This window comes from Sciurus carolinensis, chromosome 7 (assembly GCF_902686445.1).
Source record: "Sciurus carolinensis chromosome 7, mSciCar1.2, whole genome shotgun sequence".
NCBI lineage: Eukaryota > Metazoa > Chordata > Mammalia > Rodentia > Sciuridae > Sciurus > Sciurus carolinensis.
The window spans coordinates 52,854,802-52,913,048 of record NC_062219.1 but is presented as its reverse complement, the minus strand read 5'-3'; the positions used below and the strand labels follow the sequence as shown (position 1 = coordinate 52,913,048).

At 38.0% G+C, this 58,247-nt stretch overlaps 1 protein-coding gene across 1 annotated transcript; it reads left to right on the top strand.

The window, feature by feature from the left end:
- Positions 1 to 27,219: 27,219 nt before the first annotated feature.
- Positions 27,220 to 47,884, top strand: Amd1 (adenosylmethionine decarboxylase 1). Its single transcript, XM_047558610.1, has 9 exons — positions 27,220 to 27,643; positions 41,032 to 41,118; positions 42,443 to 42,569; positions 42,770 to 42,872; positions 44,385 to 44,427; positions 44,534 to 44,678; positions 44,883 to 44,975; positions 45,057 to 45,212; positions 45,602 to 47,884. The coding sequence occupies exons 1-9, from the start codon at positions 27,534 to 27,536 to the stop codon at positions 45,740 to 45,742; spliced, it is 1,005 nt and encodes a 334-aa protein (XP_047414566.1). The 5' UTR covers positions 27,220 to 27,533; the 3' UTR covers positions 45,743 to 47,884.
- Positions 47,885 to 58,247: the final 10,363 nt, after the last annotated feature.

Sequence of the window (58,247 nt, the reverse complement as noted above, 5' to 3'; positions counted from 1 at the left end):
TTTTTTGATATCTTGATATTTTCTATTTTGTGGGAGTATAGATTTCTAAAGTAGCTTCCCATTATGTTATGTATTTCAGCAGTGTCTGTCTTGATATTTCCTTTTTCATCATGAATTTTAGTAATTTGAGTTTTCTCTCTCCTTCTCTTTGTTAGTGTGGCTAAGGGTTTGTCTATTTTGTTTACTTTCTCAAAGAACCAGCTTTTTATCAATTTTTTGAATTGTTTCTTTTGTTTTAATTTCATTGATTTCAGCTCTGATTTTAATTATTTTCTGTCTTCTACTTTTGGTGTTGTTCTGTTCTTCTTTTTCTAGGGCTTTGAAATGTAATGGTAGGTCATTTCGTTGTTGACTTTTCATTCTTTTCTTGAATATGCTGCATGCAATAAATTTTCCTCTTTGTACTGCTTTCATAGTGTCCCAGAGATTTTGATATGTTGTACCATCATTCTCATTTACCTCTAAGAATTTTTTTTATCCCCTGCCTGATGTTTTCTGTTATTCATGCTTCATTCAATAGCATATTATTTAGTCTCCAGGTATTGGAGTAATTTCTGTATTTTATTTTGTCATTGATTTCTAATTTCATTCCATTATGATCTGATAGAACACAAGGTAGTATCTCTATTTTTTTTTTTTTTTTTGCATTTACTAAAGGCTGCTTTGTAACATAACATATGGTCTATTTTTGAGAAGGATCCATGTTCTGCTGAGAAGAAAGTGTTGATTCACTTGTTGATGTATGGAATATTCTATATATGTCTGTTAAGTCTAAGTTATTGATTGTGTTACTGAGCTCTATGGTTTCTTTGTTTAGTTTTTGGAAGGTCAATCCAGTGGAGACAGCTGTGTATTAAAGTCACCAGATTATTGTGTTGTGGTCTATTTGATTCCTGGAATTGAGAAGGGTTTGTTTGACGTACATGGATGGGCCACTGTTTGGGTCATAGATACTTATGATTGTTATGTCTTGCTGATTTATGCTTCTCTTAAGCAGTATGAAATGTTCTTCTTTATCCCTTCTGACTAACTTTGGCTTGAAGTTCACATTATGTGATATGAAGATGGATTCTCCGGCTTTTTCCCATCCTTTCATCTTTAGTCTGTGGATGTCTTTTTCTATGAGATGAGTACCTTGAAGGCAGCATATTCTTGGGTCTTTCTTTTTAATCCAATCTGCCAGTCTATGTCTTTTGATTGATGAGTTTAGGCCATTAATATTCAGGGTTATTATTGAGATATGATTTGTATTCCCAGGCATTTGGGCCTATTTTGGGTTATTAACTTGACTTGGTTTCTCCTTGATTGGTTTTTCCTTTAAGGTAGTTCTTCCCTTTGCTGAACTACATTATTGTTTTTCATTTCCTCCTCATGGAATATTTTATTGAGAATGTTCTGTAGCACAGACTTTCTATTTGTAAATTCTTTTAATTTTTGTTTATCATGGAAGAATTTTATTTCATCTTCAAATCTGAAGGTTAGTTTTTCTGGGTATAGGATTCTTGTTGACAACTATGTTCTTTCAGAGCTTGAAATATTGTTGTTCCAGGCCCTTCTAGCTTTTAGGGTCTGGGCTGAGAAATCTGCTGATATCTGTATTGGTTTACCCCTATATGTAGTCTGATGCTCTTCTCTCTCAGACTTCAAAATCCTATCTTTATTTTGTATGTTAGGCATTTTCATTATAATGTGCCTTGGTTGGATCTGTTGTAATTTTGTGCATTTGGTGTTCCGTAAGCCTCTTCTATTTGATTTTCCATTTCATTCTTCAGGTTTGGGAAATTTTCTGATATTATTTAATTGAATAGGTTGTTCATTCCTTTGGTTTGTATTTCTGTGCCTTCCTCAATCTTCCCAATAATTCTTTTTTTTTTTTTTTTTTTTTTTTTTTTTTTAGCTTTTTTGCGGTACTGGGGATCGAACTCAGGGCCTTGTGCTTGCGAGGCAAGCACTCTACCAGCTGAGCTATCTCCCCAGCCCCCAATAATTCTTAACTTTGGTCTTTTCATGATGTTTCATAGTTCTTGGAGGCTCTGTTCATGATTTTTTTTACCATCTTCTCTGTTTGGTCAACTTCATTTTCAAGATTAAATATTTTGTCTTCATTGTCTGAGGTTCTGTCTTCCAAGTGGTCTGGTCTGTTGGTGATGCTTTCCATTGAATTTTTTATTTGGTTTATTGTTTCCTTTATTTGAAGGATTTGTGGGTTTTTTTTTTTTTTTTTTTTTGAGACTGTCTCTTTGTTGAAATGATCTTTTGCTTCCTGCAGTTACACTTTCAACTGTTTATTAGAGTGATCATTCATTGCCTGCATTTGCTCTCTTATCTCCTCCTTTGCTTCACAAATCATTTTAATTATGTATATTCTGAACTCCTTTTCTGACATTTCTTCTACCATACTGTGACTGAATTCTATTAAAATAGAATCTAGGTTTGTTTGGATCATTTTCTTCCATTGTTTTTTCATGTTGTTCATGTATCTTCCCCTTTAGCGGTGCAGATCTGGGGTATTACAGTTTTCCCTCTATAGGCTTATAGTGACCCTGCAGGTTTCCAAAACCTCTACTTTAAGGGGGAGATCAATAATAGCAGCACCCAGTACAGAGAAGATGCAACCCTAAACCAAATAGTCCCTATGAAGATGTTAATAATATTGTCATAATAAACACAGAGGATGAGTTCAATTATTATCTACAGTATAACAAATAGATTTGCAGTAAGGTCTGCAGTTTCTAATGGAGGACAAAGAGAATGGGAAGGGGTGTAGAATGTAACTGTTAATGAGATAAGAAAAAAGTACATAGAAGTTCTAGATCATAGAAAGAGTGAAGGCGTAATCAAGAGAAGTTGGTTGTTAGCATGAGAAAAGGGAGAAAGAGACTCTGAGGGAACAGGTAAACAAAAGTAAAATAGAGCCAGAAAAATAAAGAAATAAAAACTTTAAAATTTTCAAAAAGGAGAAAAAAAAAACTACACTATAACCGTCATATAGTATTCAAACCTCCCAGTCTTCAGTAGCCTGATGCATGAGAGGTACCTGACAATGAGCTTCCAGTCTCCAGCAGGCATCTCAGGATGGGATTTGCCCCACCTGAAGATGGGAGCTTCCACTTCCAGGATAATCCAAGATGTCTATACTGGCTTCCAAATGTGTTGGCAAATGGGGAACTGCAGCTTGGGAAGTGGGCATGGTCAGTCGGAGGGTCCTGGAGGTGGGGTGTGGTCAGTTGGACTGAGGGGTCCTGGAAGAGGGACTCAGTCAGTCCTGCTTAGGGTCCTGCAGGTCCTGGCTGTTGTCTCAAATGGCGGCAGCCACATGTAACCAAAGCTGGGGGTACTGTGACAGTGAATTTCCAGGCAACAGCAGGCAGCTGGTGATCCACTGGCAGTCTGTGGTTGGTCTATAGGCTACCAGTAGGTGATCGGCAGGTGGACCTCGGGGGGTGGGTGTTGAGTAGGTGAGAGGCAGACAGGAGGCCAGCAAATGGGCAAATGGCAAATGATAGGTGGCAGTCAGTGAGCAATCTGCATTCAAAAAGTAGTTGAGGGAGATTCAAGATGGCGGACTAGAGGGAGACTGCATTCCTTGTCATTCCATAACTCCAGTTTCAAGCAGAGGATATCTGTTTCTTGGTAAGGCAGTTTTTGCTGCTTATTGATCCCCTGCTGTTTACCCCATTTGTCTGCTGTGATCACCTGCAGTCTGTCAGCATATCAAGCGTTTTTTGAGTGCCGATTGCTCACTGTCAGGTGCCTATCATCCGCCATTTGCCTGCCTCTCGCCTGTCCATCGCCTGCCTTACACCTATCCATCACCCAACGCATGAGGTTCACCTCCTGATCGTCCAACAACAGTCAGCAAACTGACCGCCGACCGCCAGTGGAGCACCAGCTGCCTGCTGTTGCCTGGAAGTTCACTGTTACAGTACCTGCAGGTTTGATTACACGTGGCTGCCACCATTTTGAGACACCAGCCAGGCCCCGTAGGACCTCTGTCGGACTGACTGAGTCCTGTCTCCAGGATCCCTCAGCCCGACCGATCACTCCCTGCCTCTGGGGCCCTTACATCGACTGACTGCTCCCTGCCGCCAGGACCCCCAGACCGACTGACTGTGCCCTATCACCGGGACCCCAGACCGACTGATTGCAACCAGCCTCCAGGATCCCACAAACACACCCAACCTCCAGGACCCCTGCCTGACCAACTGCATCTCACCTCCAGGACCTCCTGCTGACCACAGCCACACCCCGAGCTGCAGCTCCCCATTTGCGAACACATTTCGAAGCCAGAGCAGCCAACACATTCCAGAAGTCCTGGAAGCTGTAGCTCTGATCTTTAGGTGGGGCAAAACCCATCCTGAGACGCCTGCTGGAGGCTTGAAGCTCATTGTCAGGTACCTCTCATGCATCAAGCTACTGAACTCTGGGAGGTTTCATTACTATATGACTGTTATACTGTAGATTTTCATTTTTTTTTCCTTATTGAAAAAATTTAAATTTTTATTTCTTTACTTTTCTTGCTCTCTTTTCTTGTTTACCTGTTCCCTTAGAGTCTCTTTCTCCCTTTTTTACATGCTTTCATCCAATTTATTTTGATTACACTCTCACCCTTTCTATTATCTAGAACTTCTGTATATTCTTTTCTTATCCCATTAACAGCCACATTCTACATCCCTCTGCATCCTCTTTGTCCTCCATTAGAAACTACAGACCTTATGCAAATCTGTTTGTTTTATTGAAGATAATATTTGAACTCATTCTGTTTATTATGACAATTTGTTATTGTCCTCATAGGGGCTATTTAGTCTAGGATTGCATAGTGTCTGAATTGGGCACTGCTAATATTGATCTCCCCTTAAAGAAAGGGTTTTGGAAACCTATAGGGTCACTATAAGCCTATAGGGGGAAATCTGCAATACCCCAGATCTGCACTGCTAGAGGGGAAGATACATGAACAACATGAAAAAACAAGGGAAGAAAATGATCCAAACAAATCTAGATTCTATATTTATAGAATCCAAAGACAGTATGTTAGAAGAAATGTCAGAAAAGGACTTCAGATTATACATGATTAAGATGATTCACAAAGCAAAGGATGAGATCAGAGAGCAAATGCAGGCAATGAATGATAATACCAATAAGCTGAAAGAGCAACTGAGGGAAGCAAAAGATCATTTCAACAAAGAGATAGAGATTCTCAAAAAAAAAAAAAAAAAAAATGGAAATCCTTGAAATGAAGGAAACAGTAAACCAAATAAAAAACTCAATGGAAAGTATCACCAAAAGACTAGACCACTTGGAAGACAGAACCTCAGACAATGAAGACAAAATATTTAATCTTGAAAATAAAGTTGCTCAAACAGAGAAGATGGTAAGAAATCATGAACAGAATCTCCAAGAACTTTGGGACATCATGAAAAGACCAAATTTAAGAATTATTGGGATTGAGAAAGGCACAGAGATACAAACCAAAGGAATGAACAACCTATTCAATTAAATAATATCAGAAAATTTCCCAAACCTGAAGAATGAAATGGAAAATCAAATAGAAGAGGCTTACAGAACACCAAATGCACAAAATCACAACAGGTCCACACCAAGGCACATTATAATGAAAATGCCTAACATTCAAAATAAAGATAGGATTTTGAAGGTCATGAGAGAAAAGCATCAGATTACATATAGGAGGAACCAATATGGATAGCAGCCAACTTCTCAACCCAGATGCTAAAAGCTAGAAAGGCCTGGAACAACATATTTCAAGCTCTGAAAGAACATGGTTGCCAACCAAGAATCCTATACCCAGAAAAACTAACCTTCAGATTTGAAGATGAAATAAAATCCTTCCATGATAAACAAAAGTTAAAAGAATTCACAAATAGAAAGCCTGTGCTACAGAACATTCTCAATAGAATATTCCATGAGGAGGAAATGAAAAACAACAATGTAGGTCAGCAAAGGGAGGAAATACCTTAGAGAAAAACCACTCAAAGGAGAAACCAAGCCAAGTTAAAAACCAAAAATAAGTCAAATGACTGGGAATACAAATCATATCTCAATGATAACCCTGAATATTAATGGCCTAAACTCATCAATCAAAAGACATAGACTGGCAGAATGGACTAAAAAGAAAGACCCAACAATATGCTGCCTGCAAGAGACTCATCTCATAGAAAAAGACATCCACAGACTAAAGGTGAAAGGATGGGAAAAAACCTACCACGCACATGGACTCAGTAAAAAAGTGGGGGTTTCATCCTTATATCAGATAAAGTGGACTTCAAGCCAAAGTTAGTCAGAAGGGATAAAGGAAGGACATTTCATACTGCTTAAGGAAACCATAAATCAGGAAGACATAATGATAGTAAATATTTATGCCCCAAACAATGGTGCATCCCTGTACATCAAACAAATCCCTCTCAATTTCAGGAATCACATAGACAACAACACAATAATTCTGGGTGACTTTAATGCACCGCTGTCACTACTAGATAGATCTTCCAAACAAAAACCAAACGAAGAAACCATAGAACTCAATAACACAATCAATAACCTAGACTTAATAGACATATATAGAATATTCCATACATCAACGAGCAGATTCACTTTCACTCAGCAGCACATGGAACCTTCTTGAAAACAGACCATGTTATGCCAAAAAGCAGCCCTTAGGAAATGCAAAAAAATACAGATACTACCTTGTGTTCTATCAGATCATAATGGACTAAGAATAGAAATCAATGACAAAATAAAAAACAGAAACTACTCCAACACCTGGAGACTAAATAATATGCTATTGAATGAAACATGGATAACAAAAAACATCAGGGAGGAGATAAAAAAATTCTTAGAGGTCAATGAGAACGACAATACAACATATCAAAATCTCTGGGACACTATGAAAGCAGTAGTAGGAGGAAAATTCATTGCATGGAGTGCATTCCAGAAAAGAATGAAAAGTCAACAACTAAATGACCTAACATTACATTTCAAAGCCCTAGAAAAAGAAGAACAGAATAACAGCAAAAGTAGTAGAAGACAGGAAATAATTAAAATCAGAGCTGAAATCAATGAAATTGAAACAAAAGAAACAATTCAAAAAATTGACAAAACAAAAAGTTGGTTCTTTGAGAAAGTAAACAAAATAGACAAACACTTAGCCACACTAACAAAGAGAAGGAGAGAGAAAACTCAAATTACTAAAATTCATGATGAAAAAGGAAATATCAAGACAGACACCACTGAGATACAGAACATAATGAGAAGCTACTTTGAAAATCTGTATTCCAACAAAATAGAAACTACCGAAGACATTGACAAATTTCTAGAGACATATGCTCCTCCCAAACTGAACCAGGAGGACATACACAATTTAAACAGATCAATATCAAGCAATGAAATATCAGAAGCCATTAAAGACGTACTATCCAAGAAAAACCCAGGACCAGACAGATTCTCAGCCGAGTTCTACAAGACCTTCAAAGAAGAACTCATTCCAATACTTCTCAAAGTATTCCAGGAAATAGAAAAGGAGGGTACCCTACTGAATTCATTCTGTGAAGCTAATATCACCCTCATACCCAAACCAGGCAAAGACACATCATGGAAAGAAAATTTTAGACCAATATCCTTGATGAATATAGATGCAAAGATCCTTAACAAAATATTGGCAAACCGTATCCAAAAACATATTAAGAAAATCGTGCACCACTATCAAGTGGGGTTCATCCCTGGAATGCAAGGATGGTTTAACATCCGTAATCAATAAACATAATCCATCATGTCAATAGACTTAAGGATAAGAATCATATGGTTATTTCAATTGATGCAGAAAAAGCATTCGACAAAATACAACACCCCTTCATGCTCAAAACACTAGAAAAAATAGGGATAGTAGGAACATACCTCAACATTGTAAAGGCTATTTATGCTAAGCCCATGGCCAACATCATTCTTAATGGAGAAAAACTGAAACTATTCCCTTTAAAAACGGGAACAAGACAGGGATGTCCTCTTTCACCACTTCTATTCAACATTGCCCTTGAAACTCTAGCCAGAGCAATTAGGCAGACTAAAGAAATTAAAGGGATACAAATAGGAAAAGAGGAACTTAAGCTGTCACTATTTGCAGATGACATGATTTTATATTTAGAGGATCCAAAAACCTCCTCCAGAAAACTTCTAGATCTCATCAATGAATTCAGCAAAATAGCAGGCTATAAAATCAACACACATAAATCTAAAGCATTTTTATATGCAAGCAATGAAACAGCTGAAAGAGAAATGAGGAAAACAACTCCATTTGCAATAGCCTCAAAAAAGATAAAATACTTGGGAATCAATATAACCAAAGAGGTAAAAGATCTCTACAATGAAAAGTACAAAACATTGAAGAAAGAAATTGAGGAAGACCTTAGAAGATGGAAAGATCTCCCATGTTCTTGGATGAAGAATTAATATTGTCAAAATGGCCATACTACCAAAAGTGCTATACAGATTCAATGCAATTCCAATTAAAATCCCAATGATGTACCTTACAGAAATAGAGCAAGCAATCATGAAATTCATCTGGAAGAATAAGAAACCCAGAATAGCTAAAGCAATCCTTAGCAGGAAGAATGAAACGGGGTATCGCAATACCAGAACTTCAACTATACTACAAAGCAATAGTAACAAAAACGGCATGGTATTGGCACCAAACTTGACAGGTAGATCAATGGTACAGAATAGAGGACACGGACACAAACCCAAATAAATACCATTTTCTCATACTAGACATAGGTGCCAAAAATATGCAATGGAGAAAAGATAGCCTCTTCAACAAATGGTGCTGGGAAACTGGAAATCCATATGCAACAGAATGAAACTAAACCCCTATCTCTCACCCAGCACAAAAATCAACTCACAATGGATCAAGGACCTTGAAATCAGAGCAGAGACCCTGCATCTTATAGAAGAAAAAGTAGGTCCAAATCTTCAACATGTCGGCTTAGGATCAGACTTCCTTAACAGGACTCCCATAGCACAAGAAATAAAAGCAAGAATCAATAACTGGGATAGATTCAAACTAAATAGCTTTCTCTCAGCAAAGGAAACTATCAGCAATGTGAAGAGAGAGCCCATGGAGTGGGAGAAAATCTTTGCCACTTATACTTCAGATAGAGCACTAATTTTCAGAATATATAAAGAACTCAAAAAACTCTACACCAAGAATACACATAACCCAATCAACAAATGGGCTACGGATATGAACAGATGCTTCACAAAAGAAGATCTACAAGCAATCAACATATGAAAAAATGTTCACCATCTTTAGTAATAAGAGAAATGCAAATCAAAACTGCACTAAGATTCCATCTCACCCCAATTAGAATGGCAATTATCAAGAATACAAGCAACAATAGGTATTGGAGAGGATGTGGGGAAAAAGGTACACTCATACATTGCTGGTGGGGCTGCAAATTAGTGCAGCCACTCTGGAAAGCAGTGTGGAGATTCCTCAGAAAACTTGGAATGGCCCCACCATTTGACCCAGCTATCCCACTCCTCAGCCTATACCCAAAGGACTTAAAATCAGCATACTACAGAGATACAGCCACATCAATGTTCATAGCTGCTCAATTCACAATAGCCAGACTGTGGAACCAACCTAGATGTCCTTCAATTGATGAACGGATAAAGAAACTGTGGTATATATATACAATGGAATATTACTCAGCTATAAAGAGTAATAAAATTATGGCATTTGCAGGCAAATGGATGAAATTGGAGAATATCATGCTAAGTGAGATAAGCCAATCTCAAAAATCCAAAAGACGAATGATCTCACTGATAAGCGGATGATGACACATAATGGGAGGTGGGAGGGGGGCAAGAATGGAGGAATGAGGGACTGTATAGAGGGAAAAGAGAGGTGGGATGGGTGGGGGGGAAGGAAAAAATAACAGAATGAATCAAACAGCATTACCCTATGTAAATGTATGATTATGCAAATGGTATGCTGTTACTCCATGTACAAACAGAAACAACATGTATCCCATTTGTTTACAATAAAAATAAAGTAAAAAAAAAAAAAGGTAGTTGATATGGGGTACTAGCAGGGGATCAATAAGCAGTAAAGACTGCCCCACAGAGAAACAGATATCCTCTGCTTGAAACCCTACTTATGAGCGACAAGGAACGCAGCCTCCCTCTAGTCCACCATCTTCGGTTTTCACTCTTAAAAATGTTCTTTCCAGGGCTGGGGTTGTGGCTCAGTGGTAAAGCGCTTGCCTCACATGTATAAGGCACTGGGTTCAATCCTCAGCACCACACAAAAATAAATAAATAAATAAATAAATAAAATGTTCTTTCCTTCTCTAAAAACTAGGATTCTTTCAAATTCCTAAGTTATTTTTCCTTTTTATTTACAATTTCCATTTTACCATAAATTTTCTCTCTTGTTTTTTTCTGCCATTAAAATAAATCACACTGCTCTTTCAATATTTGGTTAGAAATTTCTTCTGCCAGATATACTAGTTGTTTGATCTTTAATTCTGCATTCCATAAATCCCTCAGGCATGGACATATTCAGCCAAGTTCATTACCACTTATAACAAGGATGGCATTTATTCTAGTTCCCAATAACTCTTCCCTCCTTTTTGTCTGAGGCCTTATCAGAAATTGCCTTTATCAGAGCCAGTTAAAATAAGGCACAGGAACTGTAATCCCAGCTACTTGATAGGCTGAGGTGGGAGAATCAAGAGTTTGAGCCCAGTGTGGACAACACAGCAAGATTCTGACTCAAAGAATAAAATTGCTTTACCATTCTTGTTTATACCAACATTCTGATCATAACCACTTAAGTAATCCTTAAGAAATTTCAGACTTTCCCTACAATTCCTCTCTTCTGAGCCAGAATCACCCTTAACCCAATTTAGGTTTTTCTAGTCTGCTTCTCCAAATTCTTGCAATCTCTACCTGTTACTCTGTTTCAAAACACTTCCACATTTTTCTGCTAATTTTTAGCAAAACCCTACTCCTGGTACCAATTTTCTATCAGTCCATTTTTTGCTTTTTTAACAGAATACCACAAACTTGGTACTTCAACAGAAATTTATTGGCTCATGATTCTAGAAGCTCCGAAGTCCAAGACTGAGGGGCTAGCACCTGGCATGAGCCTTGTTGCTACATAATCATATGGTGTAAGGACAAAGAAAGGGAAGAAGAGAGGAAGAGAGAGAGAAAAAGAGTGAACAAAAAAGGGACTAAACTTGTGCTTTCACAGGGAACCCACTATCACAATAATAGCATTAATCCATTCATAAGGGCGATGCTCCCATGACCTCAACCTCCCATTAGGTTTCACTTTCTAAAATCACCACACTGGGAATCAAGTTTCCTACATATTAACTTTGAGCAACACATTCAAACACAGAAAAAGTGTAGACTAAAATTTAATGTAATGTCATGGTGTCAAAAATCAATTTTAAAACAAAGAGATCTGGGTAGAGTGGTAGAGTACTTGCTCAACATGCACAAGGCCCTGGGTTTGGTCCCCAGCACTGCAGAAACAAAAAAGTAAATGAAAAAGAAACAAACACAACAATAATGAAAGAAAGAACAAGTAAATAAAAACGAAAAATAAAAAGAAACAGATTTGCTTTTATGTTCTCATGTATGAGTTCATATATTTGCATTTGCCCTTAAAAAATAATATAGTATAACAATAACAAAAGAGTAATTAAGTTAATTTTAGCTATTTTACTTTATTGTGGTGCTGTGAATGGAACCCATGGTCTCATGAGGCTAGGCACCCACTCTACAGCTGAGGTACCCACCCAGCACACTATTTTATTTCTATTTCTAACTGCTATAAGAGAATAAGATTTCGGTTGCTATTTTTAAACACTTCTCTGTAATTAACACACAGATTTTACACCCCGTAAATAAAAGGCCAAACTGTGTTTGTGTGTTTGTTTGCTTATTGTGGTAGGGATATAGCACTTGCCTACCATGGGCAAGGCCCTGGGTTTGATCCCCAGCATCACGCCCACACACAAAATGTATATAAATTGCATTTTTAAAGAAAAATCAAGAGTTTCAAATGGAATTCTAGCAAGGTCTTCAACATAATTATTTTTCAATATATATTATACAGCTATTTGTGCTCCCTCAACAATTCGGAAACACTTGTCTTGGAACCCATGGTCACATAAAGACACATTCTCTAGCCTTATCTTAAAAATAAAATGAATTAATACGAAATAATTCAAAGAACTGATGATTTTAATTTGTAAGTTTTTTCTTTTTATTTTTAAACAAACTTGTTTTGGGGATCTCATATCAACATTTCTCAATTGTGTTCATTTATTGTGGTGCAGAAGATTGAACCCAGAGCCTGGCATATGCTAGCCATGTGCTCTTCCACTGAACTCAGCCCCAGCCCCAGCATCTCAATTTAATACTTACCCAGTGCATTTTAAGTAATTAATAAATACCTGTTAAGTTATTAGGGTTGTGGCTCAGTAGTAGAGTGCTTGACTAGCATGTGTGAGGCCCTAAGTTTGATCCCTAATGCAGCAAAAGGAAGAAAAAAGTTTGTTCAATGAATGAAAGGCTTAATTAACCAATTAGACATGAATTAAGCCATTAATTCATGAAAAAGATCATATCTAAACCTAAGCATATTCTGGTAGATGGGGAAGACTAACAAAGTTCAAAAGATAAATAACCATATCATTTTTAAACTACCTGACCTTTTGGAACAAACAATAAAAGTTAGGAATTTTCTGTTCAGTCCCTCTGTGCACCCAACAGTGACTACAATCCTGCATTTGTCTGTTTAATATTACAGCTCTTCAGTTTTATTGTGGAATGACTGTGAACAAGCACAAGGTTCAACATCCAGTCATTAGATAGACCTGTCACACCACTATCCCCTGAATCACTGAGCAACATTTTCCTCCCTGCTCTCTCAGTTCCTGTGGGGAGACCTACTCTGAACTGTGGAACTTGATAGGGGTGAAGGAAAATTCAGTGACTAATACTTTATGTCCAAGAATTTTCAGATACTAGATGACTTCTGGTTTGGGATGGTGGTTTTTGTTTTTCTTTGTTGCTTCTCTTCTTTAAGGATTAGAACTTTAGAGAGTTCACTGCACAATGGAAGATGAAGAACAGAAACATGTTTGACTGGAATAGTGTCCTTTACCATTGGTGATGCCACACCTTAGTTGCTAAAGACACTACTGCTGGGAAATGGTGACAACTCCCCATCTCACACTCCAGCTTTCAGCCTTGTCAAGTTAAGCAATACACTTCTTCACCCTGGAAGCCTGAACTTAAAGAGTTACAACTAACTTTTATGTAGGTCAGGAAGGTGCTTGAAAAGGAAAATAAGTGATTTCAAGAAGAAAGGACTCACTCCTTTCCATACAACTCCTTGGGTATAATATAGTTCTGAGTAAATAAAGTAAATACATCAATACCAGGCCATTTTAAACAAAGCTAAGCTAAGTTACTGCCACTTTGTTGACATAATTGCTTTCTTTAAAAAAGAAAAACGAGTGCTGGGGTTGTGGCTCAGTGGTAGAGCATTTGCCTAGGATGTGTGAGGCACTGGGTTTGATTCTCAGCACCGCATATAAATAAATGAATAAAATAATGGTCCATCAACATCTCTGGGGCTATAACTCAGTGGCAAAGCACTTGCCTAGCACATGTGAAGCACTGAGTTCAATCCTTAGCATCACATAAAAATAAACAAAGGCATTCTATCCCTCTTACAACTGCCAAAAAAAAAAAAAAAAAAAAAAAAAAAAAAAAAAAAAAAAAAAAAAAAAAAGGAAAAGAAAAAGAAAGAAAGGAAAGGAAAGAAAAATAAGCTTTAAAATGTCCACTGGAAGCCAGGTGTAGTGGTGCATGCCTGTAATCCCAGCTGCTGAAGAAGGAGGATCACTAATTCAAAGCCAGCCTCAGCAACTTAGCGAGGCTCTAAGCAACTTAGCAATAACTGTCTCAAAGTAAAAAGTTAAAAAGAGCTGGGATGTTGCTCAATGGTTAAGGGTCCCTGGGTTCAAACCCTGGTAACAAATAAATAAAATAAAATAAAATGTCTATTGGAGGACTGTGGATATAACTCAGTAGTACAGTGCTTCCAGACTATACTTGAGACCCTGGGATCAACCCTCAGTGCTGAAAGAAAAAAAAAAGAAGAGGAGAAAAAGGAAATAAACAAGAAATCTATTGGCTATTAATTAAGGTAGTAGCTAGATAAACTGATGATCTCCTTAAATATAATTTTTATTAGAAAATGCTTATATTCTTTCTAAGGCTAAGTAAAAGTAAAGTGAAATATGAAATAGGCTGTAGAAATATCACAGTGAACGGAAAAAGTTTTCACTCTGGGTGTGAAACTAAGTAAACAATGTTATGACTTCACTATTCAAAGTAGATAAGAATTAAATAGCCATACATAATTAAACTCATAAGATATTCTAATTTTTAATTACCCAAGACAGAAACAACTTATTCGCTTTCATCCAAAATGATTTGCATTTTTGATCTACTTTTCTTTTGTAAGTATTTAATTGTACACAGTGTGACTGACATAAATAAATGTATGTTTTTTATGTCAGAATTGAATTAAAAGTCATTTTTTTAAAGAATTGCTTTGGGTACATGCACAAGGCCCTGGGCTTAATCCCCAGCACCACACCACACACACACACACACACACACACACACACGCACACACACGCACACACACGCACACACAAGCTGCTTTAAAAGTGTGTGTGTTGTGATATGAACAGATACCAAAGGGTTCATAATTATCTTACATATGCCCATTTTAAAAACTCATCTACTTTACCACTGATAACAATGTTAACATTAATCTCCTCCTCTTTACATTTTTGAAATTCTTACATTCTATGGAATAAAATTCATTAATTGAGTTTATATTGGAATGCATAAATTCCTGGTGTCATTGCATTTTATGTAAACTCCTTTGAAGGGATCTAGGTCTCTGAGTTCAAATTATCAAGCAAAAGAACCTGACTGGATTAGGTGTTCTGACCAATCCTGTCAGCTGTGGCTAGGAAGCAAGGTCTAAAAGTAGTAGGGCTGTCCCTTCTATGGACTCGGGAGGGCGGATTCGCCAAGAAAGAAAAGTGAATAGAGATAAAAGATCTAGCATATCAAGTTCTCAGGTACCAGATAGGTTAAATTAGACTTTCTGAGTGGGTCTTTCTCAATCTTTATTATTTTTAAGTTGAAGGTTAAGGATCTGGAGGAAGAAAGGTCAAATCATTATATGATTTATAATCACTGTAAAACAAGGCAGGATTTTTGGTGTGTATGCGGCAAGTATATCTGAATCTATTAAAAAATGGACGTGCTAAGGCTCCTTGGTACACATTTACCAAGAAGTCAAGGTCTCTGGTTTCCAGAATGAGTGGGAGCTTTGAGTGATCAACTAAAACCTGTCACCAGATACCAGAATAGCTTTTGTTCTTCAGTTCCACATAAGGGTTCTCTGAGATAACACATTGATAATGAAAGTTTATTGCTCCAGTTATTATCTTTCTCAAATAAGAACCATATAGGAGAATGACCCAGTATTAGAACTTAAACAATTCTTTAACCTGTGTGATTAAAAAAGCAATGACGATTAGGCTGAGGATGTATCTCAGTGGTAGAGCCCTTGCCTAGTGTGCATGAGGACCTAAGTTCAATATCTAACATCCCAAAAAGGATGGAAAAAAAAAAAAAAAACTAGACAATCACATTTTACTTCTGATTTTTGAAACCTGTTGCTTCTATTGTTGCTGTGACAATTTGCATACCTTCCCATAAAACATTGTATATTGAGCTTATCACAGTGCCTAGCAAGAACTGTAGATACGGCCCACAACCAGGTATAGAGTTCTCAGTTAAAAATAATCAGGCACACACCTGTAATCCCAGCAACTGGGGAGGCTGAGGCAGGAGGATCTCAAATACAAAGCCAGCCTCAGCCCACTTAGCAAGGCCCTGAGCAGCTTAGTGAGACTCCATCTCAAAATGAAAAATAAAAGCGGTTAAAGATGTAGCTCAGTGGTTAAGCATCCCTTGGTTCAATCCCCAGTACCAAAAAAATATAATCAGACTAGAGGTATGGTTCAGTGGTAGAGCTCTTGCCTACCATGTGCCAGGGCCTGGACTGGAGTCCCAGCACCTCCAAAAACAACACAACACAAAACAAAACAAAAAACAACTTTAGTCCATTATCTTTAAGATTTTAATGTTGCTATTCAAAGGTCCAATATATTATGACCTTTTTCTTTTTTCCCTTCTCTCTCTTTCACTCTCACTCTCACTCTTTCTCTCTGGAAGCTTTTAAAATCTTTATCCCAAAGTGTTCTGGAAGTTCACAATTATGTAATTTGGTGTGGGTCCTCCCCCATTCATTGTCCAGGGCACTAGTTGAGCCCTTTCAATCGAGAAATCCATGTCCTTCTGTTCTGAAATTTTTTATGTACTATTCCTTGATGATTACCTTCTCTCTTTTCTTTCTAAAATTCTTAATACTTGGATATGGGGGCTCCTTTGACTGACTGATTATTCAATCATTTCTCTCCTGTTTTCATCTCTGACTTATCCTACATTCTCAGACTTCTTCAAATTTTTCTGCCACTTTTTTTTTCTATTTCTCCCACTTTTTTTTAAACCGTAGCTAGCTTATCTTTAATTTCCAAGCACTCCTTTTTGTTCTTTGAGTGCTCCTTGTTTATAGCATTCTGTTTTTATTTTCTTTTGTTTTCATGGGTAGTGTTTTCTCTTATCCTTGCAGAGTTTAATTATTGCTATTTTATGCCTGGGACATTTGCTTTCACTTCCTGCATTATTTCTGTTTCCTCTGGTTTCCTTTTTTCTTATCTATTTTGATTTCTTTCTCTTTAATGTCGAGGGCTTTCTTCAAATATCTAATACTGCTTATTAGTATTTAAACTCAAAGCATCACAAAACAGATAAAACTTCTGGACTTTCAGTCCTCACCATAGGAAATCCAAGGTACGTTCTTGTTGTTGTTTTGTTTTTTATTGGAATAAGCCTCAAATGTGGATGTAGGACTTTGGAGCTACTGTTTCTACAGAGTAGAAGCCTCCCAACTCTTGATCTGATCCTGCTTTCTGAAATTAGATCTAAGACTTGGAAGGTAGGGTAAAAAGGGCTGGTTTTCCATAGTAATTTATAAGTTAAATATTCTAAAAAAACTTACTTCTCGTAATGCTTGACTTAAAAACTTACCATAGGGCTGTGGTTGTAGTTCAGTGGTAAAATGCTTGCCAATGGGTTTGATCCTCCATACCACATAAAAATAAATTAATTAATTAAATAAAGGTATTGCATTCATCCCCAATTTTTAAAAAATTTTAAAAATGAAAGAAGCAAACTTAATAAGCACCCGGGCACAGTGACCCATGCCTGTAATCCCAGCAACTCAGGAGGCTGAGACAGGAGGATTGCAAATTCAAGGCCTGCTTAGCAATTTGCAAGGCCCTAAGCAACTTAGTAAGCACCTGTCTCAAAATAAAAAATGACCTGGGGATATGACTCAGTGGTAAAGCATCCCTGGATTAAATCCCCAGTACCCCCCAACCAAAAAAAAAAAAAAAAAAAAAAACCCAGGAAAAACTTACCATTAGCAATGGACTAATAACTGAATTTCTATAAATAGCTGTCCTCAGAAAACACAGGCTTTTAAATTTCAGTTTAAAATTTTTTCAAGAGTGACTGACCTAATCCTAACCTACTGATTAAAAATCTACTGGTAGCATAGGAAGATTAGGGAAGAGTTGGGAGTTTGGGGCTTCAAGATATAAAAGATTATTTAGAAACAGCAGTAAAGAAATAATTCTGGGCTGGGGTTGTAGCTCAGTGGTAGAATGCTTGCCTAGCATGTGTGAGGCACTGGGCTTGATCCTCAGCACCACATAAAAATAAAATAACATAAAATATTGTGTCCATCTACAACTAAAAATATTTAAAAAGAAATAACAGTTCTGCCTATTATTATATTGTGTGCATGTATGAACATGTAACAACAAATCCCATCATTATGTATAAATTTAACACACCACTAAAATGTGGAAAGAAGAAATAACAGTTCTGAAAACTGGAAATGTAGCTCAGTATTTGCACATGTGAGGCTCTGAGTTCAATCCCCAGCACTACAAGAAAAAGGAAAGAGAGAGAGAGAGAAAGGGAGAGCACTCATAAATACTGGGGAATCAAAGTGCATTCTACTCTCATGTATAACTAAAACAAATAAAAATTTTTTTAAAAATTAGTGGGGAAAAGTGCAAAAGAAAAAAGAATATTAAAAACCTTCAAAGGGGCTCTTTGTTTAAATAGTTTAAAACTGAAACTATGATCTGTAAATGGTGGTGCATGCCTATAATCCCAGCTCCTGGAGAGACTGAGTCAGGAGAGTCACAACTGAAGGCCAGACTCAGCAACTTAGCAAAATAAAATAAGAATAAAAATAAAAAATAAAAAGGACTTGAGATGTGGCTCAGTGGTAAAATGCCCCTGGGTTCAATCATCGGTGCCATTAAAAAAAAAAAAAAAAGAAAAAAAAAAAGCATTCATGAACCACATAAAATTTGCAAATAGCACATCACCAATTCTTTGCTTACTGAACATTTAGTTACTGATAAAATGAGTAAGAAAATTATGTTAGCATATTTTGCTAGGACAAATTGTTTATAAATGACTTTGTCCATTTCCATCAAGTTCATTGTCTAGCTTTTATTTCTTTTGTCTGCTGTTAAATATTTAATTCACCATCACAAAATTTATATTTTGAGCCTCTCAATCTCTCATATTAGTTTCACTTCCATTTCTTATCCTTCATCTGATAAGCTAAAATACAATACAGAACATTAAGGAGAGTCATTCCAAATAAAACTGCATTCTCACTTTTGGCATTATCTCCTCTCATTCATATTTGTCACACCAAAGAAGTCAAACAGCTTTGGGGATAGATTATATCTGGGCACTTTTGTTTCACAATCTTATGTAAAATACCTCAGGCATTACAGTGTTGTTCCTTTCTTCATTAGTTTTCCTTTTATTTCTTCTGTACTTTGCAGTTATACTGCCATATTTGTATGGTGTTGTGCACTTGCCAAAACACTTTTCTCAGTGAAGTCCCAAATAGCCTTGAGTACTAGAACTCACATTTACATTGGAAAAAAACATATTTGCAATGCCAACAATGTGACAGATTTATGACAACTAGTAGTTTGCTAGTAAATAAGCCCTGACTGTAGAGTTTGACAATTTCATTGAAGTAAATGCTTCCACCATGATCTCTTTCATGCCACCAATATGACATTGACTGACTGAAAATTTCTGAAAATGTAACAATCAACTTTTATATAAGGAAGAAGCCAGCTCCAGGACTTAATCAATTTAAATTCAATCTAAAAGTATATGAAGGGTGGAGTATAGCTCAATGGTAGAACACTTGCCTGGCATGCATGAGGACCTGAGTTCTATACCCCATACTGAAAAAAATAAATAAAAGCACATGAAAAATCACATGTGTGTCTTGTTTTGAGATTGAGGATATCAAAATAAAAGACATGGAAATTTCAACTTAAATGATAAATTAAACCAACAATGCAGCTACTTGGTGATGAATTATGTGGTCTGAATTACAGATGCTTTCAGAGTTCTCAGAAAAGTATTGAGTGTGATCAGTAGGTTCCAGGATGGCCCTTCTTGATCTTTGATTCCTAGTCATCATGACCTGTGGAAACCACTCTCCTTTGATGTGATTTGCTCCTAATCTGCTTAACCAAAAGATTATGTCAGAGGTGAAAATGTGGGGAAATGCCATTTCTGTGATTGTGTTATATTAGAGTGTAACTTCTGTCATACTAGCAAACTCTTTCTGTTTTTTTTTTAGTTGTCAATGAACATTTATGTATATGTGGTGCTGAGAATTGAACCCAGTACCTCACACACGCTAGGTAAGCACTCTACCACTGAGCCACAACCCCAGCCCTCTTCCTGGTTTTGATGAAGCAAGTTGCCATGCTGGGAGCACACGAATGGAGAGGCCCATATGGTAAGGAATTGAGACCCACCATCCAACAACAAGAAACTGAATCCTGCCAACAATCATGTGAGTTTGGAAGCAGATTCTTTCCCAGGTGAATCTTGAAACTACAGTAAGGACTGTGTTATGGACTGAATGTTTTGTGATCTCCCCAAATTCATATGTTGAAATCATACTCCCAATGTTATGGTATTATGTTGGGGTACTGGAGGTAATTAGGTTAAAAGGGAAGAATCTTCCTGAATGGGACCAGTATCCTTATAAGAGGGACCTCAAAGAGCTCTCTGGATCTCCTTTCTCCATGGGGGGATCCTTGGAAGAGGATTCTCATGGGAACCCAACATACTGGCACACTGGTCTTGAACTTCCAGTATACAGAACTATAAGAAATAAATTCCCATTGATTACATATTCATACATGTACACAATATGACAATATAATTTGGTGAATATTGATCCTCAGTGTTTACCCTTTTACTCCCCACTTTCCTCCCCCTGGAATTCCTATGTTTTAAGAACCCAGTTTATGGTACTCTATTATAGCAGCTTAAGCTGACTAAAACAAACTGATAACTTAATTGCAGTCCTGTGAAGCAAAAGATCTAGCTAGACCTTGTGGGAACTGCTAACCCACAGAAAGAGTGAGATAGAGTCTGTGTTGTTTTAAGTTACTAGGTTTGTGTAATTTGTTATGAAGCAATAGGTAACTAACAGCATGTGCAGGAGTATTGTTCTAGAGAATGTAATGTGGAATTTTAACTTTCACTGCTATTAGAAGTTAAGTAAGATTTTGATAGTGGAAGGAATGGAATGGGGGGCTTTGAGAAAAGTTGGCTGACAAGATTAGTTGAAACAGTTGGACATATTAGGAATGTAGTTAAAAATTCATTACTCATTTATTTAATTAATAATGACTGAGTACCAACTTATGCCAATTTTTTTTGAGTGATGCTATAGAATATTTAGCAAAAACAAACAAGCATCTTATGTGGCTTAAAAGCAAACTGAAAGCCAGGTATAGTGGCACAACACCTGGAATTCCAGCAACTTGGAAGATTGAGGCAGGAAGATTGCAAGTTCGAGGCCAACCTGGGCAATTCAGTAAGAATCTCTCTCCATATTAAAAAAAATAAAAATAAAAAGGACTGGAGATCTAGCTCAATGTAGAGCACTGCTGATTCCAACAAGTAAATATAAGAGAACAGTAAGAAATATGTAGAGGGTTGGGGATGTAGTTTCAGTGGCATCTGGTAATTCAGTGGTAGAGCACTTGCCTGGCATGTACAAGGCCTCAGGTTCCATCCCCAGCACTCCAAAGATAAAATAATTATGTACAGAATTAAAACAGGATGCTGCTCTAAAGAGTGACTAGCTGACTACTGTAGATTAGGTAGTAAGGAAGAGGTGTGACAGGACTGCAGATTCTCTCCTTCCTTCTCTTTAGAAATAGAATCCTCTAAGTTTTGACTAGGTGACTTGCTACCCAGCTGTCAGATGCATTTCTCAGTCTCTTTTGCAGCTAGAAGCGAACATGTAATGAAATGAACTAGCCTGTTTTTTATTTTTGTGGTGGTTTTTGTAATGTTAAGGCATCATCTCGGGGCCACATGCACACTAGGCAAACACTCTACCACTAAGCTACATCCCCACCCTGTCTTAGTCATTTTGTGCCTCTTTTATAACTGAGACTAGGTAATTTATAAAGAACAGAAATTGATTTCTCACAGTTCTGGAGCCTGGAAAGTCTAAGATTAAGACACTGGCATCTGGTGAGAGCCTTCTTAATTTGCCCTCACATGGGAGAGGGCAGAAGAGCCAGAGGACCAACTTCTTAAATTGAGCTCCTTTATAAGGCCACCTAATCCCATTCATAAGGGATTCATAAGCCTCCATGGCCTAATAATCTCTTAAACACCCCACCTCTTAATACTATCACATTGGCAACACCTGAATTTTGGAAGGAACCAATTTTTCCCCCCTTTGGTACTGGGGGTTGAACCCAGAGGTGCTTAACACTGAGCCACATCTCCAGCCCTTTTTTTTTTTTTTTTTTTTTTTTTTTTGTATTTTATTAGTGACAGGATCTCGCTGAGTTGCTAAGTGCCTTGCTAAGTTCCTGAGACTGGCTTTGAACTCATGATCCTCCTGCCTCAGTCTCCCACATGGCTGGAATTACAGGCATTCACCACTGCCCTGGTGGAAGGGACCAATTTTGTTCACAATTAGCATGAACAGAAATGATGTTACAATTTCCAGATCCTGTTTTCATAACGAAATTCTTTTGTCTCCACTCTTATTTTCCTCTTCTTCCAGGCTAGAAAGTGAACAAATGTAAGCAAGTTTCAAGCATAAGAATGAAGATTGCATCCTATGGGAAAAACAGATTAGAAAAAACCTGTTCTCCATATGATCTCTTGGAGCAGAGATTTTCACTCACCCTGAACCACCTGCCTAGCTCAGAACTGTTATGTGTGTGAGAGAGATAAACTTTAATCTTTTTTGAGTTATTGTATTTGGGAATCTCTTTGTTATAATAGCTTAGCCTGTGCCCTACTACCAGAGATGACCTCGCAGAAGAAGGCACATTTGAACTAAGACCTAAATAACAAGAATGAACAAATCATACAAAGAAAAGAAAATGCATTTTCCATAAATAAAAATGACCTTAAAGGAGAAAAGTCAGTATGGCTAGGGCACAAGTGAATGGTGAAGATGATGTTGTAGGAAAGTTAATCAGGACCAGATCACGTAAGGATTTGAAGGCTAGGTTAAGAAAGTTTTAAGTATGATGGGAAACCACTGGAAAATTTTACTGCTTGTCATAATTGGGCTTATGTTTTAAAAACATCACTCTGGCTGCTCTGTAGTGAATCAACTGAAGTGGCAAGTTAAAGGCAAAAAGACTATTAAGAAAACTATTGCAATAATCCTGGGGCACTCATTTTAGTGCTCAAACTAGGTGATGGTAAAGTGAAGATAGAAAAGACAAATTCTTCAAATGTCTGAATTTAGATGTATCAACAAGGCTAATGATGGATTAGATGTAGAGGAATGCAAGAAAGAGTGGGATAAAGGTTGCCTTTGGGGTTGAGCAACTACTGTGTAATGAGATGATTATGGTGTGAAGGGGAAACTATCAAGAGGCAAAGTAGAGGCAGTAAAGTCAGCCAGGAGCTTCAGTTGAGGACAGCTTGGCTTTTGTTTCTTTTGTTTTGTTTTTGTTTTTGTTTGTAGGAAGGAGGCAGATTTTGTTTTGAAAAGAAATAACTCGTTTTAATCATGTTAATTTCTATATGCTCATTTGGCATTTCAAGTAAGCAAATGTTCCAAAAGCATGGACTAGATGAGGTAGGTCATCTAGGGAGAATGTGTGCATTGAGAAAAGCACAGAGGTGAAGCCAAGAGCACTGCAGCACAGAGAAGAAAATCCAGATGTAGAAAGAAACTCAAAAGGGAAAGATATCGTAAGAACCTGGAGAATTGTTTCAGGAAAGAAGATGCAGGGCTGGGGGTAGAGCTCTGTGGCAGAATGCTTGCCTGGTGTTTATGAGACCCTGGTTCCACTTCTACCCAGCCTCCGCTGACACAAATGGAAGGTATGGGTAATTTTTTTTTTTTTTTTTTTGTAGTAGGAATTGAACCCCCACGGGTACTTAACCACTGAGTAACATCCCCAGTCCTTTTTATTTTTTATTTTGAGACGAGATCTCACTAAAATTGCGTAGGGTCTCCCTAAATTGCTGAGGCTAAATTTTGAACTCTCAATCCTCCTGCCTCACCCTTTGAGGCACTGGGATTACAGGCATGAGCCATCACGCCTGGCTAAGTACAAGTAATTGTACCACAAGCTACTGAAACAATATGCTCAAGAGGCTGAAGCAGGAGGATCAAGGACAGCCTGGACAAATTAGCAGACCCTGTCTGAAAATAAAATTTTAAAAAGAGCTGGGCATGGTGGCACACACCTGTAATCCCAGTGACGAGGGAGGCTGAGGCAGAATGACGGCAAGTTCAAAGCCAGCCAGTGAGACCCTGAGCAACTCAGCAAGACTCTGTCACTAATAAAATATAAAAAAGGCCCGGGGATGTGGCTCGGTAGTTAAGTGTCCCAGGGTTCAATCCCTGGTACAAAAGAAAAAAAAAAAAAGGCACGGTGGCAAACGCCTGTAATCCCAGCACTCTTGAGGCTGAGGCCGGACAGAGGATTGCAAGTTGAAAGCCAGTCTCAGCAATTTAGCTAGGCCCTAAGCAACTCCGAGAGAACTTGTCTCTAATAAAATACAAAAAAGGAAAAACAGGGCTGGAGATGTGGCTCAGTGGTAGAGCACTTGCCTAGCTTGGGTGAGACACTTTGTTCCATACCCAGTACCACATGAACACACACGAAAAGACTGAATAAAGTGACAATTGAGACCAACCACTGAACCACTGAGTTTAGCAAGATGTGGACCTTGGTACTGGAAATGGAACCCAGGGGTGCTTACCCATTGAGCTTTTTTGTCAAGTGCTAAGGATAAATATCCATTTGGAGGGTTCGAGGAAGCAATGAGGAGGTAGAGATTACAAGTGTGGACTTGTCTTTTTATCTTTTAGGAAGTTTTACTGTTAAGGGGAGCAGAGAAATTGGGTGACAATTTTGCCACTTCGGGTTAACCTGAGGACGACTTGACAACTATTTTTATACTTTACATTGATTAGTGATATGTTAGATGGATAGTTCTTTAAATTGCCTCAAGTGATAGCTCTGGAATCCCTGTTATATCAATTTACATGTAAATCCTTCTCTGAAAAGTGGAGTCAGGTAAGGAGTTTCTACAAAAGTTGGGTTGGAATGAGGCTGAGAATGTGGCTCAGTTGTAAAGAGTGTACTCTGTATGTGGGAGGTCCTGGGTTCAATTCACAGCGCGAGTGTTGGGATTCTAATAGGAATGATTACTAAAAAGAGTACAGGATGGTGACTTTAGAAGACCTGTGGGATAAAAGTCCTTTAGCACTCTTATATACACAAACTGCTGCTCAATAAGCATTTTTTTAAAGAGGGGGGAAAAAGTTCACTCTAACAGAAAGAGGTTGATGAGAAAAGAAGCCAGTTTAGGAATGATGATAAATGTTTTAGACATGTTGAGTTCAGTGAAATATTTAAGTTAAGATTAGCTAACTTAATAATAAGTACAAGAGCTGGGCATGGTTGGCATACCTGCAATCCCAGCAACTCAGGAGGTTGAGACAGGAGGATTGCAAGTTCAACACCAGCCTCAGCAGTTTAGGGAGTCCCTAAGCAATTTAGGAAGACCCTGTCTCAAAATAAAAAATTCTAAGAGTTGTAGATGTACCTTAGTGGTAAAGCACCCCTGAGTTTAATCCCCAGTCCCAAAGGAAAAAAAGTACAAGGGATTTTGAGCTTCAAGACAATAATGATGCCTAAGAAAAATTATATATTTTACAAGAACCAATCCAGTTCATGGACACCATTTTAAGTTATCCTACATCAAATTAACAAGGATTTACCTTGCCAAGATTCTTGGCACTTTTATATTGACTTAAATTGCACTGGGAAAAAGCATAATAGTAACTGAAAAGCAACTAATTATGAGCAATTATAAGCTAAATTATGTTTATACCACAATTAGTGTTTGAGGTGGTTTAGTAGGCAGATTCATTTCAATAAGCAACCATCAAATAATTGAATAGCTTATAAAACAGAAATGTTCCTTTTATCTTTATTCCAAGCATAACAACTACATCCTCTTTTAATTATTATTATAATAAAATAAGTAACATTTTATTATCTTTTGTCCCAATCCCCAGTTTGAGTTGGAGGCTTTTAAAAACATGGCACAGGTTTCATGGAGACAAGTACCATCCTGCAGGGTATCTACAGGACAAATTCCACCATGCCTTTTTCAGTGGATTTTTCATGCTGACATTCTCTTATTTCACTTTCAGGAAAGTTTTTCTTTATGAATAAAAGGAGAAAGTCACTTTGTCTTGTGACAGTGATAGTTTTTATGTCAAGTTGGTTTTTACTCCAGTATTTACAAGTCATAATAACTTGGTTACAATTTTGCCACCTCGGGTTAACCTGAGGACGACTTGACAACTATTTTTATACTTTACATTGATTAGTGATATGTTAGATGGATAGTTCTTTAAATTGCCTCAAGTGATAGCTCTGGAATCCCTGTTATATCAATTTACATGTAAATCCTTCTTAAACAGTGAGATGACTGCGCTGCAAATTTAGGGGATTGGGAGCACACCCATTCAATCAGTTCATCAGTTTAAGAAAAACTAACAAATAACCTAAAGTTATGTTTAACAAACCTAATTTCTAAAAATAGTTTTGCTGAATAAATTCCCTACAAGGGCGATTGTTGCGCTCGGCCAACTCTGAGTCTCGACAAGTCACATGGTGGGAGATAGGTGCAGTAGGAGCCCTCCAAAGCTGGACGCCACGTTGCTTTTCCCTTTTGAAAGGGAGACAACGCTTCTGGCTATTGTGTAAACGGGTCGAAAACTACATTCATTTGCACGTCAGAAACGCGTGAGCTGAATAAAAGCGCCTTCTAATTCGACCCCGGGCACAGTGTACGTCACGGACAAATGTTGAGTTTTAATGCCTGATTGCGTTCGTTCGCCTCAAGGAAACACACTTTAAAGAATGGCCAAGTACCTCAGCAGTCGCGGGAAATTGTACAGAATCAAAACCACCACGCCAACCTAGCACTGGCCACCGCCCCAGTCAAACCCGCCAACACCCCTAAGGACGCACCCATGTTCTCTACTAACAAGTTGTTTTATGCAGGGCTGCACAGCCTTTCCTTACACTGTTCCCGCTCTCCCCACCCACTCTGCATTCAACCCCAGTTCCTGGTCCCCAGCCGGACAACACAGCGGCCGCTCCAGCTCAGGCGACAGTGATAGTTCCATCTGCAGCGCAGCTGGTAGTTCCCAGCGCTCCCTGTCGGCCCACCGCCAGCCAGCCGCAACTCAGCCACGAGTGAGTGACAGGGAGACGCTCCTATGAGTCGTGGGGGCGGGACTATGCGTCATTTCCTGGCTTTTCAGACACCCGCAGTATATAAGGTCTGCACTCACGCAGCGCCCTCGCTTACACAGTATGGCCGGCGACATTAGCTAGCGCTCGCTCTACTCTCTGTAACGGGAAAGCAGCGGACTACAAGAGACTGAACTGTATCTGCCTCTATTTCCAACAGACTCACGTTCAACTTTCGCTCACACACACACATACAAAGCCGGGAAAATTTTATTAATCCTTTTTTTAAAAAATTTAATATAAAATTATAGCAAAAAAAAAAAAAGGAACCTGAACTTTAGTAACAGCTGGAACAATCCGCAGCGGCGGCGGCAGCGGCGGGAGAAGAGATTTAATTTAGTTGATTTTCTGTGGTTGTTGGTTGTTCGCAGTCTCACGGTGATGGAAGCTGCACATTTTTTCGAAGGGACCGAGAAGCTGCTGGAGGTTTGGTTCTCCCGGCAGCAACCCGACGCAAACCAAGGATCTGGGGATCTTCGCACTATCCCAAGGTAGGTGCCAGTGGCTCGCTTCGGCAGATCCGGGCCTGAGGGTCGTCTCCGCTTTCAAAGCACCAGACCCTGGCCCCTGCCGGGGGCCCTCAGCCTTCAGGTGGGGCTGAGGCCACGAGCGGGGGTCGTTTTGACTGCCGTGGAGGGCGCGGAGTCTTGTGGGGAGCAGCGCGTCCACGCGGGGCGGGAACCGGCTTCTCCCGCCGCCGTTGCCGGGCCGGCACTGCCCTGGGGGAGGGGAGGAGGCCGGCATGGCCGCGTGCTCAGGTAACGTCCCCGGCGGGGCTTGCGGGGCCGCGGGCGACGCCGCGCGGCGTGGTTTCACGGCCCGTGCCTCCCCACTCTCCAGTCCGTAGTTGGCGGTCCGGGCGCTGAAGGGGTGCGGGCGCCAGGGTGGGAGGCTGCGCGGGCTCCCCGGGGCAGGTGTGGCTCTGCTGGCTCAGGCGCTAATTCGGGCGTGCCCGCCTCGGGTATGGGCGGAGGGAGCGAGCGGGTCTGGAGCGGGACTCTTTTTTCTTTCCCCGAGCGCCTAGAGGAAGGGGCCCTCTGGCCCTGGCGGAGGGGCTGGCCAGCAGGCCTCCCGCTGCGGTCTGGGCGGACAGCATGTGGCGCTGGGGCGGCGGGGATTGGGCGGGAGCGGCCGTGTCGCAGTGGCTGGGCCCCACCGCTGCCCTAACGTGTTCTGTAGCACAGCGTTTTCAGGGCGGTGGGTGGGTTGTGATACTGTTGGGGAGGCCATTGAAGACTCCGTGAATTCGCCAAGGGTTGCCCCTCGAGTCTCTTGACCTTGGGTTGTGTAACCTGTTACTGAGACGGCAGGATCCGAGAGACCGCAGTGGGGCAGAGAAGTGCAGGGGTAGGGAGGTTTGCCCACATTTGCGGGATGGAGGCTCGTCTGTCCCAGAACATAATACCTTTAATGCCTTAAGCTTAAGGAAAGAAATCGGGTCCCCACTCGTACCGCGGGAGGTCACGCGCGAGAGCGCTGAGCAGATCGTGCGGTAGTGACCTTTTTGTAGTTTTCCTAAGAAAATCGAAGCACAGATAAACGAACAGGCGATGCCTGGGATATTTGGGCCCTGTTCATGGGGACGGTCACACCAGTAGCCACCCACCGCCCTCCTGGGCCCCTCCGCTGCTTTCCCGGTCTGCTGGGCGCGCTAGTGAGGCCAGGGTGGCCGTGTGGCGGAGGAACCGGCGTGTCCCGCTTCATTGAGATGCGGCGACCAATGAGCTCCTGGACTCTTCCGAGAGCCTGGCCCCAGGGTGTGGGCCAATGGGCGTTTTAGGAATGTTGGCTGCGTTTGCAGCCGTCCTTTGACAAAAAGCAACTGGAGAAGAGAATCCAGGCGGACACGTGCTGCGAGACTTTAAGGCACATTGGGAAACGCAGTTCTTGAACGCTTCCACCGTAGGGGAAAAATCTTGGTTACTAAAATGCCACAGGCCTAATTTTTCAAGCTTCATGTGACACTTATAATGTCTAATATGGCGCTGTGTGCCAGGCCCAGTTCTAAACAAACACTTTTATATATATATATATTACAGGAAGAGATTACTTTTTTCCAAAATAACCGCGGTGAAACTTAGAATTTTCTTCATTTTTCAGAAGTGGGAAAACTTGTTTGTGATAGACATTTGGAAAAATTATTGGCATTAGCATTATCACCTAGAAAATCTTGGCAAGAACAGGCCTGGGAAATAATAAAAAATTATGTTGATGTAGTTATTCACATATGTGAACCCTTAAATAATTTGTAACACACGTTCTTAATAAGGGGAAGAGTTTTCTTTTCTCCACATTCTTAGGCCAAAAGTGCCAGAATTTGTGCTTGATTTTTTTAGTTAAGTGTTCCCTGAGTGAACGAGAGGGAGAAAGCCTTTTTACAAGGCAACCTGTTTTCTTTAAATGTTTAATAACCACTTTTACTTGGTACTTACCACATTTGAAATAGTTTTACTGCTTCAGTGTAGCTCATAAAACGATGGCAAAAGTTAAACCTTTAAGGACAGAATATTCTGGGTTTTGTCTTGTTTTTTTTTTTTTTTTTTAGATTTCTTGACTTGGTGCCATATTTGTGGGTGTTTAATATTCGTTAAACTATTGGAAATGTAGCACATCTCGGATGCTCTACATAAAGCAAGTTAAATAACTGAAAAATTTCTGTGGTAATGAATTTAAGAGGTCTTTTGCTGGTCTTCGTAGGAACATTTTCAGTAACCAGTCAAGCAAGGATGCACTGATTGGTTTAAGATAAAGTATCTGCAAAATAGTGACTAATTGCCTAAAATCAATGACTTACCAAGAGAGGAATCATTTGAAGAAGTCTAGTCTTTGAGGAGGTGGGGTACAGGCCCCAGAAAACCCCCTAGAAGAATTGTCTGTCAGAAGAGTAATGCATAATGAAGTGGTTTAAGTTCACAGCCTCTGGAATAACAAGATTTGAATTCAAACTGCACTAAATAGTATGAGTCCTTTCCTCACCTTTAAAATGGAGACAATAACGGTATACTTCCAGGTAGTGTGAGGATTTAAAAGGTTAATATTTTCTACAATAAAGCATTACCTTTGTTTTAGATTTCTTAAGGACAAAAAAAAATTTTTTTTTTTTTTTTAAAGAGTTACCAGGGCTAGAGAAGAATGATACCAGGTTGTAATAAAAAAGACTGCACTTTAGAGGTGCCTTACCAGTTTGATGTGCAGCAGTTACTTTTTTATTCAAAGAGAAAATATAATCACTGGAGAGTTTTAGATTCCTTCAGTACATTCATCCTTCCACAGAATTATCTTAGTAGCTTTGTATTTGTTAAATGAGAAAACCAGAAAGTCCTTGCTTGCCCTTGATTCACAGCCTGCCCTCCATGTCCATGAAAAGGTGAACAGAAGAGAGGTCGTGACTAAAAGACAGATTAACAGTCTGTGTTAAAGTAAATAAGTCTGTTTGTGAGGCATATTAAACATAAGGATACAGAACTTAATAAGAGCTTAAGAATGTGCAAGTGTCCAAAGAACCTTATTACACATGCCAAAGACATTAAAAAGATAAGGGTATTATGGAAAATTTTTCTGGAAAAATGCCGTTCCAAAACTGATGCAAGAAGATAAAACCTAAAATAGTCCTATATAATTGTTACAAACATTGAAATAGTCATTAATCATCTCAGAGAAAACTAGGCCCTTGAGCTGGGTTGTAGCGCGATGGCAAAGCATGTGCTTTGCATTCCGAAAAAAGAAAACTAGGCCCAGATGGTATCACTGGAATATTGCATTCAAGGAAGAAATGATTACAACCTTTTCCACATTTTCCCGGGATGTAAGTGGAACATAATACCCAGATCATTTTGTGGTCAGAATAATTTTGATAACATGATAAGTTGTGAAGGACTGGGACAATCATACTCTGCTGACAGGATAGAAAAGGGTACATAGTCATATCAAACCCAGGGCCTCATGTCAGTACTTACTCCACCACTGAGCTACACCCCAAAACCTGGCAGTGTTTAAAGTTAAAACATCTGTCGAGAATCTGATCTATTCATTTGTATTTATCAAAGAGAACAATAAATGTGTCTTCATACAAAGACTTCTACATGAATGTTCATAGTAGCTTTGTTGATAATAGCCCCCAAGCTGGAAACAACTCTGTGTTAAACAGGAAAGTGGGTGAACAAATTTTTTTATGTTCCTACAATAGAATACTACCCGGCCATAAAAGAATCAACCCTTCATATTCAATATGAGTGATAATGTAAAAGTAATTATACTGATTAAAAGAAGCCAAACAAAAGTACATATTAAAACTCTTAAAAAAAAAGTGCAAATTCATCTGATATAAGACAGATTGGTGTTTGCCTTAGGATAGGGTAAAAGGAGATGTTTTACAAAGCGTCATGAGGGACCATTTGGGATACATTCCTGACTGATGAACATCTCTCCTTGGTGCTGGAGATTAAACCCAAAGTGTTGAGCAGCCTAGGCAAGTGCCATTTTCTTTTTTTTTTGGCTCTTCTTTTTATGAAATATTCATTCAGGTCTATTCGCCTACTTTCTTTTGTCAGATGTATATTAGAAATATTTTTCCCTCTATATTTCCTTGTATGGTATCTCTGAGCAGAAGGTAAGAAAGCTTATTAATATTTTCTCTTTAATGGTTAACTGATTTTGTATCCCATTTAAGACATGTCAAAGTCTGGAAGACCGCTCCCCCCAAAAAAATATTGTTTTACCTTCCCTATTCAGATTTTGTTTTTTCATTTTTATTTGTAGATAGACATAATACCTTTATTTTACTTATTTTAATGGGGTGCTGAGGATTGAACCCAGTGCCTCAGGCATGCTAGGCAAGCACTCTACCACTGAGCCACAAATCGCAGCCTCATATTCAGATCTTTAATTCACCTGGGATTGATTTTGGGAATGAGGGAATAGAAAGCACTTGAAGCAAAATTCGCCTATCTTTTTTGGTACAATAGGATTGAACTCAGGGGAACTCTACCACTGAGCCACATCCCCAGCCCTATTTTGTATTTTATTTAGAGATATGGTCTCACGGAGTTGCTTAACACCTCCCTTTTGATGAGACTGGCTTTGAACTGGTGATCCTTCTGCCTCAGCCTCCTGAGCTGCTGGCATGTGCCACTGTGTCTGGCAAAATTTGCCTATCTTTCCAAGCTTTAATGCCAAGTCAAGTTGGAAACTTCTTCCTGAATTTTCACATTTTTTTCCTAAATATTTCTTACCCTTTTGTAGGGTGATTCATTTTAAGTGTAATCTGAAAAAATTACATAGTAATGAGAAGTTTTTGTGCTAATTTCTCAAATGAGAAGTGGATATGTGGGGTTTTTGTTGTTAACAAAAGAAACTTAGCTGGTAAGTTGGGTTAAAGAGTATTAATATATGTTGGAGAGCAGCAATTAGGCATATTCAGATGATCTGTAGGTTTAAAAAACTTATTTCCTATAGTATTTGAATTTGAAGTATTCAAAGGGAGAGACAACCTCTTAGTGTTAACCTGAAGTTTTCGCTAATCTTTAAGATCTTAAAAGTACATTGAGGGACTTTGGATTGTAATTGTAGCTCAATGGAAGAGCTCTTGCCTACTGTGCAAAGACCCTGGTTCAGTTGCTAGCACCATGAAAGAAGAATGTTGAATAAAAATCACTGGACATGTAGAAAATGCCTTAGAGTTCAACTTTGGTCAGAGTGGAAATATTCTTAACACCAAGAATACAAATAACCCAATCAGTAAATGGGCTAAGGAACTGGGCAGACATTTCACAGAAGATAAAAGCTCAAAAATGCATGGGGAAAAAAATGTTCAATATCTAGTAAGTAGAGAAATGCAAGTCAAAACTACCCTGAGATTTCATCTCACTCCAATTAGAATGGCTATTATAAGAACACAAGCAACAATAGGTGTTGACAAGGATGTGGGGGAAAAGATACACTCATACATTGCTGGTGGGATTGCAAATGGGTGCAAACACTCTGGAAAACAATATGGAGATTCCTCAGAAAACTTGTAATGGACCCCCCCATTTGACCAGCTATCCCAGTCCTCAGTTTATACTCAAAGGACTTGAAGTCAGCACGCTACAGTGATGCAGCAACATCTATATTTATAGCAGCTCAATACACAATAACTAGATTGTGGAACCAACCTAGATGCTCTTCAGTAGATGAATGGATAAAGAAACTGGTATATTTACACAGTAGAATATTGCTCAGCCATAAAAAAGAATAAGATTATGGTTTTTTAGGTAAATGGATGGAGTTGGAGAATATGCTAAGCGAGATAAGCCAATAACCAAAGACCAAATGTTTTCTTTGATAAGTAGATACTGGTACATAACGGGGGAGGTGAGGAGGGTAAAGGAAGAATGGAGGAACTTTGGATTGTGTCGAGAGAAATGAGGGGAGGGGAGGGGCCAAGAGAAGGAAAGATGGTGGAATGAGACAGACATCATTACCCTGTGTACATGTATGATTACACGAATGGTATGATGGTGTGACATTACACCAGCAGAAAAATGAAGTTGTACTCTATTTGTGTACAATAGAGTACAACAACTGAATGAATCAAAATGCATTGTTGTTATGTATAAGTAAATAGAATAATTTTTTAAAAAGATTGTTAAAGATAGATTAGTCTTTTTTTTTCCCCCTCAGGATTATAGAATCCTTTTTGCTTTCAAATTGGTAATAGTCCTCAGGTATGCTTAGTAACCCCGTTGAGTTTAGCGGGGAAATTCTAGTAGAGGCGAAGAAGATAAATGTTTTAATTTGGGGAGTGTTAGAGGTGTTTTTAGTTACATAAAAATATGAAAACTAGAATCTCGTGTTGAAAGTGACATTTAGAATTGGTGGGATGTCCTACTATTCTGTGCTCTACAAATTTTATAGACTATAAAATTTTTGAGTAAAGGGAAAGGATGGTTGTAAAGGTAAATCACACCTCGCCATTAACCTTCTCTGAACTCATGCCTTATTTGACTACATAATTGCACAATACTGGAGTTTTAGTCATTTACGCAGAAGGAATTTGCAACCTATTGCCAAGAAACCTTTTAGTGTAAATGTTCTGGAGCTGAAAAGCTTCCTATTGAAGAGTTAAGCTTCTCATTGCATTCCTCATAGTTTAAATTTTTTAAATTTTTTCAGAACCACTTGTCTTTAAGGGAGCATATGTTGAAAATATTAATAAATGGAGAAAATGGAAGTAACTGTACTGATAAAAGACGTACACTTTGGTAAAATTATGAGATTAGAGAAACAACTCAATACTGTGATTATAATTAGCAGTGTTACATTCTGGGTTGGTTTCCTTTTAAACAGTTACTGAGTAAATTGAATTTTAAAACTAACTTTTTACTGTAGGAAGTAATTTTTAATCACCTGGGAACTTTTTTAAGGATACAGTTCAGTAGTAATTATACTTACTATTGTACAACATGTCTCTAGAACTGTATTTCGTCTTGTAAAATGAGACTTTGCAAAGATTTCAGTATCCACAGGAAACTGATTTTGGCACACACAAATTCTCATGCCAAAACCTATGGAATCAATTATATAAAAGTTCTGATATGAAATGGTGCAGTATTTGCATGTGATCTATGCACATCCTCCCAGATTAAGATCTCTAGATTACTTATACCTAATGCAATGTAAATGGGAAGCAATAAAGATTTGTACTTGTTTAGTAGAGATAATTCTAGTATTTTCCACCTGCATTTGGTTTCAGTTCTCAGACACAGAGGGCCAGCTGTACTCATTAAACATTAATTACCATGCCCCTCAGCCTGTGTCAAACCACCTTTCTACTTTGTTCTCATGATTTTGACTACTCTAGATAATTCAGATGGATGGAGTCATACATTTTTGTACTTTTGTGACTGGTTTATTAATGTTCTTAATTCATCCATTTTGTAGCGTGTGACATTCTTTTTTAAGGCTGCATGATCCATTGTACACATGTACCATATTTGGGCTGCTTCTTCCTCTTGGCTATTGTGATTAATCCTGCTATGAACATGGGAGGACAGCTATCTTCTAGATCTTGTTTTCAATAGTATTAGTTACATATCCAGAAGTAGAATTACTAGATAATGATGTTGGGCATCTTTTCATAAACTTCAATACCCACTTCTAGATCTCAGAATTGTTGGATCCTTTGTGTTTTTTCCCTCTCCTTGTAGTCCTGGGTATCAAACCCAGGGTCTTGCACTTGGTAGGCAAGCACTCCACCATTGAGCTACATCTTCAGGCACTTCGTTGATTTTAGGGGGGGGAAATCATTATAGCAGTCTGTCTACCTGGTTAGATTTGGGCTTCAAGATTTAGCCAACATCATCTGTGGGTTATATTATGGATTCCCATATCAGGTTAGTAATGAAAGCCTTTGTCACATTATCCATATTTGTCTCACTTAGTACCATTCCAGGACTGGGGAGGCAGTCTACCCCATATTTCAGTTTTAATAGCTTCAATGTGCTGTGAAAGGTCAGATCCATGAAAAAAAAAGGCTAGGGGGGTATTCATATAAAACTTTATGGCAGTCAGAGGAATAGCTAAGTGGTAGAACACTTGACTTAAATGCACAAGGCTCTGATTTGAGCATTGAAAAAAAGAAAAAACAAAACTTTTTGGGATTGCTTTATTCGACTCTTCTCTCCAGTCTGTGACTGTCTTCCTCTGGGACCAAGTAGAAAGAGGAGGAGGAGGAGGAAGAAGAAGAAGATAAGTAACAGGGATCTCTGTGGTGCTCTTTGTTCTTGGGACCACAGTTTTGTTTTAAAAAGAACTCTCCTGTGCTGGAGTTGTAGCTCAGTAGTAGAGTGCTTGCCTAGCACATGTGAAACACTGGGTTGCATCCTCAGCATCACATATAGATAAGTAAATAAATAGAATAAATAAATATATTGTGTCCATCTACAATTAAAAATATTTTTAGAAGAAAATAAAGGATTCTCCTGCCTAATAGGTGATAGTTGTAGGGATCTTCCTAGCCACCACAGCTCCTAGAGGACTTCATGTGTGCAAGGATAGGATAAAATGGAGCCAAACCAAAGGTGGGATTTCCCCACATTATCTGACCCAAAAGAACTTCCTTCTTTGCAGACCAGAACTAAAAGGCCTATTTTGGAACTCTGTTTGCACCAAGCATGTAAGGTTTTCTGACTGCCTGAAAACAATCCAACAGATACCAAATGGGAAAGGGAAGGGGGGTGGGCAGGAAGGACACTGCTGGTTCAGTAGCATTTTGATTTTCTTCTTTAGTTCACTGTTTTACTTTTGTCCAGTCTTGCATTTTGTCCAGGGTTGTGTTGCTTTGTTTCGAGGTGCTGGGAATTGAATCTAGGACCTTATGTATGCTGTCCAAGTGCTCTATTACAGAACTTCAAACCCAGGGCCTTGTGCATGCTAGGCAATTGCTCTATTGCTGTGTTACCCAAACTGGCCCCAACTTCTGGTCTCCAGTGATCCCTCTACCTCAGCTTCGCCAGTAGTTGAGTTTAGTAAAAGATGATGTAGCATACTTCTGTCTTGGCAAAACCAGAATACACTTGTACTCATTCATTATTAATAAACAAGTATAATTTAGTGGTAGAGTACTTGTCAAAGTGATAATGTACAGATAAGTTTTTCAGTTGTGGTATGAAAGAAAGCAATTGCTTTAAGCATTAAGACAGTTGAATAATCAAGGAGCAAGAAAGGTAAAAAAAAAACTGAAGAGGTCCATATAATGCTGCTGTACATGAACATATATAAGAAAGGTTAAAAAAAAAAAACAATTGAAACATTGAAATTGAAACCTGAAACATTATTTTATCACATTTCTGTGGGGACAGTAAGCCTGCTTTTGTAAATAAAGCTTTATTGGAACCTAGCCACACCAATTCGTTTTTACATAATCTTTGGATATTTTCTTCCTATAAGGGGCAGAGCTGAGTAGTTTAAATATTGACTGTCAGCCTTGCAAAATTCAAAATTTACTCTGTAGCTTTTTACAGAAAGTTTGCTGACTCCTGTTTTAGAGGAAGGGTTTTCACTGTCCTGCTTTCTGTCCACACAAATAATGGGCAAGACAAAAGTGTTTAATGCAATTGGCAGAGGCATTTTCAAAATTACGTATCTATGATTAGAATATCAAACTCTAATGATGGTGGGAGTGTCTGTTTTGTTCACAAACCCACTGCAATGAATCATTGGTCTATATTATAAACTTTTTACAATATGATCTCTTTGGTAATTCTTGGTATCATAAATTTTAAACAGTGGTTCAGTAAATTATACTGATAACTACAAAGCTGATTAAAGAGATGATAATTTTGGAATGTGTTCATATAGGACCACATAATACTGATTCGGTGATTGATAATTATACACAATTCTTGGGTGCTTATAAACAAAGATATGGATAAAATGGTTTCTGATTGAATTACTTTTCCTGTTTTTAAACACTATGTCAGCGTTTCTCAGCTCTGGGTAATAACACTATCAAGGAGACTATTCACAATGTTTAGAGACAATTTTTATTATCAAAACTGGGGGTGTTGGGGATACGGGGTGAGCACCTGTAATCCCAGCAATGCTAAAGACTGAGACTGGAAGATCATAAGTTCTGAGGCCAGTCTCAGCAACTCAGTGAGGCTAAGCAACTTAGTGAGACTGTCTCAAAGCAGACAATAAAAAGGGCTGGAGTTGTGGCTCAGTGGTAAAGTACCCCGATGGGGAAGCGAAGTGCATGCTGCTACACAGTATACAAAGAACAGGGAAGTCACCCCCCCCCTGCACACAACAAAGAATTGTCTTAACTAAAATGTAAAGGATGCTGAGGTTGAGAAATTAATTTACCTTTAATAGTAGGTATTTAAATATTCAAAAATATGCTCAAAGATCATGATAAATGATCCCAAAGAAATAGATGCTCTTTATTAATAATAGTAAATGAATGATTTTTAGTCACCGTGACTGAAAAGCAACACTTGAGTAGTATGTCACAATTTATAAGTCATTTTAAGGTGCTGGGAATATAGCTCAATAATGTTGCTTATTGGTTGAGCACTTGCCTAGTGTACATGAGGCCCTGAATTCGATCCCCAGCATTGCAATATATATATATGTATTTTTTTTTTTTAAGAGGATGAGGCATAAATAAAAATGAATTTGGGGGTGTTTATGAAGGATAAAAGACTTCCTTATCACCTATTCAATAAAAGTTGAAATGACACCCCCCCCTTATTTTTTTTTTAATGTAAAAAGGTACTGTTGTCTGTTGGTATCTTTGGGCATTTATTTCAGAATGCCCCAGAATACCAGATGCTCAAGTCACTTTATATAAAATGGCATAGTGTTTGCATAAAAACTGCTGTTTGCATTATCATTTAAATGTTTAATTTATTTGTATTTGAGATGGGGTTTTGCTATGTTACTATACTGGCCCTGAACTTCTAGACTTAAATAATCCTCTTGCCTCAGCATCCCATGCAGCAGGTTTTGCAGGTGGTCATGCATGCAGAGTCCAGTATATTTTAAATCATCTTTAGATTATCTACAATACTTATATAAGTGCTATGTAAATAGTTGTTGTACTACATTGTTCAGGGAATAAAAAGTATGCATGTTTGGTAGAGAGACTTGCTTTTTTTCTCCAAATATTTTCAATCCAAGATTGGTTGAATCCACATGGAACCCATAAGTACAAAGAGTTCACTATATTATTTTTTTCTGTATGTACATATTTTTGATAGTTTAACTTATAAATTAGTCACAAATGAACAATTTTAATAATATACAATAAAAGTTATGTGAATATGATCTCTCAAAACATTGTACTGTATTCACCTTTCTTGTGATAGTGTAAGATGAGACCATGCCTATGTGATTAGGTGAAATTATATGAATGATGGTAAGCATTTTGATGTATCATTAACCTGCTCTGAAGATACCTAGAGTCGTGACATTGTTGGTTGGATGTACAGCTTCATTTGATGGCATGGTTGACTGAAACCATGGATTGTGCTTGACTACTGTATTACCAAGAATGGAGTAATAGAAAAGAATTTGTCAGTAATGTTTCTAATACTAAAACCAGAGAATGTTTTATTTATTTACCTCCATATTCCATTTTTGAATTCTTAATGTCTAATAGGTAGTTTTTAGATACAATAAGCAGGTTAATCTTGATCAGTTAAGTGTGGAATAGGATTTCTTACACTCTAGATAAATAAGTCAAGCCAGGAGCAATGATACACACCGGTAATACCTGTAATCCCATCTCCTTGGAAAACTGAGACCAGAGAATTGCAAATTTTGGTAACAGTGGTACCCATCTCAAAAAAAAAAAAAAAAGACCAAGGAAAGTTGTATCCTTCCCTGAGGTCTGGGTTTGTTTGTTTCTTTGGGGTTTTGTTTGTTCTTTTTCTTCCCCCATCCCTCAGCTCCTGATTATTACTTTTTTTTTTTTTTTTTTTTTTTTTGGGTGCTGGGGATCGAACCCAGGGCCTTGTGCTTACAAGGCAAGCACTCTACCGACTGAGCTATCTCCCCAGCCCCTGATTATTACTTTTTGCATTAAAGCATATTGTTTGTAGAATTTGGGATACTTCTTGTGGGTTTTAAAGTTGTACATTGTGAGCTTTTGAATTAGAAATATGAAGCTCAAAGCTTCTGCTTGACTTTTTTTAGGCGGATTTTTTTTCCCCAGTTCTAAGTTGCCTCAAATTTTGAATCCTCCTGCCTCAGCCCTCCCCAGTAACTGGGGATTACATGTATGTGCCACTGCAGAGGACAAAAAAAATCTTAAATTTACATTGCTCAGAACTTTTTCATACCTAGACAACAGATTGCACCTTCCTAATTTTAGAGACAGGATCTTGCTATGTTACTTAGGCTGTCCTCTGTTACATAGGTGGGGCTCAAGTGATCCTTCTGCTTCCACCTCCCCAGTGTGTGACTGGAACTACAGATGCATGTGCCTGGCCTCCTGCCCCATAGAATCATACCTTTTTTATTGAAAAAAGCAAAAACATAACCCAATAAAATGAGTTATTTCCTATATGTAAACAAGTCATTGCATAGTATTCCCCAAATATTACGGATGTGCTTACAATTGCCAAAGGCATTCCAAATTTTTTGTGAGCGCCTCTAGACTTGATTGACTGCCAATTGATGGCAGGAAATAATAGCTACACAGTACAATATAACTAACAGATTGCTCCATTGTTCAGGTTTTTAAATGTCTGCTAATTTGATGAAATATGTATTTATTTTATGTATCTTACTGGGGATTGAACCCAGGAGTGTTCTACTACTGGGCTGCATCCCCATCCTTTTTATTTTTTATTTCAAGACAGGGTCTCACTAAGTTGCCAAGACGGGCTGGAATTTTAACCATCCTCCTGCCTCAACCCCTGAGTAACTGGGATTATAGGCGCATGCTAGGCAAACACTCTACCACTGAGCCACACTTCTAGTCCAAATGATGCTCTTTTTAAAAATGAGTTTGATGTTGGGGCTGGAGTTGTAGCTTAGTGGTACAGCACTTGCTTAGGATGTGTGAAGTACTGGGTTCAATTCTCAGCACCACATATAAATAAATAAATAAAACAACCATCCATCAACATCTAAAAAAATATTTTTTAAAAAAATGAGTTTGACAAAGTATATCAGATTTTACCTTGAAATTCTTTAACCAATAATGATTTAGTGATATTCCTTGGTTTGAATTTCCTGGATAAATGACTTATTCACATTTTTGCTTGTTTTTCTTTTAGTGATTTGTAGATATAAAGTATAGGTTAAGTGTAGTATAAAGTATAGGTTAAATGGGAGAGCATTTATGAATAGGCATGAACTGTTACTAATCATATTTTTTGTTAAATAATAGATCTGAGTGGGACGTACTTTTGAAGGATGTGCAATGTTCAATCATAAGTGTGACAAAAACTGACAAGCAGGAAGCTTATGTACTCAGGTAAGTACTGTAAAACAGGTGTTAGTGTTAACTAGCCAATTTCAGTTCTAATCATAACTTTATGTGAAATATTATTGTTCCTTTTAGTTGTATAGTAACTTTTACCATAGTTTTAAGAATATGGTATAAAATAAAAAGTTAGTAATCCTGGCATTTCTAAGCAGATTTTGAAACTTAACAGCTCTTCAAGCTGGTTATCATCTTTGCCCCTGACAGTTGGCAGAAGTCATGTGTACCCTTATCTCACCACACCAAACCCCTGCCCTAACTTTAGGGAAATGTTTCATATAAATACGGTTGCTGTATTGGTATACAAAGCCATTCAACCTTTTTGTAGGTGAAAGTTAATTATAAGTATTTTGACTAGTTAGCTTATATTATAATGGCCCTTGGGTTAAACAAGGTATATAAGGTCTCTACTTTTTACTAAGCTTATGTTTGGGGTGTTCAGGTATTTATCAGAATACTTTAGTATAGTATCCCATTCCCCAAGGATGTGGTGAGTGAAAAGAAAACTTTCCTTTCCTTGTGGAGCTTATTGTCTATCTAATAAAAGAAATATTGGGATGGTTGCAGAAATAGGATGTGAGAATAAGTAGTAATGCAGGATGAAATTATGTAGTTAGTAAATAGTTTAAATAAATTAGGCATACACCAGTGACAGTTTTTAGACTATTGTATATAGTTAGCCATCTGGAGGCACAGGAGAGAGAATGAGTGAGCCAGGAACAGTGGTGCATGCCTATAATCTTAGCAGCTCAAGAGGTGCAGACAGGAGGATCACAAGTTCAAGGCCAGCCTCAGCAACATAGTGAGACCATAAGCAACTTAATGAGACCCTATCTCAAATTTAAAAATCAAGAGGACTGGGGGCTGGGGAGATAGCTCAGTCGGTAGAGTGCTTGCCTTGTAAGCACAAGGCCCTGGGTTCAATCCCCAGCATCCAAAAAAAAAAATCAAGAGGACTGGGATATAGCTCAGTAGTAAAGTGCCCGAGGTTAAATCAGGGGAAAAAAAAGAAAGAAAGAAAGCAAGAATGAATCCTGTCCCAAAGAGACAAAGTGTTCCAAGGATACTGCTGAATAGAAGAGGAAGGTGACTATGTGTAATGAGCTGATTCAAGATTCTAGAACCTTAAACTGTTTTGTTTCTGTTTGTTTTAATAACAGAGAAAGACTTCTGTAATACATTATTTGCTTTCTTTGGATACTAACATTTTTAAAGTACTAGCCAAAAATCAGAAATGATGATCTAGTAATAAGTTAATTATACCATCAGCAGTACATAAAAATTATAATAATCCTTTGACTCTTTTCAACTGCAGTGAGAGTAGCATGTTTGTCTCCAAGAGACGTTTCATTTTGAAGACATGTGGTACCACCCTCTTGCTGAAAGCACTGGTTCCCCTGTTGAAGCTTGCTAGGGATTACAGTGGGTTTGACTCAATTCAAGTAAGTAGTCAGAAATATTGTTTAAGCCTTATAATAAAGACTGTATTAGTGTCACTTCATTAGCTAATTTTGCCTCAAAAGTAAAATATTGGAAAAAATATTTTTAAGAGTTTTAATTTTGCAGATTTTTGATGTGCAGTTGATTTTTTTTTTTCTTAGAAGTTCTTAGTATCTGTCTGTCTCCTCTCTTTTTTTCCAAGAGCTTCTTTTATTCTCGTAAGAATTTCATGAAGCCTTCTCATCAAGGATACCCACACAGGAATTTCCAGGAAGAAATAGAATTTCTTAATGCAATTTTCCCAAGTAAGTTTAAATAGAATTTAAACATTTTTCTTCTTGAATTTAGAGGGGGGGGGGAACCTTTCAGAGATTTCTTTTTTCTTTTAATATATGAGGGGATATGTTTGCAAATACAGCCCCATATATACACTCTTTCATCCTTTCTTCAAAATTTAACTCACCTGAATGTTTTATCAGTATAATAGTGATTGATTATTTTTGTTGTTTTATTTTTGAGATAGGATCTCCATAAGTCATCAGGGTGACCTTGAACTTGAATAATACAGCTATAATGTTGACCTTTGTAATAGCTTATATTATTCAAAATATACAGAATTTGCCAGGCATGGTTGTGCATGCCTGGGACAAGTGAGTCAGGAGGATTGCAAGTTCAAAGCCATCCTCAGCAACTTAGCAAGTTCCTAAGTAACCTAGGGAGATCTCAAAATAAAAAATGAGAAAAATGATCTGGGGACATGGCTCAGTGGTTGACTGCCCTGGTGGGTTCAATCTGTGCTACCAAAAGTATATATATGTATATGCAGAATTTATAGAGTATAAAAATATTAGCACCTGTTAAAAATTTTATCTCATGTGTATGTGCTCTTATAAAAATAATTATGCATCTCAAATCAGTGCTGTTGAAACACCAAAATAAGAAAACCATGGAAGCTTGACACTGGCATGAGCCTATGGTTTCAGTCACTTAGGAAACTGAGTCAAGAGGATTGCTCTATCCTAGGAGTTCAAGACCAACCTGGGCAATGGAGCAAGACTTCGTCTCTTAAAATAAAAAAGAAAGATAGAAAAGGAAATCATGGAATTGAATGTTTGTTCCCTAGTTTCTGAGTTTTTTCTTAGAGATAGAGAACTAAGGTTATCTAATTCAACACCTTGACTTGGTAAATGAGACTGAAAATGTAGGGTAATTTGATAATATCACATAGTCCCCAAAGGTATGATTAAAAAGAAAATCAGGGGCCGGGGATATAGCTCAGTTGGTAGAGTGCTTGCCTTGCAAGCATAAGGCCCTGGGTTCAATCCCCAGCACCACAAAAAAAAAAAGAAAAAAGAAAATCAGGAATCTGAGGATGTATCTTAGTGGCAAGAGCGCCTGCTCAGCGTGTGCAAGGCCCTGGGTTTTGATTCCCACCACCATGAGAAGAAAAATCTGACTTTTCTTAGTAACTTATCACATCTAATATGAAACCCTAGTAGGCCAGGTCACAGAGTGGTAGGTACTTAGTTCTAATAGCTTCCAAGTGTTGATTATTTGTTTTTAGTTGGGAAAATAGATAACTGGTGACCAAATTCCATTTTCTATAGGAAGGTAAGCCATAGTTTTCTCAACTATTTAAACCAACCCATTAACCTAAGTGTACTTTTCAAAGACAGAATTTGTTTTGGGTATTTTTTTTTTAGGACAGGGTGTGTAATCCTGCCTATCTTGGCAAAAAGTATAATCCCACTTATTAGATAGGTGAAAATAAGCTGTTAAAATGGATCTGTTATATTTATCTTCTCTTCCCTCAACAGATGGAGCAGCATATTGTATGGGACGTATGAATTCTGACTGTTGGTATGTTCGATATCATTTTGTGGATTTTTTTTTTTTTCTGTTGTCCATATAAGATTTATTTTAAACGACCAGTTGTTTTTAAGAACTATTTTATACTTTCATATAGGTACTTGTATACTCTGGATTTCCCAGAGAGTCGGGTAATAAGTCAGCCAGATCAAACCCTGGAAATTTTGATGAGTGAGCTTGACCCAGCAGTTATGGACCAGTTCTACATGAAAGATGGTGTTACTGCAAAGGATGTCACTCGTGTAAGTTTTTTTTTTTTATTTTTAATGGTGCTGGGATCCAACCCAGGGCCTTGTGCTTGTGCTATCTCCCCAGCCCCCTCGTGTAAGTATTTTTAATAAAAATTGTTGCTAAATTGTTCTGCCTCAAAACTGCATTTTTAAATTTATCTCAGTCTTGGTTTATTTTTCAAAGTCATGTTTAATTTGGTCTTTGGTCTTTTCCAGGAGAGTGGAATTTGTGACCTGATACCAGGTTCTGTCATTGACGCCACACTGTTCAATCCTTGTGGGTATTCAATGAATGGAATGAAATCGGATGTAAGTAAATTACATCTTGCTTCAGTAATTATCTTAATACTTAAATATTTTCCATTACTAATGCACAATTATTTCCCTAAGGGAACTTATTGGACTATTCACATCACTCCAGAACCAGAATTTTCTTATGTTAGCTTTGAAACAAACTTAAGTCAGACCTCTTATGATGACCTGATCAGGAAAGTTGTGGAAGTCTTCAAGCCAGGAAAATTTGTGACCACCTTGTTTGTTAATCAGGTAATTTGATTTCTTGTTGACAATAAATGTCTAAAAGAAAATGATAGTGAGGACTGTCATAGGATGTATTTTAAGATGGCACACATAATTAGTCACTCAAATATCCAGAGGTGCTACTGATAGATCAGACTACTTGTATTTCATTAGACTTCTATGTGTCCTTGTTTTATATTGAGCCCAATTGATGGGCTCCTCCCATCACATTTATTTTCCCTGTTGCCAGGCCTCGTGGGGGACCATAAGATGTTCCACTACCCCAACCCATTAGAGGGAAGGTAAACTAAAAATTCCAGTTTCATTAAGATAGGAGGGTACTTATTGTATAACTGTTTTGTTTGAAAATACCTGCAGATTGGAAGCACTAATGATTATTTCAATTTTTCCCCCAGAGTTCTAAATGTCGCACAGTGCTTTCTTCACCCCAGAAGATTGAAGGTTTTAAACGTCTTGATTGCCAGAGTGCTATGTTCAATGATTACAATTTTGTTTTTACCAGTTTTGCCAAGAAGAAGCAACAACAGCAGAGTTGATTAAGGAAAATGAAGAAAAAACGCAAAAAGAGAACACACATAGAAGGTGGTGGCTGCTTTATAGATATTGATTCTGGGGGCCATGCTTTCCATAACCACCACCTTGTAGTTGCAGAAAGCCCTAGATGTAATGATAGTGTAATCATTTTGAAGTGTATGCATTATTATATCAAGGAGTTAGATATCTTGCATGAATGCTCTCTTCTGTGTTTAGGTATTCTATGCCACTCTTGCTGTGAAATTGAAGTGCATGTAGAAAAAAACTTTTACTATATGAAACTTTACAACACTTGTGAACACAATTCAATTTGGTTTATGCACAGTGTAATATTTCTGCAGGTATCGTCCAAAATTCCCCACAGACAAGGCTTTCGTCCTCATTAGGTGTTGGCCTCAGCCTAACCATCTGGGACTGTTCTATGAAATTGCTGCCAGAATTTTACATCCAGTTACCTCCACTTTCTAGAACATATTCTCTACTGATGTTATTGAAACCAGTTTCTACTTCATACAGATGTTTTTTGCAATAGCAATTAAATTTTTCTTTCACAAGACAAGTCCTTAAGAAAATGATTCCAATTACTCATTTTGTGTATTACTATTTTAATAATTGTTTCTGCATTTGTAGTCCTTTGATTTCTTCCCTCAACCTGGTGTCTTTTCCTCCAACCCCCCAAATGAAGCAATACACTTACACTGTGGGTTTATATACTAATCTTATACCCCAGGTCAGGGAATGGGGAAAAGTCTCTGGGCTTAATTTTCTTTTAAGAGCATATTAATTTGGACTTTTTAATGGCATGGGCTCTTTTAGAAGATAAATGACAAAGTTAAATATCTCCCACAAAAGAATTTTAAGCATATCTAATGTCGAGTTACAAGAAGGACACATAGTTATGGGTTGAGATTATGGTGTGCTGACTGATCTGTACACCGCATGCTATACTGTGCTCTTTAATAAATGAGATTAGCTTCTAATGGAGTACCATACCTTTACTAACTTGCTAAGTAGTGGTATAAAAGGATTTTTATCACTAAGTAGCTAAGTAGGGAGATTTAGCATATAGATAGTCCTGGATTCATTTAAGTCCTGTCAACTTGGATCATCCACCTTAACTTTCACTTTTAGTAGCCATTGCCACTAGTTTCCTTTAAATAGTGTATTGTAAACTTTGGTTCAAAGCAGAATCAGTTGGTTTTCCATCTTAAGACTTAGAAGTTCTGTGATTAAGTAACACATGTGCGTGTTCTGATTTCATCTGTTCCTGTATCATCTTCCTTCCACCATGGTATTCACAAGATCAAATGAATGACTGCCCAGAATGAAAACTGTCTAGGTTATTCAGATACTACCATGTAGCAGAATGTATGGCTAGATTTAATTTAAAAAGAAAGTTAAAATTCTAAAAATATTCAGTGGGAAATGACTAGTAACATAGGCTTTCAAGAGTTGGGATGTTTTAGCTATAATTGCAAATACTGTGGTATTTAAGCAACTAAGAGAATAGCAAAATGACTACATTTTGTATTTCTTGAACTCACAATATTTTCTTGATAATTTCTGGATTGATGCAGTGATGCTTTGTTCCTTCCGTAATTATAAACGAAACACGTTTTTCAGTGTTTCTAAACTTAAAATCTACTTGGTTTGAAATCAAGTGGTTGGAACACTGTTTTGACTTATATCTCAAGCACGCTGTTGATCGAATGTTTCATTGAGGAAGCTTTCAATCAACTTGATCTGTTTGATTCTGTAATGAGCACAGCACCTAATGTTTTGACTTGCTCTGATGTGAGGACCTGTACTCAAGATGGATTTTGTTTTGGAGCAGTACCCCAATAGATTGGTAATGTTTGTTGGCTTGAGGTTTGATTTTTATTTTGTTTTTAAAACAATTTTTTTCTTTCCCCTAATAGTCTTAAGACTTCTAATGTTGAAAACTTGCACAAATTTGTGTGGAACAAAGCCTAGAGAAATGAAAACTGTAGATTGAATAGAATCTATCCTAGTGTGATAGAAGAGAGAAAATTTTGGTGCCATAATTCCTCTCTTCATTGGTGTTGGACTTAAATCAGTTGAAATGTATTTCTGTATCACAATTTAAGCTTCAATAAAAGTTTGCTTACTTAATTGTCTAGTGACATTCAGAAAGTTTTCTGTTGATCTGTTTTATGTCTACTTGACCAAATACTGTGGACCTTTTATAGTTTATGCTTTTAAACCATTGGGGTGTAGGGGATTTCATCTATGGATGTTTCTATTAAACTAGAACAGATTTATAAACGTGATTATTTTTTCATGGAGGTAATTTTGTTATGTTTTGTTCTGTGTTTATTTTGTGATACGGGGAATCAAATCTACCACTGAGCTATTCACCCAACCCCTCTCATTTTCTTGAATTAACAGAATTTCATTTCTAGTTTCCTGTTTCTAATAAGCTAAAAATAATTTTATGAAAATATATACTCTGATCTTTCTCAGAATAAACTTAAATTGAAAAATACTTAGCAAATTTTCCATTAAGAACAAATCAATAAACCAGGCTTGGTAGAGTATACCTGTGGACTACCTGGAAGGCTGAATCAGGAGGCTTGCTTGAGCCCAGAAGTCCCTGGACTTTTTGCCCAGCGTAGGCAAAAGAACTTGACCACCCTTCTGTTAGATGATCTTAGGAAAACAAAATACTGCATTGGTGTGCAGTACCTGTTTAACCAGGTAAGTGAATTTTTACAATCAACAATGAGCAGTCATTGTACATAGGTGGTACTATTCTTACAGATAAATTAAGTGCCACCAATTATTTCATTCCTGGTCCCCTACCCTTCAAACTTGTCATTCTCATCTACCATTCTTTTGCTGTTAAAATGGAAGAGGGTGCTTCTCATTTGGATTCCATTCTCTCCTGCCTTCAAAGACTATTCAATGAATTCTTCATATTTCTGCCTGGTACTGAGTTGTGAGTTCTGCAGATATTCTGTTGTAATGGTACATTTTCATTAGTTTACTTTCTCAGTTGTCCCCCAATCTTTACTTCAAACTTCCCTTGTTTAATCATTACTAAGGCAGTGCATGATACATCTTTTATACCCAAAAATGGAGATGTAAGAACAAACTGTCCAAAATTCCACTACTGATGTATGATGGATATAAGAAAAAGTGAACATACAATGACTTGGGTAGTTGAGGCAGGAGGATCACAAATTCAAGGCCAACCTCTTAGCAACCTAATGAGACTCTGTCTCAAAAAGTAAAAAGTGCCCCTGGGCCTGGTTTCTTGGAGGATACTGAAAACCTGTGAATATAATGAACTTGATACAAAGTCAAAGCTAGAGTCCTTTGACTTCTAGATGGCAAGAAAACTATTAAAGGCACTTGTCAATGGATGTCTAGTACCCTGTGAGAGCTTAGGCCTCACAGGTGGAGAGAATAGGTTGAGATCAGATTTATAACATCTTTTATGGAGGGGTGTGTGTGTGGATTTTTGGTTTGGTTTGACAGTATGGGGATTTGAATCCAGGGACATTCTACCACTAAGCTACATCCTTAGACCTTATTTTTTTTATGATTGAGACACGGTCTCAGTAGGTCTCAAAGGCTGGCCTTGAATTTGTTAATGTGGGATCTTTAAACATACAAAGTAAACAGAACAACAATGAAGCATTATATGCCAACTTGAACAATTCAACAGTATTTGGTGTCATCCATCTACTAGAACTGATTTTAGTAAAAGGATATAACTTGTTCATCCTCTCAGGACAAATCTCCCATAGTCCCTTCCTAGGGAATTAAAATATCAATCCCTTCTTTCAACCCTCACCTAATTAACACTTGCAACTTTTACATCATAAACTAATATTGCCTTCAAGTTTTTTTCTTGGTGCTTTGTATAATGCTGTAACTCAGCAAAAATATGATGATCAAGTAACTCTTAACTGCTGAATAATAAGTACTCTATTATATGAATACATCCATGCTTTGTTTTTTAGTAGATGTTGGTTTCCAGCAAATATGTGTAAAGGTGCTATGAACATTAGCACAGGCATTTTTGTGGTTTCCATGTGGATAGTGGTATCTCTGATTTTAATCTGCATTCTTCTGACTAATGAACATTTCTCATGTTTGTTGGTCATTGACTGTATCTTTGAATTTAAATGTCACATACTTAAAAAATACGGTTGGTTGTGTTTGTTACTCAGTTATAGGTGTTTTTTATTTTGGATGTGAGTTGCTTGTCAGTTACTCTGCAAATATTTTCCCATTGTGTCTTGACTTTGTTCCTTATAGTGTTAATAAGAAGTTATTTTTAATAGTCTTAATTTGTCAATTTTATAAGTGAACTTTTTCTATCTAAATAAATTTGCCTACCCCCTGATGTAGTAAGGGCATTTTGTTTCCTCATAAAATGTAGTTCAGTCTTTTATGTCTAGGTCCATGATCAATCACAAATGAAATCTTGTATGTGGTAGCGATTAGTGTTTGATGTTCAATTTCTCCATCAAGTTATTCTAGCATTATTTGTTAAAATGACATTTTCATTGTCCACTGAGTTACTTTGGCATCTTTCAAAAAATTCTGTTGACCATGTAAGTGTGATATGTTTCTGGACTGTAATTTCATTCATCGATACACTATAATTTATCCATGTACCAATATCACTGATTTCTAAGTTTTTATAATTCTCAAAGTCAGGTGGTCTACTTTTATTCTTTGTCAAGATTACTTTGTTCATTATATTTCTGTGTAAGTATTAAAATAAGTGTCAGTTTCTATTCTAAAAAACTGGTATAATTATGGTTAGTATTGATTGAATCTGTAGGTCAAAATGTGGAGAACTGTTAATACTGAATCTTCTAATCCATGTTATATATCTCCTTTTAAGTCATTGCCCTCAATACTTTTTTGTTTGATTTCTCCCTGGCAACTTGGGAGGCTAAGGCCACACAGGATGACAAGCTCAAGGTCTCAGCAACAAAGTGAGACCCTATCAAAATAAATGGAAAGGACTGGGTAGCTAGGTGGTAGAGTTCCCCTCACTTCCATCTCTAGTACCAAAAAGAAAAAGTTGAAAAGCTGAGCATGGTGGTGCAACCTGTAAAGCCAACCTCAGCAACTTAGCAAGACCCTGTTGCAGAATTTTTAAAGTGTGGGCATGGGGCAAATGTTGCTCAGTGATTAAGTGCCCCTGGCTCACTCTCCTGTACCAAGGCAGGGGTTGAGGGGAGAACTGAAACAGGCCCCCAAACATGGGATACAAAGAAGGAATTAATGATAAGTTGTTTTGTTTAAGGTGACTGTCCAATTTGCACAACTTGAAATGATAGAACCCACGTTCAAACTCGACCTGTCTGGTTTTAGTTCATAGTGTGTTTGTGCGTGCACGCATGTTGTGCTGGGGATTTAAACCAGGGCCTTGTGCATGTGAGACAAGCACTCTACCAACTGAACTATATCCCCAGCCCCATCATAGTTTTTTGTTGTTGTTTTCCCTTTTTAATTTTTCATTATTTAGTTGTCAATGAATTCTTTATTTATATGTGGTGCTAAGTATCGAACTCAGGACCTCGCACATGCCAAGCAAGTGCTCTACATCTGAGCCACAACCCTTGCACTGCCCCCATTATAGCTTTAATCACTATGTTGTCTCATTGCTAAATTGCCTTTGCCAAGTCTTTCAGTCTACTTGAAATTTGGGGATAGTTATTTTACCTCCTGCTTGATTGAAGAATCCCTCCTTTTTTGTAGCATGTCTAGTTCTGGTGGCTTCAGCCTCACCTTTAGCAAGTATTTAGTTAAAAATGGGCATGGTGGTGTACTCGGTGGTAAAGCACCCCTGGGCTCAACCACCAAGTACCACACACACGAAGAAAGAGTAAGCAGGGCACAGTGGCTCACCAAAAGTCTGAGGAAGGAGGATTGCAAGTTAAAAGCCAGCCTGGTGATTCAGCAAGATCCTGTCTCAAAACTAAAATGTGCTGGGGATGTACCTCTGTGGAGAGCATTTACCTAACACGTGCAAGGCCCTGTGCTCAGTTCCCGGTACTGCAACAAAAGATCTTCCAGGAATGGGCATTCCTTTAGTTACCAGGAATATTGGCTACTGGCATCTCACAATTGAGTCCTTTTGTAGAACTTGTTTTCAGCAAAAGATTTCCATATAATATGAAAACTTGTATTCGAAGCAATTTGTGCTGGTGGTAGTTTTTTTATGTACTTATTTGATACTAGGGATTAAACCCAAGGGCACTTTACCACTGAGCTACATTCCCCAGCCCTTTTCATTTTTTTATTTTTGAGATGGGAGTCTTTCTAAGTTGCTTAGAGCCTCACTAAATTTCCTGAGGCTGGCCTCAAATTTGTCAATCCTGCCTCAGCCTCCCGAGTCAATGGGCTTACAGGTGTGCACCACTGTCCAGTGGCATTTTTTTCCCAAAAGAAATTAAAGGACCCTAAGGGCTGGGGATATAGTCTACCCTAGGTTCAATCACCAGCCCCCACCCACCATCACCCAAAAAAAAAAAAAAAGGAATTACAGGAAATTAGGATGAAAGCCAGGAGACCAGTTAGATTGGAGACTTTAGAAATTTTAAGGTTAACATGAAGTGGCAGAACCAAATGAGTAAATAGAAAGCCAAGGAGATTAAAAGTTCTAAAGTTTTCTGGTTTTCTTCCACTGACAACTCATGAGACAAAAGAATTGGGATAGACAAGAATAGATTTGGTTTTGGATTATGCTGAGTTTTAATGAGGCAAAAAGTGCCTAGGAAAGCTAAATTTACTATGCTAGGATCGTGCAACTGTGGGCACTTTCAGAATGTTTAATCTTATTTAAATTTATTTGTGGTGCTGGGGATTTAATCCAGAGGTACTACATGAATTCAAAGTCTGCCTGGGCAACTTGGTTAGCCCCTGTTTCAAAACAAAACAAAAAAATAACCTATCCCTCAGTTTCTGCTTATCATCTCTTTGCACATTGGTAATAGGAATTGGAACTGTTTCCAAAGTCCTAGCCAAAGGTGTGGAGTGGACATGGTGGAGGTTGAATAGATTGGGTCCTGCCACTTCCCTAAGAAAATTCAAATGGAAGTACGAAAGAAAGCTTTATGCTCATTGTGACCACAGCAGGAAGACAGGTCTATGGGCTATCTTTGTGGTTGTCAACAATAGCTTTGAGATGTATAGGGAAATCTTGATCTGATCAATTATTCTGGAACAGGTTTTGGGTTCTTAACAGCTTAAGGGTGCTACTAGAATGGGGGCGGGCAATTCTTGTGGTCCTGGAATTTAATATATGTTAATTGAGGTCAGAGAAACAAAGTGGGGTTAGGTTAATGATTGGGCCCTGTGCTGATACTAGTCACCTGACTACAGTTTGCAACACTGCTCTAGACCTGCACACACTTCAGAGTTATAGAAATGGGAAAGAGACATACCATTAAGGTCATCTTCCTCTTTTGAGCAGGTCCTCAAAAGGAAACAGTCAAATACTATTCCAGGCTAGATGCCACCCCCACTACAGCTAGCTCTCTCTCATTCAGTTCTAAAAAAAAATTGAGTGCCAGTACTACTTGTTTTAGCAGAACAATTCTGGGTAATTTTTAGAGATTTTATTAACTATTTCAAAACATACTAAAGTTCATGTGAAAATAAAAGTATGGCAACACCCACTTTCTAAAAGTTTTTTTTTTTTTTTTGCGGTACTGGGGATCGAACTCAGGGCCTTGTGCTTACGAGGTAAGCACTCTACCAGCTGAGCTATCTCCCCAGCCCCCACTTTCTTAAAGAACACTTGGTTTCTTGGAGCTGAAGTGTAGTAGGTCATCTCACGTAAAGCTAATTTGTGGGGTCGAGGATGTGGCACAGTGGTAGAGCCCTTTCCTAGCATGTATGTGTCCCTGAATTCAATTCCCAGCACCACAAATCACTTCGGTTTGGTAAGTCCCTAATCTAGTAATGAAGTGTTGAAAGAAAACTTGATATAAACATTAGGTCCCTATACATTTTGTTTAGCAAAGTATACTTTGTTAATTATTAATGGTATTTTTCATTTGTATTTAGTTATGTGATGTAGTCTGAAGCTTCCACTATGTTTTGCCTGCCTCAAAGCATCCCTCTTCTGGCTATCCTGGGGCCACCAAATATTGTCACTATTGGTGTATACCTTGTTGAGTTGAAGCATTTTCACATAGGGTTAATTAATTGAAATCAATTAATTCACAAATATTTACTGAACAGAAGTATAAGAAGGAATGGAAATTGCACATAATAAAACTCAACTCAAAATCTAGTATTTGCCCATTTAATTCAATTTAAGGACCAAAATCATTACAGTGGTTTATAAGGCCCCACTAGACCTGTCTCATCCTCCTCCTTCTAACCATCTGCTTTCTCCTTGCTCAATCCTCTACAGGAATGCTGGCTTCTTGCTCTTAGAAGAAGAAAACAGGCAAAAGTCTCTCAGGAACTTTATGCTCTTCCTTTAGAAAGCTACATAGCTCACTTCCTTACCAGCCTATCTTTGCTCAATCTCAGTGAGACCTATCCTGACCATCCTATTTTAGGTTGCAATCTGATCTCCAGGCATTCCTAATCCCCCTTAATCGTGGTCAAGCGATTGAACTCGGGGCATTGGACCTCTGAGCCACATCCCCAGCCCTATTTTGTATTTTATTTAGAGACAGGGTCTCACTGAGTTGCTTAGCACCTCCCATTGCTGAGGCTGGCTTTGAATGGAGATCCTCCTATCTCAGCAGCTTCGCAAACCACTGGGATTACAGGTGCACGCCACTGTGCCTGGTCTCCCTTAATCTTTATTAGGTTTTTCCTTTAGATACAAAGTATTATGTTTGTTATTGTGTAGCTCCCTTTACCAGAGTGTGTGTTTTATGAGAGCAGGGATTTATGTCTATTGTATTTCCCACATGATGGCTGTTATAGATTCCCATATACTATGTTTTTGTAGTCTTTAACATGACTGATAGGGTGTTAAGAAATTATGGAGCATGATTTTTAAAGATCATAAGAGGCATCTTAGAAGTAAGAACACTAAGCCGGGTGCAGTGACAACCTCCTGTAATCCCAAAATCTTGGGCGGCTGAGGCAGGAGGATTGCAAATTAGAAGCAAGCCTCAGCAATTTAGCAGTGCCGTCTCTAAAAAGGGTTGAGGATGAAACGTGGATAACTCTTGGAAGAAAACGTAGGCATGAGACAAATAAATACAGAGCAAATAAATTTTAGGAAGGAAAGACGAGCACAGTGGCACACACCTATAATCCCAGCAATTTGGGAGGCTGAAGCAAGAGGATTGCAAGCTGCAGTCTAGCCTGGACAATATAGACCTTGTCTCAAAATAAAATTAGAAAGAGTTGGGGTGTAGCTCAGTGGCACTTTACCACTCTACAGACCCCAAAATAATAAGAGTTATAGCTATTTCAAATGTTAAAGAATCTAGAAGCAGCATTGGGTAGACTAAGAACTATGGAGTGAAATATTTCCCTAAAGTATTTTTTAAAAAATTTTAGTAGTAGATGGACACAATACCTTTATTTTACTTATTTTATATGGTGCAAAGGAGCAAACCCAGTGCCTCACCCATGCTAGGCAAGCAGTCTACCACTAAGCTACAACCCCAGCCCCTAAACTACAGTTTGAAGTGAAGACAACTGAAAGGGATAACAGCAAACTAAATATTGCTGAACAAAAAATGAGTGAACTTGAAGATAACAGCAATAGAAACAAAAAAGACGGGGAAAAGGAATCCATAAGACAACTTCAAGTTCTCCCCCCCCCTCCAAGATTTTGATGAGTTGTTGAGTTTGGCCTTGAATTTGCAATTCTGTCTCAGCTTCCCAAGTAGCTGGGATTACAGGTGTGTGCCCCAATACCCAACAGAACAACTGAAAGAAAAGGATTGTCAATCTAAAATTCTCTGTCCAGTGAAAATATGTTTCCCAAACCTAGGTGAAGTAAAGACTTTTTCAAAAGACATAACAGCATCATTAATAATTAGGGAAATGTAAATGAAAACCACAGTGAGATCACTACATACCTCGTAGAATGGTTGGAGTGTGGAACCAAATGTCCGTCAACTGATAAATGGATAAAATGTAACAATCTCAAAACAATACTGAGCAAAAGCAGAAAAAGCACAAGATGTATGATTCCATTTACCTAAAATTCTAGAAAATGCAAACTAATCAATAGTGACAGCACAGATCAGTGATTGCCTTTTCAAGGGAAGAGGATTAGAGAGACAGAAGGGAGGAATTAAGAGGAAATTTTTAGAAGCAGTGGTATGCCCATTACCTTGATTGTGGTGATAATTTGAGTATGTATGTCACTTGAACCTCGGTAAAACCAGGCACTGTGGTGCATGCCTATAATCTCTGACTCTGGAGGCTCAAAAGCCAGCCTCGGCAACTTAAAGCAAATTGGGGAGACCCCTGTCTCTAAAGGAAATATATAAAAGGACTGGGGATGTGGTTCAGTGGTTAAGCGCCCCTAGATTCAATCCCTGGTACCAAAACCTATTTTTAAAACCCTGAAAGTTAAAATAATTTATGCAGCAAAACTGAATTTTCTAATTAAATTGGCCATCCTTGTTCCAAATTTTGTTTGGGACAGTGTGGATCTGTTTAGACTTAAAACAGTACAAGCTGTCGCGACAGGGTTAGTTAGTTCTACCAGAAAGCATGAAACCCGTGAAGCCTATAGGTGGAGGGCAGCCATCTGAACCTGTTTCAACACAGTGTCTATTGTATGCAGTGAAACTGCCTTAGGCATTTTTTGAAACCTTATCTTGAGAATTTTGATAGCTCAGAGTTTCCCACATTAGCCAAAGACCAAAATATTTCAATTCCTTTATTTTCACAAGTGCCAAAGTTTTGGATTTATTGGTTCCCCTGCACTGCACACAGGCATGCACACTGCTTTTCTTTGTTAATTTTAGTAAAAGTCACAACTTGGGGAAAGCACACCAGTATATAAAATATTAAAAACTTGTGGAATTGTCTTTCTCCATAAAATCTCTATTCATTCCCTAGGTTTCTGCTTATATTTTTAAAACTCATTTAATATTTTAATTGGGTAATACTTGTTCATAGTGTATTCAATAATTGAATTCATGAACATGCAAATGATACAAAAGGATATAGAGTGAAAAGTCACTTACCACTGTTTCCCACCTACACGAAGCCTATTTATACAGTCAAGGGTGTGTTTTTGTTTTTCTTAGTACACAGTACTGTCTTGATTAAAAAAAAAAAAAAAAATTACTAAGTGAGATAAGCCAATCTCAAAAAACTAAAGGTCGAATGATCTCGCTGATAAGCGGATGAGGACATATAATGGGGGGTGGGAGGGGCTAGCATTAGGTTTAGGGTTAGGTTTAGAGTTAGGCTAAGGACAGCGGCAAGAATGAAGGAAAGAAAGACTGTGTAGAGGGAAAAGAGGGGTGGGAGGGGTGGGGGGAGGGGAAAAATAAAATAAACATCATTATCCTATGTAAATGTAAAAAAAAAAATGGCAAAAAAAAAAGTTTCAGTGATACGGAGTTATGGACTTTTTAATTTATTGGTTTAGTTAGTAGTATTGTTATTATTAAATGGTGATTGGTTTTTCTTTGATTTTTCTTTCTTTTGATATATTACAGACATTAAAAGAGCAATTAAATAAATTTAAAAGTTAAAAAAAAAAAAAAAAATTAGTTTTGTTTTTGGTGCCAGGGATTAAACCTGACAATTTTTGAGTACTTGCCTAGAATGGATGTGCCTCACAGTTTGATCTCCAGCACCACACACACACACAAAAAAGTTATTATTTTTAAAGTTATCATGTTTATGTGTTAAAATTCAATAGGTTTCTCTTGCATCCAAACTCCTGCTTCCATTTTGTTCTCCTTCTAAACAACCAGTGTTACCAGTTTGTGTTTTCTTCCAGTCAGAGTTTATGCATAGATAGCCTGTTTTCCACTAACAATTTTGCTCCATAAGTGCAGGGAATTTGTCTATTTGGTTTACTGCTTCCTAACACAGCAGCTTACACAGTTCCTAGCACAAAATAAGTGTTCAATAAATATTTTTGGAATGAAATAATATAAACACAGACATCATCCTTATCTTCCTAATCTCTTTTATCTCCATTTTCAAATATATTCAACATGTCTGATTGAGTCTCCCGTGGGAATTTTTTTTTTCTTTTGGAGACAGGTTCTCACTAAGTTACTTGGTGCCTTACTGCATTGCTGAGGTTGAAAATAACTTGCTATCCTGCCTCAGTCTACCGAGGCATGCCCCATACATCCAGCCCTTCCTTGATTTTTCTGTGCAGTCCAAGCCCAGAGTATAACACTACATGCGTTACACTACTAATACCCTCCTAATAATCTCCTGTCTCCCACACAGGTAAACAGCTCTATGTAGAAAGACCATGTCACATAATAATAGTTAGGAACAATAGGTTTAGAATCAGACTGTCCGAATTCATATTTCAGATTTGCTTTAAAAGTA

What these genes read in the sequence shown, in the direction of transcription:
- Amd1 (XM_047558610.1), top strand. Translation starts at nt 27,534, where the DNA reads ATGGAAGCTGCACATTTTTTCGAAGGGACCGAGAAGCTGCTGGAGGTT. An exon ending in CGTATGAATTCTGACTGTTG is followed by an intron (nt 44,428 to 44,533) that starts GTATGTTCGATA and finishes ACTTTCATATAG; the next exon opens with GTACTTGTATACTCTGGATT. An exon ending in CCACCTTGTTTGTTAATCAG is followed by an intron (nt 45,213 to 45,601) that starts GTAATTTGATTT and finishes TTTTTCCCCCAG; the next exon opens with AGTTCTAAATGTCGCACAGT.